The sequence below is a fragment of the Mytilus galloprovincialis genome, chromosome 8 (assembly GCF_965363235.1).
Source record: "Mytilus galloprovincialis chromosome 8, xbMytGall1.hap1.1, whole genome shotgun sequence".
In the NCBI taxonomy this organism is placed as follows: Eukaryota; Metazoa; Mollusca; class Bivalvia; order Mytilida; family Mytilidae; genus Mytilus; species Mytilus galloprovincialis.
The window spans coordinates 49,307,419-49,379,507 of record NC_134845.1 but is presented as its reverse complement, the minus strand read 5'-3'; the positions used below and the strand labels follow the sequence as shown (position 1 = coordinate 49,379,507).

The window sequence follows — 72,089 nt, the reverse complement described above, 5'->3', positions numbered from 1 at the left end:
AGAGATATATTGAATATGCAGGATCTTGTGCAATGCCAAGAAATACATATCGATAGGATATCGGCCGATAAGTGCTAATGAATAAAAAGATACATGCATGTTTTAGTTTATTGAAATTAAAATCAATGCTAGTAAGTATAACTCTTGCGTCTAATATAACATAAAATCGATCGATAATTCCTTATCTAAAACTACGAAGTACCTCCTATCAAACATTTATTCTATTACATCATAGTTGGGATAAAATTTACATTTTCTTAAATTTTTAATACAGTTATTAGAAAATGAGCTCGAGAGTTCTGACATTTTGTCATAATATATTTGTTTCATCCAAGATAAAAGTACATGTGTGGTTAACTTTAATGGAACAGAAACTTAACAACATCAAAAACAAAACCAAATAGATATATCTAGAAATTAGGTCCTCAACAGTGAGACTACAGACTATGTCAAGCATTCAGTCAGCCACAGTCTAGAAAAAGCAGTCAACAAAACTTAACAGAAAATATTAATTAAAATTCTGTAATCATCACCAAATTTCCAAATTTGACAAAAAACACATTAAGGTGACAAAAGACTAAACACCAATAAGATTTATCACTCGGGTCAGACACAATAATAATATTTTGTATTTATGTAACTTTTAATATAAAATAAAATAAAATGCATACTGTTGTCTGCTCTATGGTCGGGTTGTTGTCGCTTTGACACATTCCCCATTTCCTTTCTCAATTTTATCGTCGTGTGAATCTTATAATGATGTATTTTCCACTTGGTAATAGTGGTACACATTTGAAGTTTAAAAAGCTCAATATCATAAATATTTGACTCAGACATAAAAAGTTATATCGAAATCAATTTCACGTGCATTAACAGTAACTCTTTGTTCGATTGTTTTGTTTAATAGTGAAGCAAATTAGATAAATCTAGCTTCCCAATGTCACTAGAAACAATGTATTTTTAGAAAAATAACCCTATATTTCTATTGGAGATAGACCATCGATTTTTAACTATGTAATATCCCCAATTCTGTACTGCTAGATTTACTCAGAATTAGTCAACTTATAGATTGAGTTCAAACCATGCAAACCATTTAATCATAGTAATAAGATCATTTTCATAAAAACTATTTAACAGCAAAACATACATGAGAAATAGTGGGGATACAACACTATGGAAATATTTTGCTCTGAACTAATTAAATAAATAAGCCATTATAATCCAATGGGAATGTGGAGTTATAACAGTGTAGTTTTGACAAAAACTCGTAAAATGTAGAAATCTCGTATTATAGTTGTATAGGGAGATAGACTATTGCACGTGGATATTAAATAAATAGCTATCGCTATTTTTATCAAAAGTGGAACGATATATTTACTCTTTGTGAAATACAGGAGTTTTTTTTTATAAAATTTTATGTTATAAACCTCAGTTAGCCTTCTTCTAAAATAAAACAAAGGAAGCGACAACACACGCACAAACAAGTGATCTTTGCTCTTTCATTAAAATTCATCACACCGTAGATTAACATTCCCAATATACCATTTCTGAGACTACAATATCTGACCCTACGTCATTTCCAAATATTTTGCATTGCTCTAAATTTCTGTGAAAGGTGAAAAAGGCACATCCAGGTGTTATCTTACAAATGACAGCACATTCAATCCTGCTCTCACTTCCAACCAATGATAGGATGTTCACGGTGTTGCACGATTTTTCCTGACAACAAAACCTGCCATTACCTCGAATCAAATCTGTAACCAAAAAGAATACTTTTTTTAAACGTGCAGTGCTGTAGAGACTTGCTATATGCTAACATTAACTTTGAGTTAAGTAACAGCAATAAATGCGATATTCATTTGCTCGTAAGTTTTTCATGTGCGTGTAGTATTTTATGTCATGAATTGATATACCATATCATTTCATATAAAAAGTGAGGTGTGTAATATCGAGAAATATGTTTATATAAAAAATATTGGACGTCAATTTAAGCAGACAAATAATATTTTGAAATATAAACTAAATCTTATCAAGGTCAAGATATCAATATAGTAATTAACCTTGGTCCTTCTAGTAATCAGAACCAGGTTGTTCAAAAGTGTTGTTAGGATAACAACTGATCAAGCTGTTCTAAGATAATTATTGTTAAATTATGTTGTTCCAAATAAAAACAAATTACAACTAAGTTAACTAAGAACTCCTTTAGAAATTTAACAACTGTTTATTTTAATATTTTTCCATAATTCCATGTTGAAAATAAAATTTTACCCAACATTCCTCCACTTCCTGTTTGAAAAATTTCTGAAGAACAATCCCCCAAGAAACTACCAAAGATATGACGGCAGAATTTTTCAAACATTGATTTACACAGAAATGAACCTAATAATTAGAAGAGTAGTAGCTTTGATGAGGGGGTAATTTGGAAAGGATATTACGGCAGATAACAAAAACAAAATTTGAGAAAAAATTACAGGGGAAGTAAATGCTCTTGGGATGTACTTCCTACTATCTTAACTGTAAGAACTAAGTTTAGAAACTTGACTAGGTATGCCAAGGAGAAATGTGTTACAAAAAAAGAGGGAAATGAACATGACAGGAAGGAGGACCTGCTCCAAAATCAAGCAGTGCGGCTGAGTAAAACATAATCAACGCCATAACAGACACTTTTTAATTGATTATTATGCAGAAAAATCAAAATCCAAAGCGCGTCTTCTGCTATCCCTTTCAAAGAAAATCCCAACAGAGGTCGCAGATAAGCTATTAATAGCATTATATGTTCTGTAATAACTATGACAGTTCTGTTACCTTGGATTGATAGAATTCCTTCATATGATATTGATGAGAAATAATCATCACCTAAAAATCACGTTATCGTTCAAGATGGTGAAAATAATGTTTTTTAAGAGCTGAAGTTTGCTGGTCATCGACTTTTGGTGACAATCCTGCAATGCCCTTTAAATCATAATTTACCACAATGAAAACAAAAAAATGAATTAAAAAAATGAAATGCAGTAACATTTTCAGAGAAAATCGTTTTAATCTAAAAGATTGTGACAATTTCAATAAAAGAAATGTGTAACTACAATCTACAATCCACTGGTAATGAATACTTAACTTCAGTCATTGCGATATGTATCATAACCATAAATTACTATGCACAAAGTTTAGATTTCACTAAACAAAAAATAAAGTCTATTAATTTGCTTGCTTTGTTATCTGATAGCTATATTATATATATTAGGGATGTCAACGAGTATTCGAGTACTAGAGTATCGCTCGGTAGTACCGAGTATCGATTACCAAAATGATACTCGACTAATCGGTTTCCTGTTAGAATGTTGTTGCTTTCTTAGGCTTAAACAAGACATATTTTTATTGAGAGCGCCTCCGGGGAAATTAGATATTAAACAAATATAATAAAACTTAAAATGCGATTCGAATGTTTGAGATTAATTGTCATTTGAATTCCCCCCAAACAGAGGAAGGATATATGAAGAAGAGCACTTTTCCAAGGCTTACACATTTAGCAAATTTTAGTCATTTCCCTATAGCTACCTTTGTACCGTCAGAGCATATATTGTCATCAGCAGGACGGTTAGAGAAATTGAGAAATTGCCTTGTCCAAGACAAAACTGACTAGATAAATATTTCCAATAAGAAAAAAATCGTTGCACCCTGTGTCGGCTCTCAGAAAATGATTGATTGCATCCGTAAGTTATAATCATCACCTCATTGGTAAATAATTAAATGTGGTTTTACGGTTCCCAAATACTGTTGTTTGAGTAATCATTTTTCTATAGATATTAATTAATTACTTGATTAGATCGATTATTGTCAGATTACATAATAATCACATTGGGTAAATGGGCTATAAATTATGATATAAAATTCCTTGGACTTTAAAATATCTAGGTATAATGTTGAGGGTTTAACGTTCAAAACACAACAAGCAACATTACCTAAAATGGGTATTATTCTGTGTTTTCATTTGTATTGTTTTACCGAGCGATACTCGAGTAGTCGCTCGGTAAATCCATTTATAAATTAGTAAATCATCATCGAGTTGACATCCCTAATATATATGGAACCTTATATAAAATTTTAGTATAAAAGATATAAACGACAGTAACTAATATATAGTTTTTAAAAATGCAGGGCAAAACTGTGTATTTAATATCTAAGTTCATAATATATATTTATACTAACAAAGGGTTTATTGAATGTTAAAACTGACAGGAATTTTGCAATAATATTATTTTTATGACAGCTTGGGAAGAAAGAGATAAGGGTATAAGATTATTCATGTGCTATTCCATTCCATTTTTTATATGCTATAATATTATAAATTAAATTCCCCAAGTAACATGATTGTCAAAACAAAACAAAAATATTGAGTAACTTTACATTTCACAAAGATCAACAGCTGATCAGATATATTCTGTTGAACCTGTCAGCTCAACTGTTCCAGCACAGATTGCTGCCCCCAGATGACAGACAGCTGATGGTAATTAATACTCAGATTGTTGCATTTTGGTTGGTTAACTATTTTTACAATTCTGCACTTCGTAAAATGAAGTTGCAATATTTTAGCATCAAGATGTATGAGAAATGAAGTTGATATGTTTGTGTAAAAACTGTATATATAACAAATGCATCATGGAGTCTCCTATACAGGGTCTATGTAATAGCATATTTTAAATTAATCATGTACCTATGGACTTACTTCAATTCAAATGGTTTTCATATATTATCTATTGTTGAATTAAACATAGAATTAAATAAAATTATTCAATTATTCAATTTTATAATACCCTTTCCTAATATATGCTGTTCAATTGATGGAGATGTCCATTCATTTTTAGTCTTGTACAGGTATCTCGACTGGCACATTCAATTGCAATAAATCTTCAAATATATATACTTTACACATATCATGCACGTACGCAATATACACTAAGTCAACTGAGAAAATCTTAATGTGTCTTAAACGATAACATTTAGAAACACCATCTTCCGTGGAGAATATCTGGATTTAGAGACTGGAGCAGCTTCACCAGAGAAATGGGGAAACACCTGCTACTGTTCATGCCAGCCTACCAGTGCCTGTACAACTATCCCTTTCAAATTCTAGCACTAAGCAACCACCTAAATCTAGGTATATGTTTCATATGAAAGAATACAGCACTGTTTATGATGTCTTTACGCTAAAGCCGTTGGATGTGTAATGATTGATACTTTGTTGTGGGAAACATGATTTATGTATTACTCTGTAGTAGTTTTTGCCCAATCTGATGAGTCTAGACATTCCCAACTTATACTTACAGTTTTTTCTAATGTTGAACTGTTACAAACTTTCCCTTGTTTAGGGGGGGGGGCGAGATCCCTCACCAAAAAACGTGTACATGTACCTGTTCTGAGTACGGAGTCTGTAATTTAGTAGTTGTCGTAGTTAGCTGTCTGTCATATTTTTAAAGTTTTGAGTGTTATGGTTTATGTACTATATATACCATGGTTCTTACGAGTTAACATATTTCAACAAACGAATCCGATATTAAATATGTTAATGAGTAAGACACATGGTATATAAAATTTGTAATATAAATAAAATGATTGACAGCTTGAACTAATGTTAGAAATTAATCACGTTACCGTTTTATCCAATGAGATGGAAACTCGCGCAAGTTAGTTTTGCAACCTGTGTATGATCTTATGCGCAGGTAATTTCATTATGACATCAGAAAGTAAATAAAAATGTCGGATTCCAGCAACAGGGATTAAATAATTATTCTAATGACGGTAAGATTTGTTTTTTTTTGTTGGTTTTCAAGATATCATACAAATTAATTATCGTTTACAGGTTGTTCATCTCATTGAAAACATTGCATATTTGGACATTTAAATTGATCGTAAAAACTTCTTTACTTCCGTTATTTTATTAATTCGATAATAAGATTATTTATAAAACACAATTTTCATGATAAAACACTAAACAGAGGCGGATCCATGGAGCGTAGATAGTCTATGTTCCCCTTTTTGATCGCCCAAAAAAGGTCATGTTTTTTTTCACATATTAAATGAATTTTAAAAATTAAATTTATCGTCCAAAAATGTGTTTTTGTTTTGATCCGTTAGCCGATATTTATTCCTTTTCCTGGAGTTACCTCTCCGAAATCGAAATTGAATTGAATTTTCGCAAAGGAAATGGTTCTACATTGTACATGTAGTATTAAATTTTATTTTTTTCAGAACTGAAAGAAGAAGCTTTTAATATTTTTTTTTCCAAAATTAAGGGTACTCGAAACAATCCTATTTAGTTTGAAAAGGTTTCTTGAGTTGGATTGAAATGATTTATTGCTTTTTGTTATAAGATGAAAACAAAAAAATGTTCATGACCTTTTACCCTTTTCAGTTTCCTAAATATTTTAGAAGCGGATATCTTTCAGAAAAGGGGTGGAGCTTCAGCCATGGAATAACATGAAAATGAATATGTTGTACCATAGTTAAGCTCCGCATTTTCCTTTGGATTCTAGTTGAGCTGCATATCTAATTAGCAAAGTATGGTACAACATCAAATTGCAGATAATATACCATGGTTTTCTCTCAACACACTTTTTAGGCAAATTATGAATAAAAACATCAAAAGAAAAATGCAATTTATGTTACAATGTTCATTATTGTAATTAATCATGCCATTGGTTGTTTTTTGCTTTTTTTATTGTTTCCCATTTTGTCATGTCAGGACTTTTATGGTTGACTTAACAGTATTGGTTTTGCTCATTGTTAAAGGTCCTATGATGACGTGAATTTGCTTAAATCAGCTTCCTTTGGACTCTGATGGATATTGGTCTTATTAAAGAAATAATTCATGGAGGCTTGCATTTATACTGATTTTACCACGGGTTGGCCCTTTATGCTAAATAATTTACCACGAGCGATGTCGATGAGTAAAATATCGGAATAAAGGACCAACCCGTGGGAAAATCAATATAAATTGCAAGCCACAATGAATTATTCCTATTTTAAACTGGCGTCAACGTGATGATCGTAACTGCAATTACGATCATCCCAATATGGCGGACACAAATATAGGGATATTTTAGAAGGCTGATTTCTCCATTTTAACAGCTTTTTTTCATGTTTGTTTTATATCAAGAAAAATCTTTATAAGCATTGCCATTGAATGTGTTTTTCATAAGTTATAGAAAAACAACCAGAAGAACGAAAATCGAGATTAAAAAAAATCACGATGATGATCGTAACTTCGTCTATAGATGATCGTAACTTTGAATTGTTTTTATAAAAAGATGATCGTAACTCAAAATTTATGAATGTTTTTTTCACTCAATGAACACCCTATTTAGCAGTCACGATAAAAAAAATTGTGATTTTAAAATTAAACAAAGAATAAATGAAAACCGCTATTCTAAAAAGAAATGACATAAGGGGATTAGCAGACTTATATGCAAATGTCCACAATATTATTTTCTAATGAGTAATTTAGTTAATATTCAAAATGCATTTACGTTGATATAAATATCATTCTCATGATACAGTTTAAGAATACAGGCCAAAACTTTCACTGAATAAAGTAAAGGAAGGCATGAAGTTACATTATTTTGATGACTTTCTAACGGTTTTAAATTGTTGCCTAGCCTGGTTTTTTTCTTAATCAAACTATGACTATTAAACATTGGTAGACTATAGAGGCGGACTTAGAGGGAGGGTCAAGGTGCTCGCATCACCTTTTTGTTGGGGAAATTTGTATAGGGAATCAATGAAGAATGACTGTAGCGGGCCTTCTCTTAGGCAGCAAGTCCCCCATCCCTTTATAAAAAATTCTGAATACGCCACTGGACTACTGTTGCCTATATTTACCATGGGTTGGCTATTTATGTAAAGAAGGACAAGTTGAAATAGATGGTATATATGTTCATATAAGATTTTTCAAGCTACAAATCCTTACATTTCTACGGTATATGACATGTGTTATTGAAGTTAGTCAAAGAAGTTGTGTTAAGCCAAACATATCAATAAGGGATCTACCATTTGATTTTTATAAGGGAGGATGAAATTTGGCCGAAAAGGCAGGACAGGAGATTTGAGTAAAAAAAGGCTGGATGAACATCTTCGCCAAACAAAAAGGCAAGATGACAATTTATGTTAAAAAAATCAGGATGAAAAAAACAGGACCGAATAGAGTAAAAATAAAAACGCAGGATAGAGATTTCAACATAAAAAATGCAGGACAAAATTATTCATCCTAGCCCCTCCCCCAGATAAAAATCAAATAGTAGCTCCCTTTATTGACGGTTTCAATGGGTATTTTTTCATTCAACAGATATGATAACACTTCTTAATGCTTTATTTTTTCAACCTCTCCTTTAAAAATCGTCAATCTGTTAATAAAAGAAACTATAAAGTCTGAATTCCCAAAAAATACCAGATCCTCGAAAGGTACTATTGTCCCTATAAAGTGTAAGGTGGGGGGAATGAAAAAAAATCTCCAATTTTAACAAACTGGTCATTAATATGAACTGTCCAATACCTTATTTATATAAAACATATGAAATCAATATAAAGTTGTTAACCCCCAATGCATTTTAATATTGAACTAGATAAAAAATAAATACGAAATCTCGCGAAGTCATAACCATTTGTGCACTTACCAATAGGACGTTACCCTCCCCTCAGTGATCGTTCCTCATTATTATCACAATATCAGCTGATAACGTACATTTTTTCGCATACTAGACAGCTTTATTTGTCCTTATTTATTAGAAAATGCTTCGCTGGAACCGACAGTTACGATCATCTTAAGTAAAAGTTACGATCATCGTTGATAAAAATAAATAAGAGTTACGATCATCATCGTGATTTTTTATATCTCGATTTTCATTCTTCTTGTTGCTTTTCCATCCGGTCCGAAAAAATATTTCAATGGCAATGCTTATAAAGATGTTTCTTGACATAATACAAATCTGAAAATTAGCTGTTAAAGTTGAGAAATCAGCCTTATAAAATTTCCCTATATTTGTGTTTGCCATATTGGGATGATCGTAACTGCAGTTACGATCATCACGTTGACACAGGTAATTTTAAAAGGACAAAGACGACCATTTTTTGGATCTAAGCGCTCTGGGTAAAAGACAAAGAAAATTGAATAAGTGACATGCTTAATCGATTTACAATAATCCGGGTTGGACGAATTTAAATGACTATCTTACTTTTATTTCAGAACATTCGCTTTCTAATCATCGTTTGTTCATGTCTCCGGGTTTTGATAACTTTCAGTTTCACATTTGTACATTTTCCCGCAGAATGCTTTTATTCTTTCGTCATCGTTCAATGGCGTCATTCACAACGATTGACCTCGGGTAACTCATTCATCAAAAACATACGTTGTGGGAGTATGATTGGAACAGACCTAACAAATCATGACCTTTCCGATCAGCTGACATACAATATATTCGCACGGGTGTGTACTGAAAGCGTTTGAAGAACGTGATATTAGAATGGCAATCATGTAAACTAGGCAAAACATTCAAAGTCAATGAACCATGATGAGGGATGGGGACATGTTATCTCAATGGCAATCGTACTTGCGAATGATAATACATCTCCATACCATTTTCTTTGGACTCTGTTGGATATTTGTCTTATTGGCATTGATACCCCATATCCTTTGTTATAATGAAATTGTTTCTTTCTGTATTTCTGTATAAACAAACTCAGAAAAAAAGAAAACTATTATGGTCTGAATTATGGTTCTTGCAGTGATTTTGTGTCTAACCACGAAATGCGTATTTGTTCACTTATATTACCTATCCACAGAGAATGTTCAATACCTTTATAGTACAGTTCTGTGTAAAATCAAGATTTATCACCATTTAAGTTGTTTTTCTAAATATTATCGTATATTATTCAGTATGTCCTGTGAATGGGGATCATAATTCTAAATCACTTTATCACATTTAAAAACCTGTTCAAAATTAGATTCAAAATAAAAGTATTCCAACTACTCATTTATAGAATTAGTCATATGTAACTCAGTATCATCTTTTGTTTAAATCTTAGAGCAGCACTGAATTCAATATGACAAAAATATTCTATTATGAATTGAATCCCTTCAATTTTTTCTCTTTTTTAAAAGTGTCTTAGGGAATAGTATACACAATGATGTTTAAGTTGTTAAAGTCTATGCCTTTGGGAAAACAATCATACCTAAATAGTTAAACTATATATTTCTATTTACAGGATTTACAAAATATTAATATTTCTATATTTAAGTGAAAGAAAGCGGATGAGGAAAGAGAAGAAAACTGCAGAAGACGTTTATGAGTTGCAGTGCAAGTTGCTGGAAAGCAAGCTGGAAAGCAATCAGACCCAAATGGAACATAAACAAATGGAATGTTATGACATGATGAGGAAAAATTTTGACAGAAACTGCATTTAGTCAATGGTAGATGCTCTTCTTCATTAAGTTTATTTAATATTTATTTATAGTTCCATATGATGTTATTCTTTTTCATATGTTTTATTGTTATTTACGAAATACATATTCTAAAACAGCTTTTTTCAATATATTATTCATGGATTTCAACGATTAAAAAACGTGGAGGAAATGTGGTCTCTAATAGCTCTTCCATCCCGTGACAAATGACATGCCTTGCTTGGTGTCATTCTTATCTGAAACAAAAAACTGAAAGTTATGTAAATAAATGCCATTTTATTACAATTGCATGTTACCATAATATGATTAAAGGGTCATAAAGTTCCAGATTTCGCCCTGGTTTTTAGCTTTCTTAAAACTTATAAGATAAGCTCATCAACATATCTTATAAAGAAAGCAATTTATTTTTTTAGTTTTTCATTTTATAAATTTTTGAAGTTTCAAATATCAACAATCCTTCTACATGTTCTAGGTTTTTGGTAATGCCCAAAAAAAATATGGCACTTTGATAAATCAATTGAATGTTTAAAACGTGTGTGGTCATCCATCGGATGGGTTTGCTTTTGTCCCAACACAATTGTGTTCTTTTTTTGTTAGACTTTACTATCATGATGTATACTGTAAATTCAGACATTTTTGCAATGTTTTAATTATTGTGAAAATTGTAACGAGATAGGTGTCACAAGAATAAAAACACGCATTTTAAATTTTGATAGCATTGTTTGCTTTTCCAATTAAATTCACATGTGCGACAATTGTTCAACAATCGCAATAATAAATACACACAATAATATTTAAATTTACAGTATTAATAATCATTTGCGCAATAATTGATAAAATTTTAAACGGTATACCTCTAAATGTAATATATGGAACCGTCTCTTCGGCCTTCTCAATCACACTTCTAGTTGAAGAATAACATCTATTGTATTTCTTTCTGCGACTCTTGTACAGGAGTCTGTATGAGGCCATTAAGAAGAGACGGCAAGGATATTCACTATTTTCAGGCAGTTCACATTCCCCTCCCCCCTCCATTTTGTTCCATATATGTGCAGACCTATGTACATATTAAGATCAATTATTTACTTTTAATTACAAAAGGTTTATATTATCTACACTAAAGAGTTACCATTTAACTTCATACATGAGGGGCAGGTATATTTATGTATTCAAAAAATTTATGAGGAAAATAATCTTACAAGAGTAGATGCAAAAGGAAAAAAAAATAGATCCCAGGTTTAATTTACAACACAGCTGAGAGAGAAAAAGTTTGTGCATCAGGAAAAAATGTGCTGCTGTCCAAACATTTTGAATAAGGAGTCAGAAACCATGACCTCCAAGTAAATGAAGACTCCTTTATTAAGCAATGTACTTACCATAGTAACTCATTAATCATAAATGGTTGCTTCTTTATCAAACACTTGGCTTTTTAAAATAAGTAAGCAATTTTACTGCAGATTTAAAAATTATATTGCAATAGAACGTAACTTTCTTCAAAAACCATTATTTAACAAACTGAAATAGTAAAAAAAGATGTTTTTTACAGACTTTAGTACCACAATTTATAAAACTTCCTTTTATGTTTATTGTGATCAAGTATATTTCTCCCTTAAAATGCACATGCGAGATGTGAATAAGCATTGTTTTTGCAATGCAGCGAAAACCAACCACAGAAAATACTACCAAGACAACACAAACTATGAAAGGGAGTGAAAATAAGGTGATTTCTTTTTGTTCAAATAGGGAGATTTTGACATCCCTCAAAGTGACGGGTCCGAAGAGGTACACTTCCAATTTTCAAAGGAATAAGAAAGAAAATCTTTTTTTAATTGTTGACATTTTTGGAATATATTCTAGACGTGGCATAATAAATCATAGTGAGTTATATACAAACATGTAGAGACCTGAATATGTCGGAATCATGACATCTTCCTGGCCAGTTTACATTTATGTTTGTGAATTTGCCTTTAAAATATTTAAGGTGATTACATATGTAGCCTAAAATTTGAAAGAAGTACTGCAATTAAATATGTAATAATATCAGCTTAAAATGGAATCATTCATTACTTACTATGACATTTATTTAAGAAGGGACTGCTAAAAATAAAAAGCATGCAGTCAACTTTGAAAAATTCTATTACAGTCAGACCTTCAATAAAGGTCACTTCTTTTTTTGTACTGCCTTTAGTAATCATGCCTTTTAACCCTCAAATCAAAGGGCATCTCGTTTCTATGGTTACATTTTCTTTGGTCCCAAGGGTCACATTTTTCCTTTATATACAGCTTTTAATATACTTCAAAAAAATTCAAGGATTTGTTTTTCTTCTAAAAGTTTCTAATTTAATGTGTTTTTTTTAAATTACAAAGTGTGGTAATTCTCTAATTTGTAATGCTTTTTAACATGATTATAAATCAAGTGAATACTGTTAAATTCAATGAATAAATCAAAACAGTCAAATTTAATATTCTCTACACCTCAGCTGGAATGTTCATAAAATTTTGAATATATTTCCAACATATATTGTTTTTGCAACTTGCTCAATTTGATTGCATTTTTATGTGAATTATTCTTTTTAGATTAACTTTTAAAAATAGGATCCTTCTTATAAAAAAAGAGGGGGGCAATTCATTTTTTTTATAGGAATTGATGTGCAGCTGAACTTCAATATGAATCTTTTAAGTTATACAATATGTATCAATCACATTGTTTTTATATCTTTCCTGAATTAAGGTGGTACCTAACACTACAGGGAGATAACTCTGTAAAATCAGCAGAACGTTTTAATGACGTTGCGTTCATTTGGGAATATTAAGCTTCTCATTGATCAAAATAAGTGTTTGTCAAACTGCTATATAACCAGTGTAATTTTTCTGATTAAACGGTTGGTTCAAATTTTTTGAATTTTTTATATTTTTGTCAAAGGGTCAAAGTAAACACTTTGTCAAAATTTGAAGAAAATTAAACGAGCCAAATTAATTTTAGTTAAAGTGTAAGGTACCACCTTAAGGGTCCTATATTTTTAATGAAAGTTGGGGGATTCAATATTTCTTTAATATGACTTTATGTGCAGCTGAAGTTTCATATCATACCCCACCTTTAGCATGAATTTAACACCTAAAAACGGGTTATATTCTTCTCATATATTTTATGATGGTATCATACTAAACCCCTAACGGGAGGGATTGTGCTTGATTTTCATATGATGAAGACATAATCTTTTAATCAGTTTAATTGAGGCCTGGAGTTTGCATGTCAGTAACTGCTAGTAGTCCTTTGTTAATTTATGTATTATTGTCATGTTGCTTAAATTTTTTGTTACCTATTCAGACATCGGACCCGGACTTCTTTTAAACTGAGTTTTACTGTACGTATTGTTGTGTGTTTGTTTTTTCTACATTGGCTAGAGGTTTAGGGAGAGGATTGACATCTCACAAATGTTTTTTTAACCCCGCCGCATTTTTGCGCTTATCCCAAGTTAGGAGCCTGTGGCCTCTCTTAGGCTTTAATGAATTTTAATTTTAGTTCATTTATATGTTTTACTACATTACCACTGTAGGCCATTGGAGTTTAGTATGGCCTCCATTATCAATGAACTAGTACACATTTTTGTTTAGGGACCAGCTGTAGCACGTCTTTTGGTGCTGTATTTTCTCGCTGCGTTGAAGACCCATTAGTGGCCTTCGGTTGTTTTTTGTTCTTTGGTCGGGTTGTTGTTTCTTTGACAAATTCCCCATTTCCATTCTCATTCTTATCCTTTCATCATGCATTAGCTCATTACATTAATGGAAATATACACTAACCACATATTATCATGATTATTATGAAATAAGTACCACTATTATCAATCAATCTTTAGTAGGTTGGTGATACTAGTTCATCCCATCTTACTTTCTACATGACACTTTTGAAAATCTTATAAGAATACAATTTAGTTTGTTGCATATTTTAAGAACTTAAGTGAAAGGGAAATTAATTACAGTTTGAAAAACAGATTAAAGAGGTATATGATCCCAGTCATACAAATACGTCGGACCCAGTTTATTATTTTCTAAAGGTCAATGTCGTATTACAGAGAAAATGTTTTACCTCTGTCATCGCACACGGCCTGTACATTGACAGAATGTACTCCTTTTCTATATACAAAGAATAATGCATCTTCTGGTGTAGCCTACATACAGATGTGTGTACCATCTGTTGCTACTAGTACGTTGGGTAATCCACATATTTGGTAAGTTCACCTAGAGTATTATTAACATTCCTGGGCCACATGATGAATTCATCACGCTTGTCACATACGGAATCCAAAATACCAGATACATGACGCGAAACAGTTCTCTTATATAAACCTACAGATTGAAAGAGAACCGCATACAAGTATGTAGATCAATGTAGTAAAAATAAATCTGGTTTAATTTATTTTTGAAAATCAGATTTATGATTACAAAGTATCATTCAAATAATAGGCAAAGTCAATCAGAGCAGTTAATTGTTAACAATTGAGACCATTTCGATATTAGGTGAACTATGATCAAAATATTTAGAAACTTACCAATTGTGTCTACAACTACTTGAAGAATATTTCCTGCAGCTAAAATCCTCAGGGTTACCATAATCTGCTTGGGCACTGTCACTGCATGGTTTCTGTTTGTCTTCACATTATATTGCTGACAAAAACCTAATGCCATATCTGCGAAATCTGTAACGTCACGTCTTAATTCCGGATTGGTTATATTTGACGGTAAATCATCGTTAAGACGAAAATTCCTTTTTTTTCGCTGAGGTGGATGTGGTACCTCCATGAAGGCGGTCAAATTTAACAAAAAAATGCGACATTTAATCGACCCCTGAGATGTTGTTAAAATCAACAACACTTTAACATTGCTTTTGTCGTTTATATTTTGTAAACAACAGTTGACAAATTTGCCTAAAGACACTTTTGAACAACCATGTTGTTAATCATTTTTAGTAATCAGGTGGTTAATATCGCATGGATTTGTACAACTTCAAATATATTTTATTTTCTTTTCTTGGCAGATGCATTATTTTTAGTTGCATCTAAATAGTTATAACAATTTAACAAAAATAGTACTTACCTGCCTGACTTACCCTGTAATTTAAAGTCGCTTCGAAAGCTGAAGCAAAGGTCGAATCGATTACTTTAATCGGACATAGTCGCTCTCCATACAAAATTACACCATTGCCTCTTACATTCCCCAGGCCTACGTACACCTGAAATGAATTCCAAGAAATCCAAAACTGTTTATACTCAGAGGAAGAGAGTAGTGGTCCATTATATTCATCATCTGGTTGGTCATTTTCTGCATTGTACATGTCCAGCGTTGATTTTGTATTACCCCATCCTCCAATAATAATATGGAACTGAGCGTCATAAAATGTCAAGATCACGTCCCTGTAACCTTTTGCGTCAAACTGTAAGAAATTGACGTGTGAAAGTGATACTCCTTCTGTTGATATCAATTTTTCGTCTGGATCTGTAATTGTAAATTCCAAAGGCAAACCTACAATATCATATCTTCAACACTTTAGTTTCAGTTATGAACAGTTACATATTAGAGTAATCAATGCATGCTAATTTATATTATTTTCCTGATGGGCATGTTAAACTATTCAGTCATAGAGAAAGTCCAAATAACTGTCCATTCCTGGGAAATAATGGAGCGGAGACCCGTAGGGCCGACGCCAAATATTTTCCAGGCATGGACAGTTATATAGATTTTCGCTAATTTAAAATACACCTTAAATATTAAAAACGAATCTTCAGATTATTACATTTTAAAGAATTCTATCTAATTTTGTAATGCTTTTTTTTCTATTTTTCCCGTGTTGTACTCAAGAATCCACAGGCAAAAGTTAAGATCAAGCTGACCATCTACGTACTTAACGAAATATTTATGAACAGTAGAAGAATTACTATAAAAAGATGTCGAATAAAATTCATTCAGATTTCTGTTTAAAGTCATTTGATATGTACGTCTTTCGTGTTGTGGGATTGAACGGATATTTATGTGTGTCTTTAAGTGGTATCCTGGGCGAGTAAACAAAATAACATTGATGCATATATGTTAATGGATAATATGTGTTTTTCGTTTGATAAATATTGGATGTGAAAAAAGTCTGAAAAAAGTGTAATTGTATAACTAGAATGAATTTCCAGGTATGTAACACTCTAGTATAGGTTATTTAACTTATAACTGTGTGCTCAAATGTAAGTCATATCGATAACAAAATGTGATTCTATATTTTAAACCATTGTATTCGATAAAATAAAATGAAACAAGAAAACATGATTACATGCACAACCCAACATTTTGTCTGTCCCTTTGCTGATCACAACGAACATAACTTTTATGCATTTGTTTTAAAATATAAATACGAGTAAACTGAAAGTATATTCCATTCTTCCCTAATATCAGAAAGGAAGCAACATTTTTTTAGAAATACAAATCCGCATGATTAAAAGCATTTCTGGATTCCATTTTGTATGTATTTTACTTAAAGTCATATGAAACGAGTATCTTAAAGTTTTGATTTAAAACCTTTGAATTTTTGAAATACTAAGGCTTTCCTACTTCAGGAGTAGATTACTTTAGCTGTATTTGACAAAACTTTTTGGAATTTTTGGTCCTCAATGCTCTTCAACTTCGTATCTTATTCGGCCTTTTTAACATTTTTTTAATCGAGCGTCACTGATGAGTCTTTTGTAGACGAAACGCGCGTCTGGCGCAAATATAAAATTTCAATTCTGGTAAAGATGATGAGTTGACTTAATGTTATCGAAATTATTGAACCAATGCATGCGTATGTACTTAACTAAGTTTTGCATGCACGTTTTTTATATGTACTTCACATCTATAACGTATTATCGACAAATAATATTTCTTTCAGTGGTTGTTGATCGCAAGCTAATTAACTTTCGAGTTTATTGCCGAAGCTTACCGGATCGTGACATTGATAAACAATCAAAACAAAGCACGTGAAAATCGTGAGAGATAAGTGACTTGATAGCGCCATGACATTTGTTTTTATACTTTCCATGTGTTCGCATTTGTTAATTAAACCATTCCTTAACAGTTGTTTACTGACTTGTTGTATTAAATTTGTTCTTTAAGAATCAGTAATTTCTATTTACTTTCATGAGCACGTGTATTTACATTCTTTCATCACGGGTTTTCTCTCGCACTGGCGCCGTGCGGTGGCCGAAGTTATAAAGAGAGGTCTTGTAATAAAGATCGATACATACGGGAAAATATCAGCGAATTAGTATCTGGGAAGTCAAAAATTCAATATCGGTATATTTATGAAGATTTTGGTAATATAAAGGATTTTCTATTAATAAAAAGTTCACGTTCACTTCTTTAAGAGTAAAACTTAGCAATTCAAGTATATAAAACATGTTCAACTTTTTTTTTAATTTGAAGTTGCATATGACTTTAAGTGGACAACTACCTTTTCATTTCAAGATTAACGCCATTTATTTGCACTGCCGATATAACTGTTATATTTGCCACTGAACAGATAACAACAGTGAATGAATTCGATTATGTTACAAGTTTCTGTTGAAAATTGAATGAAAACCCCGCCCAATATTTAACACAAGCCTGTTTCAAATGTTATCCATACCATCTCAATTTTTATATATTAGTACTATATTTATATTATAACAACGAACAATCAAATAAAATACCAAATACGCCATTTTGACCATTTCAGTTTCTTGGACTATTTATTCTACTAAACCATAATATTATTGTAGAAACTTTCCGAGTAATTTTTGTGGTTTTAATTTATACAAGGGCAAAAATGCAACACATGTGTCACGCATGTACCTAAAAACGCATGTGTCACAGGTGTGTTACACGCGTTATACACATGTTTCTTGCCACACATGGGAATCATGCGTGATACACATGCATTCACATGCGTTACACACGCATGTGAATCACATGTGTCAGAAATACACCTGTGTCACGCATGTGTTGGATACCGCATTTGACACATGCAATATTTGCATGTGTAACACATGTATAGTAAAACGCATGTGTAACGCATGTGTTACACAGGCAAATTTTGTTGACAAAAAGTGAAATTTTTCACATGATTTTTACGTTAAATTATTCCCGTGAAATTCACATGAAAAAAATTAAAATCAAAATTAAAAATTAAAATTGTTTTTTTAACATCTAATACCTTGTAAGACATGTATTCCATTGAAAATCTTAATTTACTTTTAAAAAAAAATCTATTTTCAGTGAAATTCATGTGAATATTTCACATTAAATTCACGTAAACAATTCATAATAACAAAGTTCATGCGAAAAAGTTATAGTCAATTTTATCTGAATTAAAACAAGGAATTCATTACACTACAAACCATTAAAAGTCTGAAATGGCCTATATCTGTACTCGACTGTACTGATTTTTACTCGACCAGTCTGAATTCGTCTGAGATTTACTTGATAATACTCGACTGTAGTCTGAAACATACTTAACAGTCTGAATGTGTACTTGACCAGTACTTAACCATTTTATACGAGTCTGAACCGTACTCGACCTAGTCTGAACCGTACTCGACCTAGTCTGAACCATACCAGACCTAGTCTGCACCATACTCGACCAAGTCTTAACCAACCTAGACCTATTCTTTGTATCTTTCAACTGAATTTTATCAATTTAGGAATTCTTTTAATAAAAATGGAATTTGAACAACAACTTGAAATTGAAAATGTATTCAATACAGTATTGAAATTAAGATTTCACAATAACCAACCATAATATAACTTCAACTCAATATTAATCAACACTTACATAATAATGTATATCAACTTTTAAAATATAAATAAAACAAGCTATCAAATAATCTAAAAAAAAATGAGTTGTGACTAATTTTCAATATTATTCAAAATTTTATAAATATTTCGGAAGTATTTTATGGTAACTGGACTATTTTCACCATTAACTTAAGCCTAGTATAGATTTATGGTGTCAGTTGAGTTCAGGTAATAATGCAGTGAATGTTTTTATTAAGATATATTTAAAATAGTATATAAAACAACTTAATAAATTTTAAAAAAAATGAGAGCTTAATTGTTTTGTTTTATTAAACCAAGAATTTAATATAATCATGATAATAGAATTTCCATAGGAATCCTTGATAACCTTTTTAAAAAAGGAAATGTATTCCAGAGTATCATTAAAAAATATTTCAATTAATTTAAGTATTTTTTTTGTCAAATTAACATGGCATACATAAAGCACTATAATATGTTCTTATTACCTCAGTACATGTGTGTTTTACAGGTAAAAAGAAAGCCCTATTTTCTTAAATCGTGTATTACTTATCTAGTACATACATGTATATTCGAAAGGCCTTGTTATTTAATTTAAACAGGATGTTGCAATTTTGAATCAATGTTATTTAGAATTTAATACCTCTGGCCAGGTGGGATCTTATTATGAGTTTGCCCCCCAGCAGAGGTTATACTTTATATTTCACCACTAATCAGAAAAACAATTTTATTTATTGATTTAATTTTATCCCTTTTTTATATAAGCTATATATAATATTTTTTTTTTATCCTAAATATAATCAGAGATATATTTCTTTTATAAGGTTAATTTTTTTTATAAATTTTGTTGGCTGTTGTTATATATATAAGTTAAAAAGAAATTTATTTTAACAGTTTAAAAAGTAGAGTTTTTTTAGTCTAGTATGGTTCAGACTGGTCGAGTATTGTTCAGACAAATCATTTAATATGTGAAATATATTTTTCTCTTACTTTCATTATTGAATAATGTTAATGTGTTCAATAACACACTATAATTCACTGACTCACACACAGTTAACGCTTGATATTTTGTAGATGCAAAGTTGCTTCCTTTAAAAATAGAAAAGCAATACGTGAACCCGAGGCCGCTGAATGGTCAACAAAAAATTGTTGCTAAATATTTTTTGTGGGTTTTGATTTGAAATAATTGATTGTGAATAGAATAAGGTAATGATGATATTAAACCACCTTTATTGAAAACATGTTATTGTGTGTAGATTCTTGCACAAGTGAATTGAAGGCAATGTTGGACTTAAGTTGTGTATAGAAAATTTACATATACAGCTACAATTTGAATTTACCTTTAAAGGCTTGATTATTGTATTCATTACTTGGGAGTGTACATCATTTTCTAGTCCTATTGCAAATCAAAGTTTCTGCAAACCTGATGTCTAATGCAAATTGCACAAACCAATCGCAATATAAATTTAGGCACTCAGTTTACTTTATAATCTGGATGCATTTATTTTATCTATCATATCTTCATATTTTGCTTCCTGGATGTCTTCAACTATTCTTATCCTCGTTATTGAAGCTATCTATACTGATGTATAGGTAAATATAAAGTCCAATGTCCATGTGAAGTGAAACCCTGTGGAATGCAACTTATAAGAAGGTTTTGTTTATATTTCTTGAGAGTAACACACAAGCTTCATTGGCACCTCTTATCTTCTGACAATTATTTTGGTCTCATAAAACATATCAAATTTAAAATGTTTCCTGAAGTTACTTAAATCAATTCAAATATTCTACATAAAATTTGGTTTTGAAGAATATCTTATTTTCAGAAGTTTTATGAATACCTGTACATACTCTCAGTAGAACCATTTTATATAAAAAGAGATATATATATAAAGATACCAGTATTAGAATGCTGTACGCCAGACGCAAGTTAATTCTACAAAGGACTCATCAATGATGCTCTAATAAAACAAGTTAAAAAGGCCAAATAAACTACGAAGATGAATGGCATTGACACCCCAAAATCTCGAAACAAAGGTTTTGCCGAATACATCTAACATTGTCTAAGGCAGTCTTTTCCTGGGGTAGAAAATCCTTAGCATTTCGAAAATGTTAAAGTTTATAATAGGACACTCCCTCAAAAAAGAAAAAGGAAAGAGAAAAAGCTAGAGGTCAGAATACCTTAAGTAATGATGACAATGCTTGAATGTCAAATGCAAAACTCTAACTGCCATGCACTGAGTTTAGATAAGAAATGCGAAAATTCACATTCGCAAGTTAAATTAATATTTATGCATGCACGTGGATTTCTTGCGCAAGAAATCGTAAAAAGAATACGCATTAATACTCTGGATAAGAATACGCATTTGCGTCATCACATATATTATTAATCTAGGCTCAAATCTAAATGTTTAATAGTTGAATTCGGATGTCAAACTACCTACATCAAGTGCTTTAACTCCGGATTCATTTGTGTGAACCCTAACCGATAGTGTGTGTCGTGTGAACAGGGTGATATATAATGAAAATGAACCGAGAAATGTGTAAGATAGCTGTTCAACACAAAGAATACACTTTTCAAAATCGTACCATGTTGCCAGATTTAGATACTATAAGATTGAACTATTAAAAACAAAAAAACAAAAACAATTGAAATTCATTCAGCATTCATTCCTGTTAATGAATCTTTTCCAAAAATTTAGACTATAATATCAATAAACTTAAACGTCAAGTATTTACTGATGGAAAATTAAATGATCAAATCAATCTCTTCTTAGATTCTAACTTTCAACTAATATATGGATATAATGCTATACAAAATATATGCAGAGACTTATAAAACCATACTAAAACAGTATAGAATAATCAACGTGAAATGTTTTTTATGATTATTGTAAAATATTAATTACGTTTTTTGTGAGATGCAATGATTTAAAATCCTTGTGACTTGAAACCATGCAAGTATTTTTTTCATTCACTACCGTTTAAAATTTAGACACTAACTCATGTGTAAGCACCTACTCATTGGTGCTCATATATTGCATATAATTTTCATAAATGTACATCACTGTTCAAACCTGTGGGACATAATGCACGTATAACATTTTTAAATATATCCTATTTCTATTATGGATACATTTAGTCTCAGTTTCAACTTAATAATTTTAATGAATGTTCTCTTGGTCTGGTAGTATATAATAACAAAATTTTGACAGAAAAATCCTACTGTTTAATTTTCTTTCTGCTTTCCGACCACTGTGTTTCCGACCTAAGATACATATTTATAACAGAAATATCTTTTTGTTAATTTTCTTCGTGCTTTCCGCCATTTTCAAAGACTATGATTGAAATACAAAATAACACGTGGTAAACGTTCAGACAAATCAGTTTATTCTGGGACATTTTATAATAATTAACTATTCCCAGGTCTATTGTTACGATGCACAATAGCACGTTGTATTAAATACTACATACACAACGCGTTCAGTGACCGTCTCAAAACATGAATTATATAATTGCGTTAGCATTATACTTAATTTCTAATATACACTCGCATTATCAAAAACACATATGTTTTGTCAAAAGGCAAATAGGTTCCAATCTATAAATGATTTTTTGACTGCAACGTAGTCTTTGTTTTTTTGCTTTCCAATCGATCTACAAATGAATTTTGTTCTGTTGAAATATTCAATTTCACGTGGTAGCCTATCCATAGAGGGACCGCATCAAAGAAAAAGACATTTATAACTAACTGTATAAATGATCGAAAATTTTCGAGAAGTTCCGAGAATCTTGTTTCCGAAGAAATCCGAATTGCCTATAGAAGTGTAACATGTAACCGGGCGTGGGCGTTTTTATATTTTTATCATCGGGTTCATACATTTTGTACCAGTTTTCTGGGATTTGAAGAGCTATGGGTTTTTTTTTCTGGACAAATGTTTTTTTTCGCCCGTGGGCAAAAACAACCTATTTTATTCGCAACAAGTCGAAAACAATTTTTTTCTTTTAATTTTAGCATTACACATAGTGGCAGCTGAGGGTGAAACAAACAATTTTTTTTTCTCAGAATCAAAAACAATTTTTTTTTCTCCAAAAACTGGAAACAAACTTTTTTTTCCAAAAAAAAACATAGCCCCCCCCCCCCCCCCCCCTCGAAAATCAAATGGTTGCTGCCTTAGACATCGAAGAAGTACAGCCAATTGTTTTTTAGTATTATAATTCGCACTCTGTGAGATATTTTTCAACAAATTTTTAAAGTTTTACACCTGGAGCGAAACATATGTATACGCAAGAAATAAGAAATGAAACAGTTTACTATGTTTTAAGTTGTGCTGTTACACAGCTGTTCTAGGTTAATTAAATGCTATGCTCACACCGACATATTCTTTATGGGCCTGTAGGTCAGTGGTTTTCGATGGTTTATGTCTGTGATATTTGTTTTTTCGGATGATTTTTTTTTTGTAAATAAGACCGTTAATTTTCTAATTTAAATTGTTTACATTGTTCATGTCATACCACATCTCCTTATTTTTATGTAATCTCTAAAATGAACAAAATGATATCACAACCTGTTTACATATTTAGTCTAGTATATTATAAATCTTTAAAAACACTTTGTTTTTAAAATAAACTTTTTGTCACACATAATATGTTTAAAGGTCTAAAGCTGCTGTCGGTTCTGGTCAATTGTGTATTCTGTGTCCAAAACGGACGTTGATAAGGGAAGCTAACAATTGGACGTTGATTAGAGAAGCCAAAAAAAATGGACGTCGATTAGATATGCATAAAATTGGCCGTCGATTTGGAAGGATATTTTATAGTGACGTCAAATTTCGACGTCGATTTGAGGAACGGTCGTCGATTAGAGACCGGACGTCGATCTGAGTCTTACATATATATATATATATATATGACCTTACAATCTAACCCGAACCGTAAATTAAACTGTTTATTACCCTTTCAGTTTGATACTTTTTAAAACCAAAATGGTTGGAACTAGGCTGAAACCTAAATGTATGGAAACTATTAAAAAACTAATGCATGAAACAAAATTTGAACTGATATATCCTTATTGAAATGCAGGTTTATAGCTGTCGGAACAACAGGGTAGCAATAAGGAATGGTATATCAGCCAACACTCACTGCATTAGTGTGGGGAAGTGTGAAATGCAAAACCTTAACACCAGCCCTGTTTGAACAATTTGTACCGAACAAACTGTCTCAGCCTATCTATATCCTGTCAGCAGGTTTGTTTTAACTAATCCCGCTACTTGTTTTAAACTATTTACTTTCCTTCCTCTCTGATCTGCTTTGTTCACTGTCGTCGGTACAAATGACAACTTTCACTTAGTAGCTACCACTATTTATACTAGGAACGAGGACCTCGAAAAGAGCACATAACAACAATTTTCCAGGTACGGCGTCTTATAGGAACCAAGGATAAAGTTAATGAATTTCGATGCCGTTTTCAACGATAAGAAGATCAAATTGGTAAATTTCGAGAGAAATCGGAGAATACATAACTATAGAAATATTATTATATTCATAAACTGTAATATCGTAACAGAAGCTACAAAAACTTTTCGCTGAATTCGTGTACAAAATAATTAAGGGGTCAGCTGAAGCCCACCTCCCTGTGCAGGATTTACTCGCTATGTTAAAGATCCATTAGTGGCATTGTTTTCTATTTGACACATTCCCTGTTTCCATTCTCCGTTTTACGTTTTTTTTTTTTTTTAAATCAAACTAGAAATAACCAAAATTTCTTAAATTTTCATTTAGGGGCATTATGTTTTTCGGTCTCTCCATTCGTCCGTCTGTCCCGATTCAGGTTGAAATTTTTGGTTAAAGTTTTTGATCAAGGTAATTTATGATGAAGTTGAAGTCCAATCAACTTGAAACTTAGTGCATGTTCCCTATGATATGATCTTTCTAATTGTTATGCCAAATTAGAGTTTTGACCCCAATTTCACTATCCACTAAACAAGTGCGGGTGGCGCATCAGTGTACTACGGACACATTCTTGCTTTGTAATTAGTTCGTAAAACCAAATATATCCACAACTAATAAATTACTATTGATATCGATAACAAGATGAATACATATGTTTATAAACATAAGATAATATAGTCTGTCTTCTATAAAGATCATATGTTAACAGTTTTAACCATGAATAACCGACTCTTTTATTTCCATTTTTCTTTAAAAATTACATTTTACCCAAGGAAAACATTTTTTAAAGACTAATAACTATAGGACTTCTTAAGATAAACATCAGATAGTCTTTTGATCCTCAATGCTCTTCAACTTTGTACTTATTTGGCTTTATAAATATTTTGATATGAGCGTCACTGATGAGTCTTATGTAGACGAAACGCGCGTCTGGCGTACTAAATTATAATCCTGGTACCTTTGATAACTATTTACACCACTGGGTCGATGCCACTGCTGGTGGACGTTTCGTCCCCGAGGGTATCACCAGCCCAGTAGTCAACACTTCGGTGTTGACATGAATATCAATAATGTGGTCATTTTTATAAATTCCTGTTTACAAAACTTTGAATTTTTCGAAAACTAAGGATTTTCTTATCCCAGGCATAGATTACCTTAGCCGTATTTGGAACAACTTTTTGGAATTTTGGATCCTCAATGCTCTTCAACTTTGTACTTATTTGGCTTTATAAATATTTTGATATGAGCGTCACTGATGAGTCTTATGTAGACGAAACGCGCGTCTGGCGTACTAAATTATAATCCTGGTACCTTTGATAACTATTTACACCACTGGGTCGATGCCACTGCTGGTGGACGTTTCGTCCCCGAGGGTATCACCAGCCCAGTAGTCAACACTTCGGTGTTGACATGAATATCAATAATGTGGTCATTTTTATAAATTTCCTGTTTACAAAACTTTGAATTTTTCGAAAACTAAGGATTTTCTTATCCCAGGCATAGATTACCTTAGCCGTATTTGGAACAACTTTTTGGAATTTTGGATCCTCAATGCTCTTCAACTTTGTACTTATTTGGCTTTATAAATATTTTGATATGAGCGTCACTGATGAGTCTTATGTAGACGAAACGCGCGTCTGGCGTACTAAATTATAATCCTGGTACCTTTGATAACTATTTACACCACTGGGTCGATGCCACTGCTGGTGGACGTTTCGTCCCCGAGGGTATCACCAGCCCAGTAGTCAACACTTCGGTGTTGACATGAATATCAATAATGTGGTCATTTTTATAAATTCCTGTTTACAAAACTTTGAATTTTTCGAAAACTAAGGATTTTCTTATCCCAGGCATAGATTACCTTAGCCGTATTTGGAACAACTTTTTGGAATTTTGGATCCTCAATGCTCTTCAACTTTGTACTTATTTGGCTTTATAAATATTTTGATATGAGCGTCACTGATGAGTCTTATGTAGACGAAACGCGCGTCTGGCGTACTAAATTATAATCCTGGTACCTTTGATAACTATTTACACCACTGGGTCGATGCCACTGCTGGTGGACGTTTCGTCCCCGAGGGTATCACCAGCCCAGTAGTCAACACTTCGGTGTTGACATGAATATCAATAATGTGGTCATTTTTATAAATTTCCTGTTTACAAAACTTTGAATTTTTCGAAAACTAAGGATTTTCTTATCCCAGGCATAGATTACCTTAGCCGTATTTGGAACAACTTTTTGGAATTTTGGATCCTCAATGCTCTTCAACTTTGTACTTATTTGGCTTTATAAATATTTTGATATGAGCGTCACTGATGAGTCTTATGTAGACGAAACGCGCGTCTGGCGTACTAAATTATAATCCTGGTACCTTTGATAACTATTTACACCACTGGGTCGATGCCACTGCTGGTGGACGTTTCGTCCCCGAGGGTATCACCAGCCCAGTAGTCAACACTTCGGTGTTGACATGAATATCAATAATGTGGTCATTTTTATAAATTTCCTGTTTACAAAACTTTGAATTTTTCGAAAACTAAGGATTTTCTTATCCCAGGCAAGATTACCTTAGCCGTATTTGGAACAACTTTTTGGAATTTTGGATCCTCAATGCTCTTCAACTTTGTACTTATTTGGCTTTATAAATATTTTGATATGAGCGTCACTGATGAGTCTTATGTAGACGAAACGCGCGTCTGGCGTACTAAATTATAATCCTGGTACCTTTGATAACTATTTACACCACTGGGTCGATGCCACTGCTGGTGGACGTTTCGTCCCCGAGGGTATCACCAGCCCAGTAGTCAACACTTCGGTGTTGACATGAATATCAATAATGTGGTCATTTTTATAAATTTCCTGTTTACAAAACTTTGAATTTTTCGAAAACTAAGGATTTTCTTATCCCAGGCATAGATTACCTTAGCCGTATTTGGAACAACTTTTTGGAATTTTGGATCCTCAATGCTCTTCAACTTTGTACTTATTTGGCTTTATAAATATTTTGATATGAGCGTCACTGATGAGTCTTATGTAGACGAAACGCGCGTCTAGCGTACTAAATTATAATCCTGGTACCTTTGATAACTATTTTCTATTTAGATCCCGATTCGAAAGTTTTAACAATCAATAACTGAGATTTGTTCATTTCCAGTTTTCCGAGATTTTCTCTCTTAAATCAGTGATGTGCTTGTATGACTATTGCACCTGATCGATCATAACACTATTGATATGTTGAATTGTTCATTGTTGAACAAATTCCCGCAGGACTTGTAACTATTCAAACTTACCATTGATTCGGAGAACTGTTTTAAAAACATTATACAGAAACAACTTAACGATATCATTTTTGTTGGAATACTCTCCTTCGGCATAAATTCTGAAAATTAAAATATGATTGTTTCATTAATGAGAACAAATGTAATTGCCCTGAAAAGAAAATAGTATTAACACTTTTCCATATCTTATATTGCCCTAGGATCTGCAATTAACTCAAACACATATTTGTCAAAATGTTTAGTCTCAAATACATTTACTGTAAATAATGTTCAAGTTTTTGTTAAGCAAAATGTTAGACTCAGATTGACCTCCGGTCTCTAATCGACGTCCAATTTAAAGCCACGTTCATTCTTAGATCATTGTCCAATATGTTTACCCTGTAATCGACGTCCAATGTGACGTCATGTATTTTCAAAACGACGTGTGATCGATTGGAGTCCCCTCTCACCGATGTCATATACATTATATCATTTAATTATTTGTTGTCCGTTTGGTCTTTTTTTTTTAAATCTTTATCATTCAGTCTTTGTGTAAAGCTGCTTAAAAAACTATTGTTTTTCATATATCTTTATATACTTTACAATTCATAAAGACTTAGTTCACGTATAAAAGAAAAGACGGAAAAAAAAGAGTCAACCTCCAGTTCAAAATCAACTAAATAAACATACAGGGACAAGCATAAGTAAATAATAATAAGACAAACACAGACATCCTATTGCATATGCATGCATATTAATATACTGGGGAATTTGTTTTTAATAAAGTTCATATAAATAAATGACATGTGGATATACGACAATAAGACAGCAGTACAAATCTTGAGATAAGCGAAAGATATCTAGGGGCAATTTACAGTCTCAAACAACAGACAGAATAAAGAAGTACAGTCAATTGTTGAAAAGTATTATTATTTGATCTTTTAATTTTTAACAACTTTTTTAGTTTAAGGTTCAACAAACCATTTGTATTCAGAAAATGCCTTAATCAAAACAGGAATATGACAGTTGTATTCTTTGTAAAAAGGACCTCGATTAGAGAAGTCAATTATAAAGTGGGTCATATGTTTTGATTCTTATTCATTATGACGTCAGATTTGGACGTCGATTTGAGGAACGGACGTGAATTAGTTACCAGATGTCGATCTGAGTCTTACATAGTTTTTCCCATACATTTCATTTTAAAAAAAAACAGATGAAATATGTTTTCCCACCATACACCTTACATTTTTCAGATGCATTTATTTCAACAACAAAAATACAGATTTGTAAATTTCCAAATTTTGTGCATTATGTATTATATCTTTTTAAATAGCCGTCATTTATGAAAATTATTATTTAAAAATATTGCAGCGACCAAACATCGTTAAGTCCATGTCATAGTCAAAAACATTTAACTTACCAATAATATGCATGAAGGTAAACAGACTTCCCTGTTTTAACAAAACACAAACGTTTGAATTTCGCCTACCAATATTTCTTGCACGTAATTGCAGCTGTAAAGTCGATCAATGGAAACTCACTAAGATAACAGTTGTTACTTCCTTATAAATATTGACGATAGATGCTTAGGTTTAGATCAGTTACATTATTAATCATTCACGTCCGAATGTCCTATTGACAGTCGGAAAGTAGGTCAAGTTGAGTCCCTCATCTTATCGAATAAATTCACTAAAACCTTGATGGAGGCAGACATCGGTTTTATAATTAATATGCAATCGTCATGACAAAAACTTGATGTTCCAAAAAATCTTTAAATGATGGCACAATAAAATAAGGTAACATATCTTAAAAGCTAAGTACGTTATTATCGTGATGGATATATTCAGTCAATAAAGCTTTGAGTGCATCAAAGAAAAGGTTTTTTTTCAATATACTTAGGCATGGTAATCTTAACGATTTGCAAATGTTGTTACCTCCCTTGTAGTATAAAAATTGGTTGCCAAACAAAAAGATAATAAATCATTTTCAGTGCAGGCATAATGATGTGGTGACAAATAAAACTTATTTCCAACGTTTTTTTTTTTTATGTTGGTGAAAAGTTTAAAACAATTATTTTGAAATTGAATTGAATTGAGCTATGTACAGTAACAGTAGACACTCAGGATATTTTGCAACCCTGTCTTATACCATCATAGATGCTTTTTGCATATTTGATTATACTATGAACTCATTGTTTACCTACTGTTTTATGCTCAAATAAGACCTAAATGTGAAAATTCATACACGATTATTATAAAGAAATAATGTGGATTCATACAGGATCATACAGTTTGGGATTTTATAATGTACTAAAGCTAAGACTACAATACTGTTTATCAGTTATCAACTTTTGAGTTTTTTGCAACGAAAATCGGAATAAATGATAAATGCTTATGCAACTGTTTACAAATCAGCATTAATCAGAGGAATTTTAACATGTTTAAAACAATAAATGTATTTATTTAAAAAGAAATAAAGATTTAATTACATTTTTCAAAAATAATCGAAATTTGTTAAATTTACAAGTTTTACCGTTAGCAAAATCGATCACAATTGTTTGATCGTGACAAAGCAAATTAAGATTAAAGTGGTGCAGCCTGAGTATCTCCTCATTGTACATTAAAGTGGTGCAGCCTGAGTATCTCCTCATTGTACATTTGCTTATAGATCTTGATGGCATCTCTTTCAAACAGAAGGTGTATATTATATCAAAATTTAGTGACAAATGCACAGATCCGTTAACACTGAAAAATAGGATTTTTTTTTTGGGGGGGTGAATATCTCAAGACATATAAAATGTACAAGAAGATAAATAAGAATATTATCAAAACTGTATACTAAACAAATATTACAAATAATAACAATTAAAAAATATGATACTAAGGATGATATCAATATTGTACGATTTTAAATAAATATCTAGCAATGACGGAGCTATTTGGCAAAATATTTATAATATAGACTTTTATCATTCAGTCTAATTTTAGCCGGAATATCTAGAAAACGTATTGTCATGTGATGAAGTCAAGTAGTGAATTGGATAGACGGTTTTATCTACTTGCAATAGCTTTCTGTGTGAACCCGTCCTTGTTTTCTCACTTGGTTCTTAATATCGAACTTTTACCGTGAGGAGTTGGACTGATGTCAGAGTGGCGTAGAAATCGTGTTTCCTTCTTGAGAACATAATATTGTCTGTAGTTTTACTTGGGTGCATGTTTGGCGATTGGTATCCCCTAACTTTCTAATGAAGAAAATGGGGAGATTATATAATGGTTATATCTGTCCAAAATTATATTTTTTTACTCATTTAGTTGTACCTCCAGCAATAGCGGAGTAACATAGTAATCACTATGCCTGTTTGTCGTTACCTATTATCTGCAACTTTCCTAAGTTTGAAAAAAAACATTTTTATGTAACGGCATTGTGGGGTTCCTTATTTGATTATTTGTATTTACAAAACAATATTGCCATTTTTTCACTTTTCGGTTTTTGAGTGTGCTTTGGTACCTTCCGAATCTACTTTTACATAAATTACTGTTCCATATTGTGGGCAAATGTTATAATTTTGGGGCAAAAATACAGCAAAGTGAAAACAATTCGTTCATAACTGATGAAATTCGGAATTGGTTTTTTTTTGCAGTAATAAACTAGCTAGATCACGAAAAAGTTCCTGTACACGAAACAAACTTTTGATCGCCTAATAATGCCTTTTATTTTTTAAAGATGTCACCACTTGTATTTGTTTTGTTGAATTTAAAAAGCTGTGGATTGACAGTCTTTTTTTCTTTTTTCGTGAAGATCAAACAAAAGCTACATGTTGTTGTAGAAAAAAACTACGTGTATCTATAAAATACAGAACAAAGGTAACAAAAAATAAAAGTCTGGTAACAACCGTTGTTGTACAGTTTTTATAAAAGAGTTGTCAGGTCAAGTCCGAGCCGATAACTGGTTGTTACTTATGTTTTGTATCTGACTTGTACGACGTTTTTACATAGAAAAATATACATTTTGCATTTAAGACGATTTGAAATTGGATTGAGGATGGGGTTGGGGGGAAGAGGGGAAGGGGGACAATTGCCCCATCCCCCGGCTCATACCACCCAAAAAACAAAGTAAACAACAAAAACATGAATAACAGATTCAAGACATTTAAAAATTCAACGACGTATGAAAATGAAATAAAAAAAGAGTAATTAGACAAACATAAATACAACATGTATAAATATGAAATCAATAAAATAAAGAACAAAATATATGAATAAAAAAAATGTTCTTATAATATTGTTAATGGGGAATAATATTTAATGAAAAATAATCGATTTTGTCTCGTTTTTAATTTTTTTATTCACTTATTTTGGAAATCATTTTTTTTAATTTCATGCTAATTAAAGCAATGTGATATTCGAGTAGACCCTAGTATTGATTACGTGACACAATATTTTTTTTTCTTCTAATTTTCCGTCCCTTTATCTTAAATGGGTGGTAGTTTATTTGACGTTGAGACTGATTTTGCGCTGACACAATTCGACTTAACAAATTTCTTGAACATTAAGAGAAAACGGGAAATCCTCCTTATAGTTCGATTTAGACAATTCGAAAGGTTTCAGCTTAACTCTAAGCAAACCCCCGAGAGGTTTGTACATGGAAATATTTTATTACCATTATTGGCGAATATTTTCCGAAATTTTAACAAATGCATATTTACCAACCTACCTTAATAAATTGGATCTGTCGACGAACAAGGCGTTCGGTATTAAACACAGTTTAAATATAAGATAAACACGTCGTCAGGCTTTCTAATATAAAAAGATATTATCTATGTTTCAATTATTCGGTGTCAGACTATTGGGGCGTCGGACCATTGGTAAACAAATAAATCATTTTACCGTTTAAAATGCAAATACTAAGCAACTGTTGTCAACACTATTAATAATGAACTAACGACTGATATCTTAATGAGTTTTCATAGATTGAATTTCAGATGCAATCACGTTTATAAAAAAAATCTTTAAATGATGGCACAAAAAAAAACAAGGTTAAATATCTTTTATGCTAAGTACGTTATTATCGTTATGCAGGGTTTCCCCTGGGTCAATTATTTTTTTCGCCACCTCTTTCGCCAAAACAATATATTTTTCGCCACTTGATTATTTTTTCGCCAAGCAACATAGATATATTTTTCGTTTAAAATTGACCCTTTTTTCTACCCCCCCCCCCCTACTTCCCTTAAATAAGATAATTTCGCGCCATTGTGTCTATGATACTTCTCTCAAACTTATTTTAGAGTCTAAATTTTAATGAATAAACACTAAACATTTACTTTAAAACAGCAGATTTTTTTTAACTTAAAAGGGAAAAATATTCATTGTATTTTCAACAACTTTTCTAAATGAGGGGGCCACTATACTTTTAATAATAAAGAAGATATAAGTCCTGGAATATAACAAAATTCATGGACATGTTTTGTTCATATAATACCAGTATATTTCGTTGGGAAAGTTTCTTCAAAAGAAAAATACTGATGTGCCCTTTTGTACTAGCTAAGAAGTGGTTTTTACAACACAACAAAAGCTTTTATCACATGAAATTCATCCCTTATTTCATGTGTAGTCATTACATTGAAGGGTTACTCTCATTCGAGGGATTGTTCCCAACCATTTGGACAGTTTTCTTTCCTTGACCATCGTAAATGAAAAAGTTGAGACGTAATTTTATGCTTGAAACACGTGTGTCACTCAAACGACTTTACAGTAGACTCCCTAAGCAATTACCTATATTAAAGTCAAAGGATAATTAAAGTTTTAAATCGGAGATTTTTCTTGCTTTTGAACATTTTTCGTCACAACAACAGCTTTCTTTTCTAAACTACCTTTAAAAGGAGAGGAGACGTCAAAAGTTAGCTTCTAACACGTGCGTCGCAAAGTGGTAAATAAATTATGTATGTGACATTAAGCGGAAGCCATTTAACCATATCATTTTTTCAAACAATACAATCGACACCTTTATTAATTAGTCCTTTGTTGTCGATAGCTATAAAATGCAATCAGCTGATTATTGATTTCCTGTCCAAATCTTAATGAGGTCAAGGTGAATTCCGAGTATTGTCTGATCGGGTAAAGTCCGAGAAACTTGAAAAAAAGTAAATACACAAGATGGAGGAAATAAATCGTTATAAATATACCTTTCGCCAAATTCTTTCGCAAATGACGATTTTTTATCGCCACAATTATTATTTTTTCGCAAATTGCGAAAATGTCGACCGCCAGCGGAAACCCTGTCGTTATGGATATATTTAGTCAATAAAGCTTTGAGTGCATAAAAGAAAAGGTCTTTTCAATATACATAGGCATGGTAATCTTAACGATTTGCAAATGTTGTTCCCTCCCTTGTATAAAAATTGGTTGCCAAACAAAAAGATAACAAATCATTTTCAGTGCAGGCATAATGATGTGGTGGCAAATAAAACTTATTTCCAACATTTTGGTTTTTTTTTTTATGTTGGTGAAATGTTTAAAACGATTATTTTGAAATTGAATTGAGCTATGTACAGTAACAGTAGACATTTAGGATATTTTGCAACCCTGTCTTGTACCATCATAAATGCTTTTTGCATATTTGATTATACTATGAACTCATTGTTTACCTATAATTTGTTTTGTATAAAGAAATAATGTGGATTCATACAGGATCATACAGTTTAGGGTTTTATAATGTACTAAAGCTAAGACTACAATAATGTTTATCAGTTATCAACTTTTGAGTTTTTTGCAACGAAAATCGGAATAAATGATAAATGCTTATGCAACTGTTTACAAATCAGCATAAATCAGAGGAATTTTAACATGTTTAAAACAATAAATGTATTTATTTAAAAAGAAATAAAGATTCAATTACATTTTTCAAAAATAATCGAAATTTGTTTAATTAACAAGTTTTAGCGTTAGCAAAATCGATCACAATTCTTTCATCGTGACAAAGCCAATTAAGATTAAAGTGGTGCAGCCTGAGTATCTCCTCATTGTACATTAAAGTGGTGCAGCCTAAGTATCTCCTCATTGTACATTTGCTTATAGATCTTGATGGCATCTCAAACAGAAAGTGTATATTATATCAACATTTAGTGAAAATGCACAGATCCGTGAACACTGAAAAGTAGGATTTTTTATTTTTTTTTTGGGGGGGGGATATCTCAAGACATAAAATGTACCAGAAGATAATTAAGAATATAATCAAAACTGTATACTAAACAAATATTACAAATAATAACAATTAAAAAATATGATACTAAGGATGATATCAAGATTGTACGATTTTAAATAAATATCTAGCAATGACGGAGCTTTTTGGCAAAATATTTATAGAATAGACTTTAAATCATTAAGTCTTATTTTAGCCGGAATATTTAGTAAACGTATTGTCGTCTTATGAAGTCAAGCAGTGAATTGGATAGACGGTTTTATCTACTTGCAATAGCTTTCTGTGTGAACCCGTCCTTGTTTTCTCACTTGGTTCTTAATATCGAACTTTTACCGTGAGGAGTTGGACTGGTGTCAGAGTGGCGTAAAAATTATGTTTCCTTCTTGAGAACATAATATTGTCTGTAGTTTTACTTGGGTGCATGTTTGGCGATTGGTATCCCCTAACTTTCTAATAAAGAAAATGGGGAGATAATATAATGGGTATGTCTGTCCAAAATTATAGTTCTTTACTCATTTAGTTGTACCTTCAGCAATAGCGGAGTTACACAGTAATCACTGACTATGTCCGTTTGTCGTTACCTATTATCTGCAACTTTTCTTAGTTTGGTAAAAAATATTTCTATGTAACGGCATTGTGGGATTCCTTTTTGGATTATTTGTATTTACAAAACAATATTGCCATTTTTTCACTTTTCAGTTTTTGAGTGTGCTTTGGTACCTTCTGACTCTACTTTTACATAAATTACTGTTCCATATTGTGGGCAAATGTTATAATTTTGGGGCAAAAAGACAGCAAAGTGAAAACAATTCATTCATAACTGATGAAATTCAGAATTGTTTTTTTTTTTGCAGTTACCTTTGTTCTCTATCTTATATATACAAGTAGTTTTTTTCTACAACAACATGAACAACATTTAGCTTTTGTTTGATCTTCACGAAAAAAGCAAAAAATACTGTCAATCCACAGCTTTTTAAATTTAACAAAACAAATACAACATTAGTAATGATTTATCTAAAAAATGTAAAATTTTTTTTATTAGAAATCGGTATATTATGGAAATTGGCGTTTTTCAAACATTTGTTCAAGATCAACACATATTCTGTATCATAAGCTCATTCATGAAATTCATTAAAACTAAAAAGCACTCAATACCTCGAACACAGTTACAATTCAACAATTCAATCAAAGAGATCTACACAACAGAATTATGCCATGAGTATCGTCTGATTAATCATGTGTGTTAATGGTCAAGGAACATGATTTGAAATTTCTACATAATTCTGACCCTTTACAGGAGCAACGCTCCGGACAAGTAAGGTTTTGTAGTGAACAAACACATGACTCTTTCACATGGAGATTTTCCTTTCAATAAAGACACAGGATCCTGCAAGAATTCTGTTGAAATATGCCCTTTAAAATACACGGGGTGTAATGAATCATTTAACTCTCGCCAATCGTATTCTTAAGGTGACCGGATAGGGGTTTAGCAATGTGTAATGCGGTCAACATTTTTAGTTTGAAACGAAGTACGTAAAACATGCTGTTTCAGTACCGTCTCACAGGAAGGTAACCTGACTAAACTTACATCTTTACTGGTGGCAAACTTGAATAAGTATTATGATGGAATGGTTTAAAAGAGATATTTCTGATCATAAAGCTTTGAAATTTACTTTCATGCCCAAACAAGTGCTTCATCTTTGTCATTATTACCGAAAATCTAAAAAAAAGCATGAAATAGTCGTGCGTGTCCTTCGCAGTTTTGTAGACAGTTTGTATACCTACTACAAACAGAGACGAAGTTGCGTCACATCCGGAAAGTTTATGTACAGCAGGCAATAGTTACAAACTGTTGGGGAAAGACAGACACATAGTTAGTGAATGGGTGAAAATCTTCGCCTTCATTTACACTGCCAATGTTCCCCATCTGCACCCAAAACTCGCTTGTATGTGTCCTATTTTTATATAAGCGAACACACAGAACAATCACATTCGTAATAGAGGTCCGTTTGATTGTTTTCCCTTCTTTGTATCGAAGTTTAAGGTATTGTCCTTCCCTTGTGTGCTTAAAACAAGTTACAACAGCCATGAACATTGTTGGTATAAATAACTTTGACAATTTCGGAATTAACAACCGTTCTGACTATGTAAAGCTCACATCAGGTGGAATCTTAGGGGATTTGTCAAAGTTTCCCAGTTAGGAATACTTCTCCCCTCAATAATCTGATACACTTTCATTATACAGATGGTTTAAGCAATATCTTCGCTAGTCTGATACTTTTGTTTGTTATTATTAAGTAAGAGCTTATGAAAAATGTACCAAAGATTTGAGACCTGATAAAGCCTATGCGGAAACGTATAAACATATTTTTCAATACTGCGTTACCAGACTTATTAATTCTGATTTGACATATCCAAAGTAGGAGCTTGGTTCATATTACAGAGTTATGTTCAACTTATTATCATTCACAGTGGTTTTTATTAACAAACAATTAAGGTAAAAACAATTACCAACAAAGTGGAAATATATAGAGATATATTAGTTAGACTAAAATATGTCATGTTTTACAAGATATTTGGAGCGATTAATTATTCTTTTTTTGTGAATACCCATGGTGTCAATAAACTTGCAAATATGGCTTCTGAGACACAGACTTGATATTGGTAAATATTTCTTTTTGAACAGGTCTATCCTAGTTGAAAGAAAAAATGCTAGAATTTGTTTTAGCAATATCAATAATACACAGATTCCTATACGCACTAAACATTTATTAATGAAATAAATGCATCCGAGACAAAATAGGGGTTACACGTATAATCAGATATTGTGAGAAAACAACAGGTTAAGACCTTTTGATGTCATTTTGCAACATTAGTGCAAAATTGTACTGACTCACAAAATGTCACTACTGGAATGTAAGATGAGTTTGTTTTCAAGTATGTAGTGGCAATATTAGTTAGCTAGTTTGATTAATAAGCTAAAAAGAAAATACAAGCTAACAACATTTGCTCTGTTAAAGGGGAATATATTCTCAACTAGACAAACAAAATCAGTCAAGAACTGAATATACTATGCTGAATGCATGTCAGTGTTGCGTTTCATTTCAAATATGTATTATTTAAAAATCTTATGTTTTGAATATTTTTTATTTCCAATGCATTGGTATTCTTCTGTTAAAATAATGGACCGTGTTTGTTATATCTCCTCTTCCTCTGGCAGATGGTCCTTCATCATTTACACTAGGGTCTACTTTAGTCTTCGTGAGTTTCCTGTCTTGCCTGTCTTGCCTGTCTTGCCCATAAATATTGTGTCTCTCTGAGAATTTTATCAACCTGTCTTCGTGAATGTTGTTTCCACCATATGAAATATTTTGATTCACTGTTAACGCTACGTTTTGTTTCTGTGCTATCTGAGCTTTGTGTGGTTTTTGTGGGTCGCCTTGTAGAACCTTTCTAGGCAGTAATCCTTTATCTACATAAATTTTCTGGTTTCTGTAAAAATCTTCCGCCGTTTCAACGTTTGCAGTTTTCTTTAAATGTTTGTGGTCAACATATGCTTTATGGATGTCGTCATAAACATTCAAATTGTTTTTAATTATATGGTTATTTGGTGGAACGCCGTAATATTGTAGAACACGCGACAGAGTTGAAGGATGTGACGTAATCTTTTGTCTTATTCTTTTTGTCCTTGTCTTTTGTATAGGAGTTGAAGATATTAAATAATGATCATCTCCATCCAGCGAAGTTGAACCTATAATAACATTTTTCGTTAAGACTGTCAATACATAAACAAATGGAGATTTGCAATATCAATGACTTTAAGGAGGTAGACCTAGGTTAAGGGAAATAACTCTTAAAATCATCAGTACGTTTATGTCAACCGTTTTTTAAGAATATATTCTAAGCTTCTAGGTTACATAGATTATTTTCAATCTGTTTCAGGTAAATGCTTAAAATACATGGATGAACTTGATTTTTACAAACGCTTAACTGATTTAAAGAGTTATCTCCCTGAACCAAGGTCTACCCCCTTAAAAAATACTATGAATGGGTTGTACATAAATGAAACAGCCAGTGCAACACTATACCACATTGTTAATTACCCATTTGATAGCATTCGAATTTTGACAAGTAAACAAACAGAATAAGATTATGTTCGTTTGTTTAAACAATCAATAAACAATAACAACACAGCTTATACAGCTCATGGGGTTCGTGTATTCTTTAGTTTTCTATGTTGTGTCATGTGTACTGTTGTTTGTCTGTTTGTCTTTTTCATTTTTAGCCATTGCGTTGTCAGTTGATTTTCGATTTATGAGTTTGACTGTCACTCTGGTATCTTTCGTCCCTCTTTTATACTGTTATGCATCTGTAATGGGTGTGTTGGTTAGTATGTCTTGAATGGTCAGATTTAGAACAATTTGATGTTATTGGTGATGGATTGTTCCAATTCTTTCAATTTTGTTATGGTTTTGGCCTTCAATTTATTCGTGTTCCATTCATGAACCTGAAGTTGAAATGCGCGGCTGAAACTAGTCAGAACTAGTGCAACAATAAAATATATAAACGTATTTTCTTGTTTCAACAATTCATCATTTCGGTGATTATTCGATATTTTGTCCATATTTTCATGTAGCTCAATTGTATCCACGTTGATACGTTGCCAAGTTTGAAAAAAAAAATAATGTCTTTTACTTTAATATTTTAGGTTCCATATAGTTTAGTTTTTAACCGGCTAATGGCATCGTCCAAGCTATAGCAGAGGGAAACGTCATGCAATTTGTTTGTATACAAAGTCAAGCATTTGCAATTAGGTAGAGCATTCAATAACATAAAATTTACACTTTTTAGAGAAAATATAAGCATAGACAATAAATAGATTTTATTCAAAATATACTCACTGTAGGAAAATATACCACTGGTTGATTCACGTTTAGGTATATTATTCATTTCCTTTACTTTTATAGTATGTACTCTATTAGGCTTATCTGCATTTTTATAGTGGCGGTAGTTCACACAGACTCCAATACAACCAATAATTAAAAGAGCAAGAGCTATGGCTCCAACATAAAAAGGTACTAAATCAAAACCATGTTCAGGATCTGAAAATAGGAAATATACGATATTAGGTCAATGTCAGGAAAATATCAACTTTTTTGTATGAGGCTAAGAAACTGGGGAAGGGCGAGCTTCTACCGGTTCTTATGACATTGAAATAACATTGTTTTTATACTGCAAGTGTAAAAAAACATTTATAGCTTTTCAAATTGTTACACAAATACAAACTTATTTTTATCCCTTGATATTCCCCTGATTGTGGAAAATGTGTTCCATGATAAAATTGACATTTATACAAATATAGTTATTATAATATGTTACTTTATACTGCACTCGTTCTATTTGAGCAGTCAAAATGCGTTGACCATATATTTCTATGTCATATACAGTCACGGACCTGATATCACTTTTCCTCATGAATATTTAAATAGAAATGGTCGAAATTATATTTAATTATTCATACGATCTATTCAACCTGTTCTTGTTTCCAATGTAAACAACATGCGTTTAACGACTCAAACTTGTTTCTTTTGCAATTTTTGGGAAAACATATTTCACTTATTAATATTTTTTGTTTGCAACCTATAAATCATTATGTTTTATGTTTATTGTTGATATTTTAGTCTGCAACGAATTCGTTCACCATTGATTGCGGTTTTCAACAGGTAATGATGCACATTTCATCGTGTTGTATATTTCTCCGTCTGTGTGATATAAGGCCTTTTTAAAGGGGGATTTTCCAAATATTTAAATCAAATAAATAACATTAACACACTAAACAACAATTAAAAATGTTTTTTTTAAATTGCAGTATAAAGACAATAATAGTACATTGACTTGATATATCAACGATATAAGGATTCAGCCCGAATCGGGGAAAATGCTCTGCACAACCTCGCATTTCGTGGTTTCTAAGCCTCATCCTTATATCGTTGATATGTCAAATCAATGCACAATTATTGTCTATATATATAGGAAATATATGCAGTATAAAACAATGGTATTGTATTGAAAACTCATTTTCACTTTCACTGATACTGAGGCATAAAGGTATTACCAATGTTATTTCAACTGATCAGGTGGAGCTTACGATTTGATTTGTATTGGACAGTCGATTTGAAGATGTGTATGATAAGGATGATGACCGTTATTATTATAATTATTTCTCATCACCTATCGGTTTCACCAAACGGACATACACATAAACTGAGTGTATGATATGGGACGAATAACTGGACACAGCATTGATGAGTTTACCCTGACACACCTGTCTATGAATAGACTGTCTTAAATAAGCGAACAGGTTAAGCCCCGCCCAGTCAAGTGAAATAAATCAAGTAATACGTCTTATTGAAATAAATTCTTGAAATGCTATGTTAACACTGAATTTAAATTTACTATTAAGTAGTTAATGTTAACCATTAAATGAAAAGACAAAGATAAAACGAAATATGAAAAAAACATATCCAATATATTCCAATGCCATAAATTTGTATGGTATCTATAACTACTTACCACATAATTTACAAAGTAACTCATTATACCATGAACCAAGCTAAGATCATACCATCATTAATACATACATGCATATATACACATAGTCAAAGCAAATAATTGTATAGCAATTATATCTGAAAGCGTGAAGTATATTCAAATGTCAATGTAATATATTCTAAGCATTATTCATAGTATACATGCATGCAATTGCTTATGATTACAGATAACATTTGTTTAATATAGTTGTTTTACTTCTGTTAAGAATGTATTTGTGACTCAGATGAACCTGTAGTAAAAAGTCATGATTACAGACGATTCATAACTAGATACAGGAGATGTTGTTTGAGTGCCAATGAGATAACTCTCCAAAAAAGTCACAGTTTGTAAAAAATAAGTCAAAGTACGGCATTCGCGAGAAAATAAGTATGAATCAAGAAATCTATATGAATTAAAGGATACTTCTGTTACTTTCACTAAATTTCTTACATGTAGGACGAGATGCAATATTTCGAATACATTTGTAATGATTTTGATACTTATTTAATCATCTACATTTTAATATGTTGGTGACCATGCATATGATCTCTTTTAAACTCACGATATCTTGTCAATTTAAATCATAAAATACTCGTAGGCAGATAACAGTATTCTTAAACGCGATCGATCATATTACTGTTTGTAGGAATCCTTTTTGGAAATATCTGGCCTCCTATTTTCAATCCGACCTGTCCTTATCTTGCCAATTCTAAGATATAGTATGTTATTTCTAGTTTATAATTGTTTTCCGTTTATTTTGCAATGGTTTAACTTTTAACTATTCAGCAGTTACTTTTAACATTATTATTGTGTCTTGTTCAATTGAACATCACAAGAGTAGTCTTTCGTGGACAGAAAACAATGAGAAAGCTGCAATGAGTAAGCAATTGATTGTTAGAAATGGTATAAAAACCTTCCTATATTTCCTATAGGCTTTTATGCAGACTTCGGCAAAAACTGCAAAATTGGATATTTATTAACATGAAAGTTTTCCGCAATTCACAAACATTGGTTCCCCCGAAAATAAATGAATAAACAGTTTTAAAAAAAGCTAAATCCTACGGTATCACATGAACCCCAAAACGTATGAGACAGGTTATGTGTTTTATGTTGTACATGGGTTAATACTCATTCATTAGCATATCTTTTTGTCATGCTTAACTGATGTTAAGTGTGTGTTAAACATAATCATGCATGTACTATTTATATTTTTATCTCAATCTAGGCGTCCAATTTTCTTAACCTTTTTGCAGAGAATCAACAGCTTTCAATTCTCTTAATCTGCCCCTGTCTGTAAAATGTAGTACGTTATTTGTTAGTTAGCAAATCTGATAGAATGTTCGCTTGAAACTTCATGTGAAATGATTCTTAAATGCCATATTGACAACACTTTGAAATATTGGATGTTATTTCATTAAGACCTTCTTGTAAAAGAGGAACATCACATACTCATGACCCCATTGCTTTCTGTGTTAAATTGCTCAATTTCTAGCAGGCACAGCTCCTTTGTTCAAATCAAGTTACAATCATTGCATGTCAAAGCATCACTTCGTGGTGTTTTATGCTCTTCAACTTTGTACTAGTTTGGCTTTATAAATATTTTAATATGAGCGTCACTGATGAGTCTTATGTAGACGAAACGCGCGTCTGGCGTACTAAATTATAATCCTGGTACCTTTGATAACTATTTGTATTACAAAATAATGTATTTCTTTAATGGCAAATGAAAAACAACTACTTCCCGGAATTTTGGATATATAACCAAAAGCAGGTACTTCAGATCTGACAAGCAGGCAAAATGTACCTTTTTGTAAAATTTGGTGCATTTTATTACAAATCAAAATCATTTTTTTTAAGTCAAACAGAGTTCTATAATGATCACTTACAGCTTTCATTTGATACTAAAACTACCTAAATCATCTACATGTTTTTAAAGTTACACTCATGTGTTGGAACTACTTCGTGTTAAATATGTACTACTTTCTGTGCTTTCTGGCCGGTCCCAAATAAGTGTTGTTACACCTTTAACGGCAGGTGATGGTATTATATAGTCAGCATTACTCTTTAGGAGAATCTCAGAGATGACCGTAAGCATAAGGTCCGGATGCAGTGCAAATCCCTTCATACTGAAAAGAACTGATTTTTTGCAGAGTCCTATCATATAATTTGTTCACTATGCTAAACGATTACAGGTCTTTTATAGCTTATTATGAGGCATGGGTTGTGCTCATTCATTAAGACCATATGATGACCTACGGTTGTTATTTTTTTATGATATTTGATCTCTGGTGGAAAGTTGTTAGCAATCATTCTTCGTCTTCTTATTTTTATATTCACTATGATGAAAACAATAATTTTCACCCCATTACTGACAAAATTTGTATATGCAGTCATACACATACTAATGACTATCTGAACACTTAATTTACATCCTATTTAAGTCATATAGAATTATACTGTAGGATTGGTTTTAAAAAAAAACCTTAATCTAAAATCATATCGATTGTGCATTAAGAAAAATTAAATAATACTTAGTTACTATAGTTATAGATAGTAGGATAATAATACTGTAATGTAAAATATACGTAAGGTATAACTCTTAATTGTAAACAAATGCTAAATATATTGAAAAATGTACAGTATTTGCAGGTGCATATATACTTACCACAATTTACTATTCATATATAAAACAAACATTTATGAAAAAAAACCCACACACAACATTTTCGTAAAGTCTCAGTCTTGGCTGTACGACTTTATGGAAAAGGGCAGAGGGAGCTTTTTATATCTTAAAAAAATCCTGTACATGTATGATGCATAAATCTGTGTTCCCTAAAAAATTAAGTACGCCCCTCTTAATATAAAACTGTGCTTGATAGCGTGTATTTTCCTTTCATTATATGTGTAGCAGAGGGTTGCTGCTTATTATGTTCTTATTAAACAAACGAACCTTTATGATGAAGAAGATCTAATTCCATCGAAAGTTTAACCTATGCATCATGATTTGATGATTTTGACAATTAAGGAATAGTCTGTGTAAAATAAAGGTGCAAGTAATATACCGGTGCTTAAAAGTCATAAATCAGAGAGAACACTTATCCATAGATACAAACTTAAACCGGTTGAATAAGATAAACTATAAGGCAAAAAAAAGAACAACTGGAACACTGAAATGCAACACAATATTATCGCAGACATGGTCAATATTGTAACCGGTGACAGTATAACCATCCTTTCTACTTTGATGACATAACTGCACACAACTATACTTGTCATGATGTACATGATGATTAACACAAGTGGCAGAAGAAACCGTTTACTCTTCTGGACCAACTTAAGTTTTTTATTGTCCCTTTCATGTCTCATTACTTGTTTCAGAAGTAGGATTATATGTTTGTAATATTTTTTCATTTTTCATTTTAAACCAACAAAATTCTGAAATCATTATTCACGAAGATCTTATTCGAAAGTATTTTTCGAACATACTTGATTTGATTGATAGGCTGATTGTTTCATGCAAATGCAGGACTAGAACACATCAACAACTCATGTGATAGATATGTCGATCAGATTGAAAGGCGATAATTTGTATTGTCACTGGAAAATAAGGAGTATGTTAAAATTAGTGGAGCAGAAATTTTTCTTAGCAACACTTACGGACCCCTCGGGCAAAGACTTGCTATAAAGGTGCTTTGATGTTTATAGAATGTGACTTTCGATCACCCTAACTAGAGTTTAGAGTCATAATATCTCAATTGAAAGGTAGAAACTTGGAATTGTAAACATTGTATACATGTATCCAGAACAAAAGCTAAGAGTATCGTTTAATGTTCTATTTTTCTATGTTGAGTTTTGCTATTGTTGTTTGTCTGTTTGTCTGTTTGTCTTTTTATTTTATTTTATTTTTCAGCCATGGCGTTGTCAGTTTCATTTCGATCAATACATTTGAATGTCCCTCTGGTATCTGTTGTCCCTCTTTGAAACTACATACTTTTTACATACCTGAAATGTCCGACATTGTCAAGAAATTACCGGGCGAAACAACAGATGACGCAGTTTGATCGGGTAAACAAGATCCATGATGCGTCGTCGCCTTTAAAACATCGTCTTGCCGTTGAAAAGTCTAAATCAATTTAAAAAGCATTAAACAGTCATGAAATAAATAACAAATTGAATGTCTCTGTCGTGTCTCCCTGTTTAGACCAACATTTTGTAAAGCATTTATCTTTCATGTATCATTATATAAATTAAGTTGTCAGTGGATATTTTTGTAAACTGCTGGAAGTTTTCCCATCTTGGTTGAAATAAATTTATATAATAATACGAGAAAGAAATGTTTTTTTTTCAAAAAAGAAATTTTTACAATTACCTGTACAAAGAAGGGAGATAACTGATATAAAAAAAACATCCGAAGACCGATTCATTACTTTATCAGGACAAGTCTAACTAACATTATTAAGATTCATATATTTAACGAATATTGTTTATATTCAAACGTCAATTGTCAACCAAGTTGCACACATTGTATAGACACATACAATCAGTAGATCCTCAAAAAGGGTATAAGCACTTATCTTTTAGCTGTTGTTTTTTTAACGTAAAATAACAAACACGTAGCTGTGTATTCATGCATCATATATACAGACAAACGGCACCATTATAAAGCATGTACATATTTACGATAAGATTTTAAAAAAAAAGTAAATTACCAGCAAATTGAGATACCGAATTTTAAGGAAAATTCAAAACGGAAAGTTCCCTATCAAATGGCAAAATCAAAAGCCATAACACAGCAAACGAATAAATAATGGAAAAGACAAGATGATCATATTTCAATTAGATTCAATGACAAAAATATGTGAATATGTGTTTAAAAAAAACAACGTTAAACAAAGTTTGTCAATGTTTCTATTCGTCTTCTTAGACAATAAAATAACGTACATAGCAAACCATTCTATACGTCTGACCACTAACGAGGGCTGCATCCATATTGAGTGCGGCAAGGTAAGTAGTGCTACCAGAATTTGTGTAATATAAACAACGCCAGAGTCCATCAGCTAAGAGAAAATACAAATTCTAACATGTTTATTTTTTTTACTTTCATTTACTGTTTTATCTGTTAATTATAAATTAAAACATTTCAAACTGCATTTACAACATGTGTCTCCTCAAACAGTGAATATTTTTGATGATCAGACTACAAAATGAAAATATGTGTTTCTTGTAAATCTTTTAAACTAAATCAACATTACAAATTAATATATGGCAACCGGTTAGAATAATGATATATAAAATTAATAGATGCCATTTAGTTAGTGCTTAACACATTCAATTCGAGCATTATGAATAACTTGATGCAAGTAACCTCTTAAAGCCCTTGATATGTCATTTTATTATACATTTTTTTAAGATATTACTATATGCCTTTCAATATTGATAGTGTTTATATAAAACAAAAAAATGGACAAGTTATACAGAAGTATGCGGAAAGGGAGGGAACAATGGGGTGCTAAAAATTTATACAAAAAAACTAAAAGTGAATATTTGTTGAGTGGGGTGGATTATGGAATATGTAAAACTACTATGTTGGCGTTTGTTTTTGTTACAATTCAGTGTTCCTGTTGTTCCTTTGTTTTCCTTGTATAGTTAATGTGTTTGCCTCTGTTTTAGTTTGTAACCCGGATTTGTTTTCTCTAAACCGATTTATATTTTGAACACCGGTATACTACTATTGTCTTTGTAGAAATGAGCACCCAAATCCACACCATCATCCATAGACATATGAAACTTGCGTACCTGAAAATGTCAGACTGTTATCACACGAATTGTATGTATAATTCATTTTCAGCTTGTCGGTACATGTGTCTAGTTTTCCTGAGCAGCTAGCAGTCCCATCAGCCGAACTAAACTGCACATTTTCAAACTTTTTCAAAATATCACTTGGACATTTTACTGCTAAACTAGCATCGTCTGCACCTGTTCAAAAAATCAAAGTTATAACACATTAATTGATTGCACCTTTCTAATGCCTGTAATTATGTTAAAAAAAGGTGGGTTTTTTTCAGACGATTTTGAGGTTTATAAGCTTGAATATAAATGTTGATACCTAAAATTGTATTATGTCATTAAGCATTCCACATGAAGCTAATATCGTACATATACAAAAATAGAACATATTTCAATTAAAATTTAGTATAACAAGATATGATCATTGAATTTTGGCGGTTGATGATCATGACAGTCTGTTATAAGTCATAAACATTTTATGTTTATTTATCAACTACACTGGAAATCTACAAGTACAATGTATCAAAGCTTTAAAGGAGAAAAATACCAGAGGGACAGTCAAACTCATAAATAAAAAATAAACTGACTACGCATGTCTAAAAATGACAAAGACAAACAGACAAACAATAGAACACATGACAAAAAAAAAGATAAAACTTTAAAATAAGCAACACAAACCCAACCAAAAACTAGGGATGACCTCAGGTGCTCCGGAAAGGTAAGCATATCCTGCTCAACATTTGAATACTAGTATCTAGTAAAAAAGTGTTGAGAATAACGACAGACGAACCCAAGATATTTCATCTGTTACAAGTGTTTCTATATGCAAAACAATAATATAAAACTAACGGATCACAATAGAAACATACACGGCGCGTTTAGTAGACCTAAGTAAGATTTACAGTTTTATTTTTCTTATAAATACAACTTCAGACATAGATCAGTCAGAATAGAATGTTAGAACATTTGACAGTGTTTTCAGAGAAAAACATTTCCTATGTTTTTCCGTTCCCATCGTATTCTATGTTACACTGTGTTCCACAGTGTTCGCCATCCTGTATCAGTTCTAAATACTAAGTCTAGCAATTTCCATTATACAAATGTAAAATATGCAGAATAATGTAATCAGTAAAACAAACCGTCCTTAATTAACATCACAAAGGTTCCCACTTCAAAAGGTGTTTGCCTGTTACATACATCGCTGTGTGTCACTGTGTTTGCATCTGCAGATACGTAAATTCTGTCATTGATTGTCGCTTCTATAGCTGAAATTAAAAAGGGTAATTTTCAATGGCAGCCTACAGAAATATGACGCTTTAGATGAAATGCATGCAGTCATTTTTATTTTCAAGAAACTCCACTGTGGCATAATTCTACAGACAAAAAGGATATTTCTATAATAATTGGTATTTGTATAATAATTGACATTTCTATATTATAAGAAAAACATCAGAGACATTTAATTCAAATGAAAAGAATACATTCTGAAATAATGTTATTATCTTACTGAATAATTTAAAGTTCATTAATTTAGATTGTTTAGACATGTTTTTATGTATATAAATGCATGCATTTTTTGGTGTCAAATGTATTTGCTGGAGCAAACTTAAGTGTCTTATAATATAAAAAAAAATGCTTCGCTCAGCGCAGCCTGATACGGCCGCAGAAGTTGAAGCCTGAACAGTTGTGGGAAATGTGACCACAATATACAAGCTTGATACTGTCTGAATTTGGATTGTGATAAAAATTTTGACATAATATAGATTTCTGACACAAAATAAATGTGGTCAAAGATACTTCAAATCTATTGCGCAATACTGTGTTATTGAAGATTTCTTCTTGAAATTTTTCAAAAACTTTGAAAAAAAATATGAATCCCTAAAAACAGTGAGAAAAAAATCCCCCAACTTGGAGCAATAACCCCAAAACTCAATCCTAGCATTTTTGTTGTAGTATGGAACTTGTAGAACATTTTCAAAGCGATCCATATACTTAACCACAAGTAATTGTCTGGGAACTATAAAAATGCTTGTTTTTTACCCTTTTTGGCCCATAATTCATACATGTTTGGTGAAATAAACCCCAAACTCAATCACAGCATTCCCTTTGCCATATGGAACCTTGTAGTACAATGTCAAAGTGATCCATACACTAACACACAAGTAATTGTCTGGAAACTAGAAGAATACTTGTTTTTATTGCCCCCAGCTTTTTGGCCCTTAATTCCAAACTGTTGGCCTCATAGCCCCCAAAATCAATCCAAATCTTCGTGTTGTGGCTTTGCATATTCTTCTTGTGGTATTAAACATTGTGGTGTAATAATTCTGTGTGGGGATACGAGAGGCAAAATATTAAGAGCTCATAAAATTACATCCTTTAATGGCGCTTGCAAAACGAAAAAGAGACAGTACCTGTGATTACGATTACATACATGTATATAACAAAGTCGTATACGGACTGAACAGTATTTCCGGAAACGCGGATTCAACCCCCTATATATATTACATCCCCCCGACAAAAGAAAAATGTAAATTTTTCTCAGGGTTGAATTCGCTTTACAATATATATGCACCAACTCATATACCATCTCAAAACACAGCATGAAAAAGTACAATTATCTGACGTTGCGAAATCTCAACTTTTGAAAGTTAGTAGTTAAATATATTTTTACAGATCCGAAATTGTTTCGTGATACATGTATCATTGAGTAATAAATTCAACAGAGCCCCTAATTCTTACAATATTGTGAAAATGTCCTATAATGATCACATTTCATAAGTTGCAAGTTTCAAGAAATATATCAACTATCTCTCACAGAATCATGGCCAAACCCATTTACGCACACACACTCTCATAAAAAATATAAAATTGCTAACAGATAAAACATATCAGAAAGATACAATTCACGGGGTTTATTTATGAAATTATCTCGATATCACTAACATAGATCCTAGATAATACACTCCTCATAAAAGTTCCAAAAGGTCGTTAACTACAGATTTCCGTCTTTATACCATGCAAAAAAAAAAAAAAAAAAAAAAAAACATTCTCTCTACATTTTCCTTAATTTGCTCGCTAATGAAACTGTATATCACTATCATGTTTCCTTAAAAATCCACTAAATACAAAATGAACCATATTCATACGATCTCATCAACATATTTCAAAAATAGTAAAGATCGATGTTCAATATAAACATACAAAATTCGGCATAGAACGATCTAATTTGTTGGTTTGAGAGGGCCTAGTCGGGGCTAATAAATTTAAACTTTGATCCAATTCTTGGTTTTGAGAAGGCCTACTCGGTGCCAATAAATATGAACTTAAAAGTGAATCGTCGGTAAATTCGTCGTCCGTTTCAACTAATGAATGTAAACTTAAAGTAGACTCGCCATCGCTCATATCATTTAAATTGCTATATTTCGGCGCCGACATCAACGAAGAAAAAAAAACCAACACTGTAATGAGATAAATCTCACGTACAGATAAAAACATTAAATGTGCATGTTAAATAATACGCCTGTAATGAGATGAATCTCACGTACAGAAACTGGGATTCATGTGATTAAACATAGGTCAACTTGAAGAAGATCATAATACAAATAAAGTCCTTTGAAATTATATTTAGGGTCCTCCGCCATGTAATAATTCTGTGTGGGGATACGAGAGGCAAAATATTAAGAGCTCATAAAATTACATCCTTTAATGGCGCTTGCAAAACGAAAAAGAGACAGTACCTGTGATTACGATTACATACATGTATATAACAAAGTCGTATACGGACTGAACAGTATTTCCGGAAACGCGGATTCAACCCCCTATATATATTACAGTGGTATACAAGTTTTTATCCTGAAACTAGAAGAATGCTTGTTTGGGCCCCTTTTGGGTCTATAATTCCTAAACGGTCGGGAACATCACCTAAAAGCAATCACGACCTTCGTTTTGTGGAATTGAACCTTCTGAAACATTTAATAGAGATGCATTCATTTAAACTAAAGCTATAGTCCGGAAACCAATGTTTCTTCGGACGACACCGCAGACGACGACATCATACCATTATTCGATGACAAAAATTGTTTGAGGTCGTATAATGATCGGTCGAACATAATCACCTTCAAGAATAATTAGAGTCATGATCGGTTTACCTTCCCCTTTTTTTCCCGAAAATACTTACTTGTTGCTACATGATAATAATATTTTTCAGACGTCAAGTTGTAAAACTCTAGACATATGTGTGCCCTACGACTTATACCAAGGACGCTAAAAGTGGCAGTACCTCTGAAAATGGATAAAAAAAGTATATCTGTTATCAGAAACTTAACCTATTTTACCGATACAAGTTTATTTCCTACACTAAACTGAAGTACTCAAAAACCTTTTAAAAGTTGGGTAATTCTTATAAATTTATGTAAAGCACACGGTTTATACACACGCATACGAGTTTCTCCTCCAGAATATGTTGGAATATCAATTATCTTTTATAGTTGATGCAGATTTTTTCAAACGAATGTTATATATTTGGTGACTAGAATGAATGAAAATATATTCATACATCTTTAAAAATAGTCCCCACACTTCACATACTGCCTTCGCGTATTTATATGAGTATTGGGTTAATACTTCACTAATGTATGCCAACTTTGTCTTCATTTGTGTCTATTATAATAATATACAAGTCAAATGAAGGTTACAAGATATATCAAAGTAATCAAAGTTTTTGTTTGTTATCGTTTTCATGTTCTTCAACACTAAACAAATCTCTTAGGAAGTTAACGTCACAAATGAGCGGCATATATATGTGTTGTGTCTGTCGTTGCCACAAACAATAAGATTATACTGTATGTGGTATTGCCTCATTATAAAATATGATATGCCACTATCATATTGTTCTAGTCATGGTGAACTATGGTAAGTGTCATTAATGAAGCATTTACCCTTCCACAGCACCTGAATTCACTCACAGTTTTTCGAGGGACTCGAGCTGGTTTAGTTTATACTTCATGTTCTGTGTATAGTACTTAGTTTCATTTTAACTTGTTTCCTGGTCATGGTATTGTCTGTTTTTGCAATTTTGAGTGTCCCTTTGGCTTTGTTTAATTTCGTAGACCCTTTCTTTTTTTTATGCATTTAAGGTTTCAATTTCCTTGGGCAAAGTTGACCTTAGATAGATTTGGTTATTTATTTTATGTCTTTTTTATCATAAATATTTTTTTCTGTTTGAGATCTTATAAATAAATGCTTGGCATTCAAATATTCGACTTTGAGCGTTCCTGATGAAGTTAAATCAAGAAAAGCGCTTCGGAATGATGAAATTTATAACATGTTGTTTTTATTTTTCAAACATATGAAAATGTTGATGGTTGATAAACATGTTACCTTAAATAATACTGATCATTTATAAGAGTTTTACACTCAAAATCAACCGAACTATATGAGGCAGACAGTGGTATAGAATAGCCAGAAAGTGTATTGGCTGTCAACGTTAATGTTCCTCGATCAGCACTAATCCAAGCACCTCTTAAGTCCGATGGAAACGTACACTGTGCCTCTGAAAAATATCAATTAGGTTTTAAAACGAACATTTCTTTTTAGAAAATATAGAGTAATTTTTGTTTCCTTATTTTAGAAAAACCAGAGACAATCATATTTCTCTGGAAGAACTACACGTAGTTTATTGTTTTGGAGTTTAGTATGACTTCCATTTTCACTGAACTAGTATACGTATACTGTCCAATCCATGGTACTCTGGATCGTTATCAAAACTGATAGAATTGAGAATGTAAAGGGGGGGGGGGTGTGCTAAAGAAACAACAACTCGATCAAAGAGCATATATAGCTAACAATCTATTATTATAAACAGAACAGTCAGTATCGTAAAGGTTAACTTTGCATTTAATCTTAATGTTTGGTGGGTATGAACTGCGGGGCAGTAAACAAACACTTGGTTTCATCTGCATGGTTTAAGATCGTGTTCATGTTGCTTAAATATTTTTGCTGTTGTGTATACTAGTAGTGCTGTCTGATTGTAAGTTTACTGTTTGCCATGGCCATGCAAGAGTTTTTTCCTCATTTTTGATCGTGTTGATTTTATTATATGGAAGTGTTTAACGACCTTGACTGGCTATATAATTTTTGTGTTGTCTTCCTACTATATATTTAAAGTTATTTTTTAATAAAGAAATCGATTGAAAATGAATTGTATAATGGGGAAAGTGTTTTTTACGTCTTGTGACTGGTTCACTAAAGACAGAATTATCATTGTGAAAGATTGTCTGTTCTGATTGAACAGTCATACTTGTGTATAAATTGAATCGAATTCAGGTAACGAAAAAATCTTTCAGACAGACAAAAGCGTAGCAAATACAAGAGACAAAAGTGATCGCTTTCATTAAATTTGCAAATTGAATTTTTATTTATCTATCATATACTATACAGACTACCTTAGAGCTTCATTTCAGAACATATGATAAGGTATAATTATGAAAATAGTCATAGTTACACTACCATGTACGTCATTTGATTTCTGGTGGAGAGTTGTTTCATTTGTAACCATACCAGGCTACACATTCTATTTTTTAATACATATTTATTTGGAATATAAGTGTTTCACTTTGAATTTTCACTAAACTTTGATTCTAACTACAATAAAACTCACCTGTCTGTATTATTAAATTAAAGACAAACAAATTAATTAATCCAATTTCAGAAAATTTCATTTCACAACAAAATCCGTACCGCTCATTCTAAACGGGTCCTATCTAGATACGTTCGTGCTGAACAAACAAACAGTTATTTCTTTCATAAATTAAAACGATGTAAATAACATTTACATATTTTCTTCATAACACTACAGGTGGTAACTGAAGCAGCCCATATCATATGACTAATTGAATGTGTCATACAATACTCATTTATCAGTTCAATTTTTATTGAAATGTAATTTCAATCATCAATTTAAAAATACTTTCAAATTATCATTCTACATTTAAAATTTGTTAAAAATAAATTTCATGATTTAAATCACAATTTATTCAGTAATATTCTAATACTTCTAAGTGCACGCTATACTTTTCGATTGAAATGCAATACATAAAAAGGTTATTGTTCACTGTGTATCAATGCCCACCCTGCATCAGTTTTTAAATTTCGAAAGTTAAAGTTCGCTCGCTTTGATTAACTTTGAACACTGGGGCGTTGTCCATCCTTTCTTATATTTGAATGGATAATATTTCAATTGCAGATCATAGATACTGATATAATAAGTATGAATTATGTTCAATACTTGTGAACTGGTACATGAAAAGTCAGTTCATTCTAGCTTTCCTTTCACTAATCTTATTCAAATATTTTTGTTTGATTTTACACTCCTTTACATACTATATAAAATACATACATTCATCACATTTGGAATATTGCTTTCAACTTAGTCTAATGGATTAATGATGACTACTTCCCTTCAATGGTACAGAGTCCGATTGGTTTTTTTTTCTAAGGCAAAGGTTGAATTTTTTTTATTTTCAAATTAAAATCATTTTATTTATTATCTGTAACTTACTTTAACATTTATCTTTTTTAGGGCGAATTTTAAAATGGTTTTTTTTAGCTCTCATAGCTTAAATCTTAAGCCTCGGTCACACCTTACCGGATAGCACGAACGGACGGCTAACGGCTGAAAATAAAAATTGTCCGTTGACAAAATTATTATCCGTTGGGAGTCCGTTGATGTACTGAACGAATAAAACGGACACACAACGGATATGCAACGTACGAGAAACAGAAACGTAACGGACAGAACGGATGTCGAACGTAGTACTACATTCAACGGACGAGTACCGCATAAAACGGACACCTAACGGAAGCGTACCGGATAAAACGGACGAACAAGATATACGGAAAAAATTAAAGGCAACAATTATAATACATGTAAGTCGCAAAAATTTTCAAAACGTTTCTGTGTAACTGGTTTTGGTTTGTTCTTCAAAATGTCGTCAAAGGACAGTTTCTGGCCTGAATAAGAGCTGATTGATTGTGAAGACGTGGCCTTACTCTAAAATCGATTATGAATAAAAAGAATTCATGAACTTTAAACAATCTAATTGGCCTTTCTGACGCAAATTTTCTACTGGCATTTGTCCGTTTCAGATCCGTTCATCATCCGTTTTATCCGTTATACGTCCGGTAGAAGTCCGTTTCATATTCGTTCAACATCCGTTTTATCCGTTAGACGTCCGTTAGAAGTCCGTTGGTGAATTTATCTGCCAGACCTCCAATGGAAATATAATGGACACGTAACGGATACAAAACGGAAACGAAACGGACGAGTACCGTACAAAACGGACGCCTACCGGTAGTTCAACGGACATTTCATCCGTTGGATGTCCGTTCAAAGTTTTGAACATGCTCAAAATTTCCCAGCGGACAAAACGGAATTCGACGGATAAAACGTACGCTAAACGGACATGCAACGGATATGGACGGACGTCTAACGGATATGGACGGACGTCTAACGGATAAGAACGGACGTCTAACGGACATGAACGGATTGAAAAAAAGTTATCCGTTAGGCATCCGTTCGAGCTATCCGTTAAGGTGTGACCGAGGCTTTAGATCTTTCAAATCTGCACAATGTATATCCATATACATTGAAAGCGTGCACCTCCTATTTAAATGGTATTTAGGGTATATTTTGCAGATCTCAGGAGGTAGAAACTTAGGGATTTTTCAGCAAAAATGTTCAAATAACTAAATGTAACACCTCTACAGCCACACGAACCCTCATGAGACCATTCATACGGTCAAAAGTATTAATATATGTTTAATACCTATTCGGAAATGTAATTATCTGCAATGTTTGTTTCTTTTCACTACATCCGATATGCTAAACAAGAAAGAAGCGTTATATGATTTCTGCTAGGTTTTAACATTTTTTATCCAATCGAGACCTACTATACATAATTTATATGTTTTTCAAGATGCTTCAAACATGTTGTTTTGTTGTTTCAATGAAGATCTAAGAATGTGTGCTCCAGTTTCTAAAAAGACCGTAGGTGCCTCTCGTTTGTCACTAGTTTCAGCGTGAAGTTGCAATTTGTTTGGGGTTTTTTTTGTCCCCAGTTTTGTCTATTTCTCGTACTTTCTCTTCCAAATGCTTGGCGTTTCTTTTCTTGATCACTTCCTCTGGTCCCTTTGACACGGTAAAGCCATTCTGTGCCTATGAAGGGGCGTTCAAAAAGGCAAAGAAACCATATTCTGTCATAACATTCGCTCATAACTTCTATAAAAGCTTGAAGGTGAATCGTAATCTTCTTTAAAAAAACTAACATGTAAAAGCTTATTCACGTGCAAGAAGAAAAAAAATGAAACGAAAAAGAGATCAAAGACTCAAATGTCCGGTTTGCGCAGAATAGTTCGTAAACCGTATAGAGAATGCTCTATGATTGCATGCTTACATCCACTTTTATTGAACTTAGGTGTACAGTTGTCTCATTGACATACTTCTCTTTATTCATATATCTATTATTGTAATACTAATCATGACTATGTTGAGTGTATTGTCTTGATGCAACTTGATTGACATGGTTGTATTTGTAAAAGAGCCCTAGATCTGGAAAATAATAATAAAAAAAAATGTTTGAAACATGAAATGTAAAATGGTATGTGCATCACTTCATATTAAGTACAATATCCCTGTTAAGTTTCATGGATCTAGATCTTGGTCGAAAACTGTAGGAGAAGTTGATTGCACAGATTAGTTAACCCCTTGTCCGGACATCACGAGCCAGGACCAAGATAGAAATACGGTCAGCATGTTTATGATTATGCAGACATCTGAGAGAAAAATCAACCAGACATTATTTTAAAATGTTTTTGGTGGGTTTAGTTTTGTGACAGATTGAACTTTTTTAACACTAAGAATTTATCAAAAGTACTTACTTAATGAATTTCGTCAATACATAAGTATATTATATTTGTCTTACCATCCATCCCAATTCCCTCTCGCGGTTAACTTACTCGCACAAACGTACACCTTTCCGTTCCCGACTAAGCCCCCCCCCCGTCCCCCCACCACCCGTGTGATCAGGGAATACAAATATGGTAATTTTGGTCTTCTTTCGACCGTCAGTAAAATCTTTGCAATAATGGTGAGTCCGTTTGGCTGTGCCTGAAGTACAAGTAGGCAGTCTCGTCCAGTCAGAAGAGGGACGTTTCAGTCGAATCGAATTTTCGTGTGCAATGCTCTATTAAATTGAAGAGAAACGTGGAATGTGTCAGAGACAACAACCCAACTAAAGAGCAGAACACAGGTCAAGGCCACCAATGGTCATTCAACAAAGCGAGAAAATCCCGCACCCGAAGGCGGGTTTCAGCTAGCCTTTAAACAAAAATATGTACTAGTTCAGTAAAAAAGGACGCCACACTAAAAGACTTGAGAAAAACCCCAACTTGCAACAACTCTTTAAGAGGTCCGTATATGGCCTGATGCAATGTAAAATGTATGTCTCTATAAAAAATTATCCTATTGTTCCAGCTAGTAGCAGTCTAAATTTCCCGAACTTTATTCCGGACAGGCTCAACTATACATACCCTACCTATTGTATTATGTTCATTCTTTCCGTCTTAAATATGCACGTAATATTTGCCACTCGACGTTACGCTACTACACATTTTCTAGGTAGAACAAACTGTATCCATGCTTGTACAAATCTTACGGAAGGAGGATGTTTTTTTGTAAATAGTTTTTTATGAATATGATGTATTAAATAAATTAGTAGTTATGTTATGAATGCATAATTGTCTATATTTTGCAATCCCATTTTAATCATAAAAGGGTGGAGCTTTTATCAAGAAAATAGTATCGCCGCAATACAACATGCCCTTTTCATTTGCTCTGAAAAAGCAGAGATACAACTTAACATACCTTAGTTAGGAGGAGTTTTTTTGTAATTTGCAAAATATTTTTAATTGTTGCTTATCATACAGTATGAGTTTTGCTTATGTTGAACGCAGATAGTGTCCTATATTTGTTTTCTACATCATTTGATATATTTGGTGGATAGTTGTCTTATTAACAATTGTAGGTAAATCTATAAAACAGATGTATGACATTTATAATCAACTTCCAAGCAAGGACCGAAGCTCATAAACTCGGCAATCAAACGCAGGACTTCGGGAATGTCCGGAGAGCCGACAACCTTGCTTCGGAAGTTGATTTATAATGTGTTGTTTTCATTTTGTGGACCACGTACATTTCCTTATTTTATATGAACATAGAAATTGTTCAATCTTGTCACTCTCATCCTGAACATTCATGAAATATTTGCCACTGGACATTAAGCAACCCACAATCAATATAGCAATCTTGTCACAGATACATGTGGAAATATTATTATTTGATTTTACATGATTCCCTGATGATATGTAGTGCGTAAATTTTCAGTAGGTGTCATTCCTGTGACACTATACAGTAAATCTGCTTGTCAAAAACATTTTATGTTAAAAAAAAATATTCAAATGCCTCTAAATAATAAAATAATTTAACCTCAATGCTGAACTGAAAATGTACTTATTCATTATTTTAATACATAGAAATAATATAAATGATTTCATTCTCAAACAAATAACAGGTCTCGTATTATATTTGCACTCCGTCTTTATTTCTGTAGATAATTAATGCTTTGCGTCTGTCATCAAACTCTGAACCTAGTATGGCTGCTAAAGACTCTTTCAGTTCCATTCGTTTCATCTTCCTATCATCGTTTTCTGGGTCTATTGCAATTCCTTTTAACTTGTTTTCTATATGATCCACCATTTCATCATTTTCCGCATGATCGATATTGTCAACAATCGAAACATTTTTCTCGTCGATTAGAAATGTTTTCCATCCACTTCCCCGTGATGCGGCTAATTTTATGACTGTTCTGTATTGTAAACCATACCATGTACATGATTTTATAACTAGATGTTTCAGTGATGTACATTCTTCTACCATCCTTATCAAGGAGTTGTCATAGTTTTTTAATCCGCAGTACAGTTCAAACCTTTTTAAGGTTTTGCTGTACTTAGAAGTAATTGATTCAAGCATTAGATCAGTTACTCTGGACCATTCAAGAAAGACAACTCTTGAAAGTGGGCAGTCAAATGTCAACATATTACTTAAGACAGCTGCTTGTACTCTGGGTATTACCCAGCAATTCACAGAGAAATTCGGGTTGATATCGGTTAGGCATTTCCATGACGAAGGATTGATAAATGGAATGTGGAATTGTGGATTACTTTTGCCATGTGTAACGTATATCTTCATTAACTGTAGCTTGTCAACTCGCTCGCAGTGTGCAAACTCTTTCAAAAGATCATTAGACAACATCGTCGATCTAAGTCGCAAGCTTTTTATGTTCTTTAGGTGGCTTACTAATTCTAAAACCATTCTTCTGTTTGGTAGAGTCGGTTGGTAAACTGATAACATCTGTCTAGAGTCGGGCCAGAGGATACTAAGATGCTCTAATCGATGAAATGTTGGGTTTCTGACTATAACTTTTATAATGTCTTGGTCCTCATGATAATCTGGAAGGAATGGCCAATATTGTATATCCAGCTGCTTTATTCTCTTCGCATTTCTAATAAGAGATAATAGTACAACCATATCTTCTTTAGGTGGTCTTGGTATTTTTTTACGCAAACTTTCACTTCCCGGATAATATGGGCCAACTTTCAAAATCAGCTTTTCAAGTGAACATTGATTACTGAGCTTTAATAATACTGGATGCCAATCTTTAGGCATACCTATAAGATGGCCACAAATATTTATTGTTAAAATCTTAAAATATTTACCAAACTTTGATATAAGTATCTTTGCATCATGTTCTTCAATGGTTATAGAGTCATTATCTTTATCGCTTTCTATGCACACTTCGTACTGACGCCAAAGTTCTGGATCATTAAATATATTATACATACTATGACAAACCATAGATGCTCTGTATTTTGAAGATAATGGTAAAAATTGTAATATATGAATAATTATTTCCATAGGCAGATCTGTTAGAAATAGTCTTTGCTGGCACTCATTCTCTTCCATTTGAAATTCTTTTGTCATATTACACTGCAAAAGAAAAGAAAATTCAATTTTAATTTAAAATTTTTATTTTACCCCATTTAATAAAAATGATAAAAACATTGAATAAATGTCAACTAAATGATCAATCTCCTTTTTTCTTAATTGATTGCAGGGTTTGTTCGTCGTGCTGTGTGTATGCTGTAGAATGTGTTCCAGCTAGTGCGTGCGGTGAATATAAAAAAGAAGATGTGGTATAATTTCCAATGAGACAACTCTCCACAAGAGACCAAATGACACAGATAGCCTCTTTTTAATACATGTAGTTATGCGGTGTTTGTCTGTGAGAGAGCTGTCTATATTTAGTTTTAAATAATTAAAATTGTTCGATTTCTAATCCATTTCATTTGAACTCTTGACGATAGTTATCTCATCGGCAATCATACCACATCTCTTTTATTTTTTTTAAATAAAGACATGCTGTAATCTTCATATACCGTCCTTAATAAGGGTCTTGTCATATCCATCACAAATACCAACATGAGTGTGCCAACTACATGACTGTATGAATAAGAGGCTGTCAAAATAACGACAAACAGGGTTTTCTATCATTTAATAGTGTAATCATTTTTTGTTTGTTATTTTGATCAATATGGACAGTAAGTTGATCTTCACATTCTGAAATTTTTGCCCGGTCTATAACCAATATAATGTACCCTGTGTTTACCATACTCCCCACAGGTTGACAATACCATTCCGTTACTAGCAATGAAGCAGACAAGGAGTTGTGTATACATTGTATAATGCTCAAAGAGGCTGTTTCAATTTACATAAAGTACAAAGAAGGACACAAATAATTAAGGAAAATAGTCAACAAAAATACAAACCTTGTTTATATGCTTCAGTTCAATAACGAGAGAGAATTGAATATGATTTCGTATTATCAACACGAGTTATTATATTCAATATGACAATGAGTATTGCTATCATCAATGATCATTAAAAGTAATATTGAGCAAGACATTTTGACCCGGAGGCTCGATAATTGGATGTTACGTTACATAACATTAGATAATTAACATTATGTATAAAGAGGTAATAATTAAAGATAACAACTGAAAACCGACAACAGACATTACTATTGTTTTATCATAATTCAAAAGAAGAATTAAAAAAAAAATAATAATAGATAGGTTCCACTAAAGTCAAAATATAGGACACTACAAAAATATCTAAACTTTGCCTGTCAAATAAATATGTTTCAATGACATTTTTGTCCAATTTCTGTATTGTACCTTTGATATGCGTTCACTTAGATACTTGAATTTAACTGAAACTCGTATATCAATACATTTTTTTTAAAATCAACATTAGCTTGTACTGCATTATATGTTACAGTATTCATTCATACCAATTTTAAACAAACTAAGTCATCTCGCAAGCCTCCAGATTTTTTGGAAAATTTAGTGTTCACCCCCAAAACCGGTTTGACCACAACATAAAAATTTCAAGTTTATTTACAATTTTCACAGTGTGTATATGTTAAGTATGTTTAAATGAACATATTATGTTCCCATAGTTTAGGACTTTATTCATTATAGGTTGTAAAATACAGGCAAAGTTTATATGTTTATGAAGTGTCCTATATTTTGACATTAGTGGAACCTTACACTTGGTTGATTGTTGGTTGCTTAACGGTCAGTGGCAAATATGTCATGCATGTTCAGGACGAGTGTTTACAGAAAATTCAGACAATTCTGAATAAAACAAATAAGTACATGTGTATTCAAAGTACCGGTCACCAGTACGCTCTGATGGAAAATAGAAAGTGTATTCAAATTACCGGTCACCAGTACGCTCTGATGGAAAATAGAAAGTGTATTCAAAGTACCGGTCACCAGTACGCTCTGATGGAAAATAGAAAGTGTATTCAAAGTACCGGTCACCAGTACGCTCTGATGGAAAATAGAAAGTGTATTCAAATTACCGGTCACCAGTACGCTCTGATGGAAAATAGAAAGTGTATTCAAAGTACCGGTCACCAGTACGCTCTGATGGAAAATAGAGAGTTGTCTCATTGGCAAACATACAATGTACTACATCTTCTTCTTATTATATATAGTATCTCTTAATCATGCAAAAAACTATTGCCAAGGATTCAAAATATTCTTTGGCGTATGACAAGATTATGTATTTTATCATTGCATTGCACAAAGACATGAGGGTCTGGATGGGGTTTACAGAATAGAAAATAATGGGGAAAACGTGATAAATAAATGGCAAAACATAATTGATAGAGAACATAGGCCCCCAAAAAAGAAGGATGGCGTAACCAGGCTGCAGCTAGCGAACAATAACGCGGTATATCCATCGTATATAGGGATGTTGAAATATAAAGAATACAGAAGAAAGGTAGACGTAATGGTTTAGAAACCAAGTATAATAATATTTTTTGTCATATTATCCACTATATATATATTTACTGTTTTTTTTATTAATTTTATTGTGTTTTTCAAAGATTTAGATACACTTTTATGTAATAACGAAACTTCCGCTCCCATAAGGCTCACGAGACTACGATTGTATAACGTGATTGATCATTCTTGTCGATAGAGTCAGATCAGTCTTCCGATCGCTTATTCCGTCTTGATACATCCGGCAGCGGGATGTTTTCATGATCGTTTAAAAAACTTTGCAAAAGGATGCTTATGCACCCAGAGCTTGTTTGATAGGCGATTAATTTCACCCTACCTTTTGGAATATTTATCAATAGTGAATACTTTTTTTTTCTATATATATTTCGTATCCATTCCTGAGATTTTAATGGAACGAATAAGATTTTTTAAGCTATCACTTGTGTCCCAAACTGCATATGACAAACCTATCGCTTTGGTAAAATCTTTGAAAACAACCCCAATATCTTGGTAACTCATTTTAGAATTAAAAATGAGCTAAGAGACACTTACCGCAACTGTTAATGGCTCGACTGCTATCCTTCGAAACTCTCATTGTATTTCAGGAATCCAATTACGGCACCAATTTAAACCATGTGTCGTTACGGTTTAGAAATACAAAAGTTTGAATGATAAGTTATATTAAAACTATATGAAAATAATACGTAAATAAAAATGTCTATATGCATTTCGGTGCGAGTACAAGATTGTTCCAGGAAAAACTACAAAATATCTCTCAACTAATATGATTGTCTATAATAATAATGATAATAAATTCTTTATTTAAAGAGGGTAATCTGAGTTAGTTACAATAAACTAAACATAGGTAAATGGTCATCATCATTTTGCCTGATATCGAAGTTACAACATCTACTAGCATAATATATTATCAAATTCTACTAAGGTATGTATTCAACTATGTTACATTTATGCAAACTAAGAAATCATGAAATAAAACTCCTCAAATACTTATTTTTTGTTAACCGGAACAAGTGTGGACACAGATCAGTGTGGATAGTATGTTTGGAAGATTGACAGTGTTTTCTGACAAAAAATGTTCTCAGTTTTTTCCTCAAGGTGTTCCATGTTGAACTGTTGTGCATAATGATAAACAACCAGTACCAAACACTGAAAATAACAGTGTCTTTAATTTATTTAATATTGAGTTCTAATTTTCAAGACTGTCACGGAGGAGACACTACTTTAAATCAGTGCCGACCGTTCATAGGTTTTATTTAGCTAGACATCGCTTTCAATATCAAATCTACATATCAGCCAATGTACAGTGAGTGATTCTTGTATGTAGTATAAGTAGTGTTGGCAACGGTTAACCGTTTGAACGACCGAATACCGAAAACCAAAAACGCTAACCGGTAAACCGGACTTTTTTTTTCAATTTTGATAGATTTGATATAATTTGTATTGAAATCATTAAATTGTTATGTTTTCTTTAAAATTTGTCGTGGTAATTAATTTGACAGATCAATTGTCCAGTATATTGATTGCTATTGTTAATCCAAAAATATAAAATTAAAAGGAACTCGTCTGCTCGGGGCAATATTTTAAGGAAACATAATTGGTATACATGTTTTTTTTAACAGTAACTTTAAATCAGTAATACGATTAAATTTTACGATTTACTTTATTATTTCATTTTTATGGCCCATTTATGGGCATTATGTTTTCTGGTGTGTGCGTCAGTTCGTCCGTTCGTCTGTCCCGCTTCAGGTTAAAGTTTTTGGTCCAGGTTAAAGTTTTTGGTCCTGGTAGTTTTTGATGAAGTTGAAGTCCAATCAACTGGAAACTTAGTACACACTAGAACACACCCGTGATATCGCGGGTCTGTGACTGAATTAAAGTATATAAATATTCGCAAGCCTTATTTTAGTATTAGTACTGTCATCTGATAAAGTCATGCCGATTATAAGATACACAATTTTCTCTGCTTTCAAATCTTTCTGTTTGAACCCGTCGAACTGGACCTTATCAATTATTGGTAATATTAATTATTTGGAAAACAAAAGGTCCTGGAATGGAGTACTTTTTAATCAACAGCATTGTCCTTTATTAGTTATAAATAAAGGTTAATTCTTTGATTCGCTGTTTTACGTCATGCCCGCTAACAAATTGAAACTTATTTTTAGTCCAGATTTTTAGTATTCGTATTGTTATCTTAGAAAGTCTTACGGATTAAAATACTACAATAGGTAACAATTTGACAATTTAGTAGTGTCAACCCTGTGATTATGACCCGTGTATATAGCATATTAATCCTGAATACACCGTTCGGTGGTGCGCCTGTCAGATGCGGAACGTACAGATAAGGTAATAGGTAACAGGTGATTATACTATTGGTATCGGTATCGGACTCGACCCGGAACTTCCTAATTATTGGCAATATTAATTACGTGGAAAACAAAAGGGCCTGGAGTGGTGTAATTTTTAATCTACACCTTTGTACTTTATTAGTTGTATATAAAGTTAAATTCTTTGATTCGTCGTTTTTACGTGATGACGGCTGACAAATTGGACCTCGTAATTTTAGTATTATAGATGTTCCCTATGATATGATCTTTCTAATTTTAATGACAAATTAGAGATTTAATCCATTTTTTACGGTCCACTGAACATAGAAAATGATAGTGCGGATGGGGCATTCGTGTACTTGGGACAAATTCTTGTTGTTCTTATATTGTGTAGACCTACATCTGAATGTGCAATCTCCACCGTGCAAGGCTTTGTCATACTTTCAACGAAATGCTAACTAAAATATTGAGAAATACAAACCAATGTGAATGTAATCAATGTTTACTTGATAGTAACAAGCTTTGGCTCAATCAGTTTAAATTGAAACAATCCACATTATTTTTGGAGACAACAAGAGAAAATGAAAGAATCATCGGTTTCAGACATTCCAATTCTACGAGATCTAGAAATGCTTTTTTTTATTTTTCAATCTGAAGTTTGTACAAACGCTATAGTTGATACGGTGTATTTGATTATCAAAAGTCAAACTTCGCCAGAAATCTTCACAGACAACCCTTATGATACCAAAGGACAAACTTCAATTCATCGTATTATAAAAACGTAAATGTATGACTTGGATGGAAGGTTGTCACATTGACACTCATACCACATCTTCTTATATCTATATGTCATGTATGTAGGGTGCTATAGATAAGGCCTTCAAACATCAACTTAAACTACCGGTTAACCGGTTAATCGGTCGAACGATTATCCGAGTAACCGGTTAGGCAAAACTGTACGATTTGACAACACTAAATATAAGCATTCCTATAAAAAATAAAGTGCATGTGCAAAGTTTCATTGGAGGATTTCCTTTCAACATTTTATCTTTGAAATAACTCCTATGTGCATGTGAATACATTAACATTTTTTAACTTTGAAATATGTGCATGTGAATACATTAATATTTTTTTAAACTTTGAAATAACTTCTTTGTGCATGTGAATACATTATAATTTTAAGAATGATCCAATAAGAGAACACAGCTAGTCGAGTGTGCTCCAACGCTAGAGAGATTTAAATACAGAAGTGGAAGATTGGAAGGCATGCTAAATGATTTGTTAACCGGAATAAATCATTTCACCTAAAAATCTAAAAAAAGATTAACGGATCACTATTGAAATCATCATGAAGCACTGTACAGTAAGGTGTGTAGTTTCGCGTTTTGGCCCCTGAGGATTTTTCAAATATGAGAGCTAGTGTGCAAGAACATTAATGTTTAGATAGCTGAGGATTAAAATAGCCTTCATATTGGGTTTATATGAACATCAAGAGTATGTAATTTATGTAATATAGGCTGTTTTCTGTCTGACAGTCTGTATTTGCATATATATACATACCAAACATTGGTCTTGCAACCATTGTAATGTTTTTTTCCAACTTTTAGTCTCACGAACTTTGTGATTAAATTTTTTCGAGAGAAAAAAAGAAGGCAAAAAACACCCATTTTTTATTTGATCATTAGGTAGATTAATGTCAGCAGTTTCTAAAAAGGTATCACCCAAAGGCATTGAAATTCTAGTTTAATCCAAGTTTTAGGGGGATATGTGATACTTAACCCCCAGTTGCAATAACTATGGTAAATAAATGCAGAATGTTGCCATGGATACACATAAAAGGAATTATATTTCACCCTTTTTACTTTTGAAAATTAAATCTATGGATTCTATACATAATTTTATGCACATGCACAACACAAACAGTAAGGTTAATGTATTAAAACACCAGGAATAGAAGATGATAAAACATTTTGTGGTTCAATTTTAATTTTATTTTCTAACTGTGGTGTGCTAGCGCTACCTTGAACAATTAAAAAAAAATGAAATGTTTGGACTGGTGAACGTCTTTTTTTTCTAGACGGGTTTAAGACTAATTTAACTAAATCTGTTGATGTGTACTGATTGATACATAATTAAATCTGGAGGGTCATGAATTATTATTTAGTTGTTATTGGCATAGTTCTAGCGTTCACTAACTGCGTTTTGTGTCTTTTGTTTTTATTTAAGTTGAGTTTCTGCCCCCTATCAATCTTTTAAGTTGTATATAAAAAAAAAACAGAAAATGTGATATGATTTCTAATGAGACAACTCTCCACAAGAGACCAAATGACACAGAAATTAACAGCTATAGATCACCGTACGGCCCTTAACAATGAGCAAAGCCCAAACCACATAGTTAGCCAGAAAAAGCCTCGAAATCACAAAATTAATGTAAAACTAAGTAACGGCCTTATTTATGTACAAAAAAATGAACAAATATGTAACACAGCAATAAACAACAACCACTGACTTACAGGCCCCTGACTTGCCTGGGATAGTGGTGTAACACCGAACGTAAGAACGAACTATAAAAATTGTTTCAAAAAGACTTAACTCACGACACCAAAAAGACACTTAGTACAGACCTGAGAGTACTTGCAGTTACTGACAACTAGTTCAAAGCCATTAACAACTAAGATATTAAAAATCATGCATATTCCGATAGAAATCTACAGTTTAATTGTTCTTGAGGGGTGTTGTTTCTAAATTGTCTAATGTTGGACGAAGGTTTAGCACTCACAAAAATGCTTAACCCCGTCAAATTTGAATGTGTCTGTCCTAAGTCACGAGGTTGTAGTTCAATGGTATTCGTTGTTTTTCTTAAAACAAAATTGTTATTATAAAAGCTTAGTATATTCCGGCTTTCGGCCTGTTTTGGCTGACTGTATTGTATTGGCCTTTCACAATGTTCAAGGTCGTCAGTGGCATAGTGTACATATTATGTATATATGTACTGCATTGCTTACCACCACTTTATTTTAACTGGTAAATAGTCCTCTCTGTGATATTCATACTAAATTTTCTCATTTTTATGTTTTGATCATTAATTTTCTTTCCATATAGGTTCTTTTTTTAGCCATTTCTTCATTGTTGATGGACATTTTTATTAAATTATATAATAGTACTCAAATGAAGTAACGTATGGCCAATGGGATCCTATTGCCCTCGACTTTAAAATCACAAAAGATCATGATCGTACTTTACGTTCATATTGGCCCAGTTGTTTCAGAGAAGAACATTTGTGTAAAAATAAATGAACGATGGGCGACGATGAAGGATAATGGACGCCAAGTAATGAGAAAAACTCATTTGAACATTAAGATAAGTGATTTTTGAATATATGTACTAGTATGTTTATAAATATAAAGCTTAATTTACCTAATTTTGTTATCAAAGACCTTAAACTTTCGGTCATCTAGTTTAAAAAAAGTACTTAGCTATAGGCTCGTCTAAATAATGAAATAAAAAACAAGCGAAAAACAACTTGCTAAAGTGACTTAGGCCTTATATGAGTTCCCTTTTTTTGTGTTGATCCTAATTGGTCACATAGCTCTTCGACTATTTCAGTGCTTAAACATCCTTGGCTTTCACATATTCAGCTTTGCTATATAGTTTTTGTTGAAAGTAAATATAAGAATGTACTAGGGGCGCATGACATTTATATAGAGTTGTTTTTATTTTGTTATATGACTAGATCATTCAATGCCACGTCGGATTCTCTGATATAATACTCGCCTTGCAAACACCGTTTCGGTTATTTGTGAGGAGAATAATAAAACGTTTCATAGGAAAAATAATTTCACTGTGTTTATAATCAACCTTTAATAAAACTACAAAGTCATTTTTTTTCAATTTTAAATTTGGAGCAGGATCTGCTTACCCTTCTGTAGCACCTGAGATCACCCTAGTTTTGGGTGGGGTTCTTGTTGCTTATTCTATAGTTTTCTATGTTGTGTCATGTGTGCTATTGTTTGTCTGTTTGTCTTTTTCATTTTCAGCCATGGCGTTGTCAGTTTATTTTCGATTTATGAGTTTGACTGCCCCTCTGGTATCTTTCGTCCCTCTTTTACGGTAATTTATGCAAATAGTTATTTCATACAGTAACATCTAGAAAACGTTTAATAATACGGACATAAATCAGATAAAGAGTCATATTTTGCTTTATTTTATCTTTTCTTCTATTGGAGGTACGATTTGTGTAGAAGATCGTAAAATCAAAACTGAAAGATTGAAATATAATGAAATTTAACATATTTTTGTTTCTGAAGTCCGGTTTAACTTATCCTGTTATTTCCCCTTCTCTGTCGCACATTATATAGTTTTTCTCTTTGAAAACCGTATAACGTCTTTTGGATACAGGTTTACTGTCTCAATGTATATCGGATTATCTACGACACCAATCTCCGTCGTTGGACTTCTGACATCTTTTAAATTAAGTGTATTATAGTTCATTGGTCTACCGATATCATCATAGGTAGGTTTCTTGGACATATATTCATCATGTTGTATTCCTGTAACTTTGTCAAGCTTTGATAACGAGGTTACTTTACGTGCAAACGCTATTTCCCTTGACTGTGCAAAAGACATTGGTCGTAAGTATCCATCTGAATATTCACTTTTTACCTCACTCTGTTGGTCATTAGAGCCTTTAACTGGACTGTGTAGGTCATTTGTGCTTTCTTCTGCACTATTCGATTGATTTCGATGACTTGTTCGTCGTAATGATTGGTATTGGGAGCTAAATCGTTCTAAACTAGTGCTACTTGGTGTGCTACTACTTTTGGTATGAACTGTGCTACCTAGGCTTTCTGCTATTTCGAAGTACGAGTGACGAAATAGATGTCTGGAAGTTAAAGTGTTCATAGCTGCTTCGTCTATTTCGTTGTAAACACCATCAATTCTCTCTTCATCTTGTTGGTTTCCTCGTCTGTTTTCATTTGTATTTAATTCATTATCTTTCTGCTGATTTAGTAACACCTTCTTTCGTCTTTTTCGATACTTATGTAATAGTCCAAATAAAATGAACAGACTAAGCAGTACAATGATGGAAATAAGTACAAGTTCCCGCAATGTTATTGCTAAAAATTGATAAAAAAAAATATATGTTATTCCCTAATCTCCATCATAATATTGCTTTTTTCAGTCAAATATCAGATATGATTACATACATGTACAGTCATACATTCATATATTCTTTACGTTATAAAATTGTTTTGTTTACGAACTGGTTCCAAGATATGATCATTATGTTTTATCTCAAAGAAAAATAACTTGTAAAAGTTACCAGACGATAATAAAAACGCATATATGTATGGTAGTAGCGAAAATTGAATTTTGAGGAATACCAAAAGTAAAGATAGAATTTTAGTACAAGTTTAAAATCTTTGATTTTTACGTTTTCTATGAGAAATAATCTTAACAAAAACTTTGTTAACAGTGCACTGTCAGACTTGTAAGCGAGCGTTCATTTTTAACATATTGAATAAATATCATACATTGACATGTGAAAAAAACGTATATTTTTTATAAACCCATTTACAGAGAAATATTAACTTGAGATTGCTGAACATAATTCTGGTTAATATAAGGACCCAAATACAAATGGGTTCACCTTCAATGACAAAGGTTCTAAAATAAAAATCTATCATTTTTCTGACGATTTCAGTCGTTATATGTCTTGTTGATTTTTTAATATTTTTTTTTAAATTACTTTTACATTATGAAACAAATTGATTTTTCATGTATGATGGTAGAATACATAGTCATACTCACAAATATCAACACCGCAATCGTTTTTGTTTTTAAGACCTGGAGTGCTTTTTGCTATATCTGATAAATAAATATCAATCATTTTTAGAAAGTATTGATTAATATTTAATCTGCTTATAAGAACAAATTATTTTGTGAACTTAAATCAAGCATGTTGATACCAACACCACCTGTTTATGGTGAGGTATGTATGTTATAAGTTGTTCAATTTGGCCAAAACTCAGACCGTGTTCACATGAAGGTGATTCAGTACTAAGTTAAACTTAACTCTTAGTCTACTTCTCTTAAATTAAGGTGCGATGCCTGGAAGGTGGAATTTTGCAAATTGAATATTCATAATAAACTGTTATCAGCGTTTTTCATAAAACCGTTATGTTGTCGTTGGTAATTTCTGTCGTAAACAGCGAGTTAAAATTTTAATTGGTTGGTTGCTTCAAAGACAAAGCAGCTAGACCGTTGGTTTTCTAATGACAATAGTTTTTTCATATTATATACTATATGTAATTGCGAATGGGACAATTTTCCGCTAAAAACAAAATGACCTACAGGCTAGTATCAATAGGTCACCGTACGAAACATAAAATATTTTTTGGGATTTTGTTAGACATTTTTTAATCGTTCATGCAGAAGGTGTAAAAATAAACAAAGTTGAGATACAACTTTGACAAGCATCCTTTCAGGTAACAACTGTTTTGTATTGTTTTGATTGTCATAGATTGGCATGGACAATAGACAGATACTAGATATCTACACACCTATAGGAGCACGTGAGTTAAAGGATGTAATTGAGTGGACAGTATCAAATGCAATTCAGGGGTTGTTTATTTTTACACCTGCAGGAACGAAAAGAAACCGCCCATCAAAATCCATAAAAAAAACATTTTATCTTTTTAAAACCCAAAATGCATTTATATTACTTTTATTTA

General features: G+C 32.2%; 2 protein-coding genes across 3 annotated transcripts; both read right to left on the bottom strand.

The window, feature by feature from the left end:
• Positions 1–38,261: 38,261 nt before the first annotated feature.
• On the bottom strand, positions 38,262–54,459 carry LOC143042120 (uncharacterized). Of its 2 annotated transcripts, XM_076214374.1 has the most exons (10): positions 54,201–54,459; positions 52,922–53,093; positions 51,720–51,823; positions 48,682–48,807; positions 47,552–47,731; positions 46,697–46,812; positions 45,758–45,878; positions 42,999–43,046; positions 40,066–40,266; positions 38,262–38,915 (listed from the first exon to the last, which is right to left on the bottom strand). In XM_076214374.1, the coding sequence occupies exons 1-10, from the start codon at positions 54,259–54,261 to the stop codon at positions 38,311–38,313; spliced, it is 1,734 nt and encodes a 577-aa protein (XP_076070489.1). In that variant the 5' UTR covers positions 54,262–54,459; the 3' UTR covers positions 38,262–38,310. The 2 variants fall into 2 exon arrangements, with proteins under 2 accessions (XP_076070489.1, XP_076070490.1); XM_076214375.1 differs by lacking the exon at positions 42,999–43,046 and having other exon boundaries at positions 54,201–54,457.
• A 4,644-nt stretch (positions 54,460–59,103) lies between these two features.
• LOC143043346 (F-box/LRR-repeat protein 21-like) lies at positions 59,104–61,549 on the bottom strand. The gene is made up of 2 exons (XM_076215700.1): positions 61,484–61,549; positions 59,104–60,644 (listed from the first exon to the last, which is right to left on the bottom strand). The coding sequence occupies exon 2, from the start codon at positions 60,636–60,638 to the stop codon at positions 59,178–59,180; it is 1,461 nt and encodes a 486-aa protein (XP_076071815.1). The 5' UTR covers positions 60,639–60,644; positions 61,484–61,549; the 3' UTR covers positions 59,104–59,177.
• Between the last annotated feature and the right edge of the window lie 10,540 nt (positions 61,550–72,089).

Bases quoted from the DNA above. Each gene is read 5' to 3' on its own strand.
- LOC143042120 (XM_076214374.1), bottom strand. From the start codon at position 54,261: ATGAAATTTTCTGAAATTGGATTAATTAATTTGTTTGTCTTTAATTTA. The intron at 47,732-48,681 runs GTTTGTTTTACT...TTTTTTGAACAG, and splicing joins TGTGATGTTAATTAAGGACG to GTGCAGACGATGCTAGTTTA. The intron at 45,879-46,696 runs GTACGTTATTTT...AAATTGATTTAG, and splicing joins CGTATAGAATGGTTTGCTAT to ACTTTTCAACGGCAAGACGA.
- LOC143043346 (XM_076215700.1), bottom strand. From the start codon at position 60,638: ATGACAAAAGAATTTCAAATGGAAGAGAATGAGTGCCAGCAAAGACTA.